The following is a 72,089-nucleotide window of genomic DNA, read 5'->3' as shown; positions in this document are numbered from 1 at the left end:
ATTCGGCATTCAGCCAATCATCAAACATCAAGATAATTCGCCTATTCAGAGGCACTCTTTCAAAAAAGAGAAAAAATCGAAAAGATCAATAATCATTCCCCAAGCGGGATCCGGCTCTCAGCCTATCATTGAACATCAAGATGATCTGCCTAACAGAAGAGGCCAATCACAACCAATGAGAAAATCCCCTGGCGGATAACAGCCTACACAGAGGCAACAAAATCCAAAAATTAAAAAGAGTTACCCGAATAAGGATAACCGGGATACTCCACCAACGTCCAAAGGACGTCAGCCAATCATAAGGCACTGCTCATCTCAGAAAGAGCATCTTCGTGTCTACACCCCAAGGAAACAGAAATTCCTCAATGGGCGCCAACTACTCAATGGAAAGTTGGGACACAAGAACCTATGAGTAACTGCACATCCCCTAGACGGATCCCTGCGTTATCCAGCCCTTAGTGGCACAAAAATCAAAAACAATCGTCGAAGCAGCATCGTGGACTGTGGAGACAAAATCAACATCCAGAATCCCTAGTGGATAATAGCCTACACAGAGGCTACAAAATCAGAAAATTGAAAAGAGTCACCCGAATAAGGACAACCGGGATACTCCACCAACGTCAAAGGACGTCAGCCAAACATAAGGCATCGCTCAACTCAAAGAGAGAGCATCTGTGTCCACACCCCAAGGATTCAGAAATTCCCCATGGGTACCAACAATGCAATGCAAGTTGGGGCACAGGAACCTATGAATGACTGCACATCCCCTAGACGGATCCCTGCGTTATCCAGCCCTCAGCGGCACAAAATCAGAAAAAACTGTCGAAGCAGCATAGTGGACTGTGGAGACAAAAATCATCTCAAATCCCTGGAGAGGGTAAACTCGCATTGCCGAAGTGATCAGAAGACACGGACGCAGTCCCTGGAGAGGGCAAACTCAGCTGCCGATGTTAAGACGCAGTCCCTGGAGAGGGTAAACTCACCTGCCGATGTTAAGACGCAGACCCTGGAGAGGGCAAACTCAACTGCCAAATGTTAAGCGGCAGAGCCTGGAGAGGCGGTACTCAATCATCAGGGTGATGTTAACACACTGGTGTCTAGCTTCCGGCTCGGGCGTCGAGTGAGGCTAGGTCTGGAGAGACGGTACTCAACCATCAGCGTCATCAGAGGTGCGTTGGTGTCCAACTTCCGGCTCGGGCGGCGAGTGAGGTTGGGCCTGGAGAGGCAATACTCAATCATCAGTGATGTTAAAACACTGGTGTCTAGCTTCCGGCTCGGGCGTCGAGTGAGGCTAGGTCTGGAGAGACGGTACTCAACCATCAGCGTCATCAGAGGTGCGTTGGTGTCCAACTTCCGGCTCGGGCGGCTAGTGAGGTTGGGCCTGGAGAGGCAATACTCAATCATCAGTGATGTTAAAACACTGGTGTCTAGCTTCCGGCTCGGGCGTCGAGTGAGGTTAGGTCTGGAGAGACGGTACTCAATCACCAGCGTCGCCAGAGGCACGTCGGTGTTCAACTTCCGGCTCGGGCGTCGAGTGAAGTTGACCCTGGAGAGGGTAAACTCAGCTACCGAGGATGTCAGAAGCGCCGAGGTATGCACCCACCTGGAGAGGCTACTCAACAATTTTCCACCGGAAGACATTACAAGTCAGAAGGTTGGCACATCACCCGGACAATTGGGTCAACTCCTTTTCTTGTCAGCCGGTACACCAAAAGACCGTTTGACTAAGTAAAGGGGGGGCAGCTGTAGACCCCTAAAATTGTCCGGGTCGGAAATAAAGCTTGAAGACTCTCGAAGACTGAAGGAAGATCAGCCAGAAGGACTCCTGGAAGGCCCTAGGAGGGTTCTCTGTAGGTCTAGAGGTCTTAGAATAGCTTAAAATAAGGAAGCGGATGGAATGAAGCCCAATACGGCCGTACTGAACTTAATACGGCCGTATTGAAGCTTCAATACGGCCGCAGTGAACTCAATACGGCCGTATTGAAGTTTCTGAAACTTCAATACGGCCGTACTGAAATCAATACGGCCGTATTGAAGCTTCAATACAGCCGCAGTGAACTCAATACGGCTGTATTGAAATTTCTGAATTTCAATACGGCCGTATTGAACTCAATACGGCCGTATTGAAGTTCAAAAATTTCAATACGGCCGTATTGATTCCATAGCCCGTATTGGGCCTATTCCCTATAAATATGACGTCAATTGGACGTCATTCCACACTTTTTCAGATAGTTTCAACCCTCTCCTTGAGTATTCTGGGGTTTTTGAGCAGTGTTCTGCCCTAGAAATCACTCGGAGAGTTGATCCGACAAAGTTCTTGAGCCCCGAGCCATTTTGCTTGAGGATCGAACCTAGTCGAAGGGAAATCCTCCGGATTTCCATAGTTAAAAGTTTTTAGGAAGGAGCGAGCGAGCTTGTAGAGCGAGGGAACGCCAAAAAGCTTCCCAGTTTTACTCAATATATAAAAGCACGCTTCAAGAGGTTTCTTCTTAAATCCTTCCTTTTACTGCTTTCTGTGTGCATATTTAAACTGTCATCATGTAAATAGTTAATTTATAATCGCTTATAATAAATGGGGGTAATTTAGTAATTTTACGCTATTATTTTAGAAATAATCTGTCATAGGGAACCCGAAAGGGGCGCTGTGGGGTGCTAACACCTTCCCCACGCGTAACCGACTCCCTTACCCAACTCTGGTTGTAATGGCCAAAGTTGATTTATAAAATCAATCGCCTTATCCCTTTTTCCAATGTTTTGAGTAAAACATTGGTGGCGACTCCACGAACCCTTCTACTACGAAAACCACTAATCCATGGAGGGTCCCGCTTGGGATTAACATGGATTGGTGAGACTTTTAATAAATAAATTGGATAAGATCGACAAGGTCTCAGTTTGAGAATAAGTCGTTCTAATAATCCAATACATTTTCAAAACTAAAATAAAAGCGAGCTCGACCGTCTTCGCGACCGCCGAGGCCCGTTTGGGCCGGTGGCGACAAGCACCCCTTGTAGAAACCCACTACAAGAAACCTTACCACTTGAGAAACCCTTCTCAAGATTTACAAGTATTCACACAGAATAAAGGAACGAATTCACCTGGAATTCAGAAGCAAATCTTAATCTTCCCTTTTCAAGAATATGATGATGATGATGATCCTCCAACAAAGTTTTTCACAAATGTTTTTACTCTTGGATTTCACAAAGAAAACTCTCCAAGATAGTCACAAAGACTCCACAAAAACGTTTTTCTCAATTTGATTATCAGTTCTAACTCTTGTCTAAAGTTTCTAAAAGTTCAAACTATTTATAAAAGTCTCAGACCCAGATAATCGATTATTTTAAAGAATAATCAATTATTTTGTTCTTCAGGTTTTCTGGAAACCAACCAAGAACAATATAATCGATTATTTTGCTGGATAATCGATTATTCCAGAGAGTTGTTCCTGGGATAATCGATTATTTTGGCAAATAATCGATTATTGCAGCAAGGCATCCCATTTTGCCTGTTGCTGGAATAATCGATTATATTTAACGATAATCGATTATTTTGAGTTAGTTTCTAAAACTTCATTTTAAGCCTCAAAATAACTTTCTAACTTTTTTAACTCATCATCATACACGCTCTACTTAGCTTAGATATAGATTTTCTCATGCACACAGCATACACAACACACTAAACCGATCAAAACAATTTATACACTAATTCCTATTACATAGTATTGACTTTTCTTTGACTTTGTTTTTGTGCTTCCAAGTTGTTGTTGTACACACACATTGTGATCATAAGTTGTTGTTGTACACATGTTGTGTCATCAAAACTCCTTTAAGCTTCAAGCTCTCCTAAGCTCAACAAAAAGGGCCTAGTTTGGAAAGGGTCGTTCCCAGAATGGAACGGGTCGTTCCAAGCTCTTAAAAAAAAGGCTAAAACCTACATTTTGAACTGGCCGTTCCCAAATTGGAACGGGTCGTTCCAAGTGACAAAAAAGGCCTGAAATCTTAATTTGGAAAGGGCCGTTCCAGCATAGCAATTATGTGTTAAATCCACTTCTGGAACGAGCCGTTCCAATTTCAGAATGGGCCATTCCAGTATACGAAATTAACACATAACGGCTAGATCCAGAATGGTCCGTTTTGATTTTGGAACGGGCCTTTCTGGCACCCTTCTGATGCCTATAAATAGACAGCTCGGGCACAGTTCTCAGGGCTCCAAATTTCGTCCAGACTCCTTAGAGCTTGAAATTTCTCTCTTTTTCTCTCTCCCTCTCTTTTGTAATTCTTGAGATTTTGTGAGGCATATTGTAGTGTGAAAGGTTGCCACAAAGCACCTAAAATCTCCCTATTTTGAAGATTCAATAGAGCTCATTCAAGAGATATTTCAGTTAATCTCTTTCTCTTTTTTATTTCTTATCTATAATAAATATTGTTATAATAAAAATAATCATGTAGACATGTTAGGGTTAATTGTATAATTTAAATTTCAAGCATGTAAACAGTTATTAATAAAGGGGATCTAATATTTGATTTATTAATTCTTATCACGTTAACTTCATCATAGGGTACCGATTGAGGGAGCTGTAGGGGTGCTTAATACCTTCCCTACACGTAACCAACCCCTAACCCAATTCTGGTTATCAAGGCCATTATTGGATTCATTTTTTAAAAAACCTTTTGTTTTCCCAATGTTTTGAGTAAAACATTAGTGGCGACTCCATGAACTTATTTTCAAAACCATTAATTAAGAATTAGTCTGGTGTCCGGGCATTCCTTATATGATGAGATTTTCAAAAGAATGTCTAAACCATAGGTCGCGAGATCGAAAATTTTCGGGTTGCGACAACCACAATTAGGGAAATAAACTACTAAAACTTACTTACGCAATCCTTAAGTACTTGATTTAGATGAATGAAAGTTTTAGGGCATTTGTAAAAGACAAAAGGCATCACTAACCAAGCACATAAGCAAATTTCAAAAAATTTGGTGACCCAAAGCAATTCATTCATCAAATCATCTATCTTAGGGGTTGGATGCCTAGACTTTATTTAATGATGGCTTTTATAAATTGTGTTCATCCTCTATTGCCATCTTTCTTTGGCAGCAAAAGAATGAGGATGACACAAGGGTTAAGGTTCTCTTGAACCTAGCCCTTCTTTCTCTCCAAAGGGAGAATTTTTTTCTTTTATTTTCTTTTTGTTTTTGTTTTTTCTTTTCTCCTCTTCATCTTTCTTGACTTTCAATTTGAGTTGGTCCTCACTCACTTGAAAAGGTGATAGATGATGGAAGTAGGTAGGTGAAGTGAAGCTTGATCTTCCCTTGCCTCTTCCAAGCTCACGGATCTTCTTCCTTGATTGATGTTCACGGATTGAAGGTTGAATTAAGAAGAGAATGACATAGTTTCCCTAGGCTAAGAAGGAAGTTCCCTAGCTAGAGAATCAAAGGAAAGCCCATGGACAAGGCTTAAGAGAAGTGATTTTCTTAAGGCTAAGACTAAACTTTCTTGGTGACTTTGAGAGAAAACTTGGCTGAAAATATTTCAGAAATTCTCATTGATATTCAAAGTGTTTACATAATGAGAAGGGCAAGTATTTATAAGCATAAAATCAAGCCAAGTGGCGCCACCACCATGTGCTCCAAGGTGGGGCCAAAATTTGAATTCAAATTTTGGACGTCCCACATGGCAGCCATGTGCAGCCCCCCTACTAGAAACCTTAATTACATCTATGTGTAATTTGGGGTTCATTTGAGTGATCACATGTGCAGCTACCTTTGGCACAAAACATAGGACTCAAATGCAACTCTAATTACTCCTAAATGTAATTAGATTTCTATGATTTATGTCTAATACTTATTCCTTTTAAATACCTATTATAATGGCCGAAATATAATGGCCAAGCAAATACAATGGAAAGGAAAAATTACAAGAATGAAAATAAGCCCAATATTGGGTACCAAAATCCCAAAGGCCCATGAAGCCCAAAACTGGACCCAATAAGCCTATGGAAAAAAAATGTTATACTATGTGGTCCAAAATACAAGACCAAAATATATGAACCCTATGCTAATATATGTTATGCAAAATACAAGAAAATGAGTATTCCAAGGTGTGGCCCATATAAGAGTGAACTTGGGCCTTTAAAGCCCATTGGACTTGGGCCTTCAAAGCCCATCGGGCCCATCAAGCCTTGACTGGCCCAAACCTTCAAGTCTAACCCATTCCTCTTAGATCCTTCAAAGTGTCACCCCTTGCCTTCCTAGGCATGATTCCATCAATAGAGGACACCAAACAAATTTCTTACCCAAGTGTTGGAAACTTATCTTATTTGTGAGGCCATCATGGATTATTTTCTTTTCGAATTGCCATGGCCTCCCAAGCAAGACATGACTAGCCTCCAATGGTATTATGTCACACAAAACTTCTTCTTTATATTTACCAATGGATATTGGTATGCTTGCTTGTTGGTTAACTATAATACCTCTTTCCTCATTGATCCATTGCATTTTGTAAGGTTTAGGATGAGGTTTTGTAGTTAAGGCTAACTTATCAACCAATCTAGTACTACAACAATTAGAAGTAGACCCACTATCTACAATGAGAGAACAAGTGTTTTCTAAAACCTTGCATCTTGTGTGAAACAAGTTCTCTCTTTGAGATTGGTCAATTTCACTAAATTGATTGTTAAGGAGCCTTTTAACCAATAATAAGTCTCCTTCACAAGGTAAGATTTCTTCCTTGGAATCTATGGCTTCTTCTTCACTACTAGAGGAAGATGAAGTAGCTTCATCAAGGATACTATAGTGATCTTGGGCTTTTAAAATCAGTTTTCTTTGTAGGACATTGAGAAGAAATATGTCCTCTTCCAAGACACTTGAAGCACTTGATTTCACTTGACTTAGATTCTTTGGAAGGTGCTTTGGAAGATGATTTTTATTTTTCTTTCTCTCTTTTTTTTCTTTTTCTTCTTTGGGGTAAGGTTGGGAAGATTGGACCTCCTTCTTAAAACTCTTGGGATAAGAGGGAGTGGAGTTTTTTCGAAAAGATTTTCTCGTAAGTTGATGCTCCACCCTTGAGCAAAGTTGAACAAGTTCATTTAAATCTCTATAAGGCAAAAGTTCAACTTTGTCTCTTATCTCAAGATTAAGACCACTTTGAAATCTAGAGATTGTGGTTCTCTTTTCCTCCCTAATCCCAACCCTTATCATCAGCAACTCCATAGATTGCCTATATTATTCCACACTAGATGACCCTTGTTTTAATCTTTGAAGTTTATCCATGAGTTCTCGGTCATAGTATGGAGGAATATGCCTCTTTCTCAAGGAACTATGGAGCTCATTCCAATATTAGGGGCTCATGATTCATTCTCTTTTATTTTTCTAAGGAGGTCCACCAATACATGGCATGCCCTTGGAAGCTAAGGGTTGCCAAAGAAACCTTCCTTTCTTCACTCACTCCATGGCAAGAGAAAATTTGTTCAACTTTCATTTCCCAATCTAAATAGGTTTCAACATTGTCTTTGCATGGAATGGGGGAAGAGTGATGTTGGGTTCCTTATTGGAAGACTCCTTATGTCTTGGTTTCCTTGGGGGTCTTTGTTAGTAATCATCATTGTGATGACTACTATAGAAGCTATCACTTGGAGGTTGGGTGTGATGCCCTTTGATCGAAGTCGTATCCGGTGAAATAAAATAATTAAATGTAGTACTAGGAAGCTATCCTAGGTCATCTCCCAAGGACCATTTGTCTTTGTCAAAGGCTTAAACATGAAGTGGGGGTGGGGGTTTGGTTCAGTTTTTTATCTTAAAACACACTAAAATGCAAGGTAACACAGCAAGTAAAATAGATTGACTCCTTGTTCAGATTGTAACTCTCTTATCCTTGGTTCACAATGAGATCACTCTGTCAACCACTTAACCTTGTTCCATCCGAGTTAACCAACTAAGCGAAGATTAACTCAAGACTTCCTCACACGAATTAAGAAAATGTATACAACATTGAACCTCTTCACAGATTATGCAACTATGGCATTAAGGAGAGCTCATTAAGCATGAACACCTTAATACAGAGATTTAATGAAGAATGACCAAGTAGAACAGAGATATGCAAAATGTATCCAACCTCAAATATAGATTACAATCCAGAGCAAGGAGACAACCCCAAGGGTTCAACCTTCGATTAAAACGAAAATGAAAACAAAAACAAAAATAGAAACGAAAATACAAGGAAGAAGAAGAACAAGAAATGAGTAATCTGTATTTTTCAAACATAAAGGTTCAGTTTCTACAACCAGAGAGGAGTAAAAGCGAAGAAAAACGTGAATAGAGAAGAAGCACAATGTAAAACTAGAGATCCAAAACAGAGAGCAAAGAAAACGTCAAAACAAAAGGAAGGAAGTTGTCCAAAACGTGGTCACATCAGATTCTTCATGTTAGTGGCTGCCAAGTCAGCCCTAACCTAGACTCCTAAGACCTAAAATGCAAATGGGCCCCCTTCTGGATGTGTCTGGCTTGAAAATGAATAAAACAAGGTTAACAAAAATGTAAGCATGTTGCTGATGTGGCGCTGACGTGGCACTTTATCTCTTGAAGTCCAAAATTAATATCCAAGCCCAAAAATGCTCCACAATTAACCTGAAAATAATTGATAAACAAAAATTAGACCAAGTGAATCAGAATTAATTAAAATTTGAATTACTGGCCCAATGAAGCCCAAATAGTAAAATTGTACAATTAATAAGCGACTAAGCCCAAATCAATAATTAAAATAAGTACAGAAAGATAAATAAATAGGGGAAAATAATGACTCATAACCCTTCCTCCTCATAAATACTTGAAGGTTTTCTAACCCCCTTGCCCTTTGAGGACTTAGGTGGGGGAACTCTAGGGTTTGACCCACTAGTTTCCCCGCCCACAACTAGCCTAGCAAGTAGTTGTCTTATTTCCTCATTATTTTTAGCATTTTCTTTTTCTTTTTTTATACTTTCTTCCTCTTTTCTTCTCAAATACTCTTTTAACTCTCTAAGTTCATCTCTAACACTAGGCCTAGTACTACAAGAATTATGACCATGTACACTAGAATGATCACTCATCTTTGATCAAGAAAAGGTTTTCACAAATATATTTCAAAAAGGTTGGGAAAAAGTTTTTCACAAAAAGTGAGTAATGAAAAGATTTTCACAAAAAAGTTTTCAAGGTGTAAGAGTGGTAATAAAAGGCTTAAGTGTACAAAGTGAACTATCAACGGAGGTGGACTACTAAGAATCACTTAAAAACCAAGCCTCTTCAAGTAGAAACATCACAAAGCCCTTCTATACTTTTCTTACAAAAATAATTTTTGCACAAGAATTAGGTGTGTGTGTGTGCACGGCCCCCTAGTAGGCAACTTGTAGCCTTCTAAAATGAAACAAGTAAGAACAATGAACCTAAGCAATTATACTACCAAAGCTATAAAACATGCAATAAGGCAATTAAAGCATGTGCTAGTCAAATTCCCTAGGGTGGGAGCTTGAAGTGACCTTGGTGGTATTCAAGCCACTCCCACAAGCACTACTCGAATTACGCTAAGACTAAGAGGTTTAAAGAGTCCAATTACAAACCAAAATGAATGAAAACAAAGGCCAAAAACACAAGAGGCCGAAAATTGAACAAAAATAAACAAGTAGGAAAAAAATTTTCAAGTCTTCAAGTCTTCAATTCTCCACCCCTTCACAAGGAACACCCAAGGTTAGCCTTTCAATGGTGTATGCATTCTTTGATTTGGTGTGATCCTCCAAAGCACCTTGAACTCAATTCGGACAGCCCATCCACTCAATCCACCAAGAGAGTGTGTGGTGTTTAGAAGCTTTCCTCACCTAGGCCAAGAAGTAACCAAAACCCAAGAGTACAAGAGGCCAAGAAAGAAAAACTAAAAAGGCACAATTAAAAAGAATAAACTCAAGTGGAATTGATGATACAAACTTAAGAGTAGAAATAAGACACAAAACTAAAATTAAGGCACATTAAGAAAGGTAAGCACACAAGGGAATAAGTCCTAGAATGGCACTAGAATAGAATTTATCAAGTAGTCTTAAAAGAAAGTAATGCACTTAACATGTTTTATTAAATTTCCCATTCGGCCATTAAGTTTTGTCCAATAGTCCAAGAATAACTCCAAGTGCCAAGGTATGAAAATTGGTCCAAAACTTCACAAGTCTAGCAAAGGTTCCCTTTTTCTTTTGTCTTTGATTCTTTTGTTCCTTTTTAGGCTTGGATTTGCCTCGATTTTAGGGTCAAGGGTCCAGCCATAATCTTTTTTTTTCTTTTTAATGTTTATACACTTCATTTGCTTGGATTTTACACTTGTGTTTTTTGGTTTGGTTAGCAAATTTTTGGAGTATTCTCTTAGTAATTTACAATAGCTCAATGAGACAAGATTTGAGTGTTTTTCTTAGGTTTTTAATAGCCCACATTTAGCAACAAAAAATAGGCATATAGAAGTCATTTTTTCACACTCAAATCATCAAACAACATGTAGGCATACAAGTGCATTAGGAATTACTCAAAGATGGCCAGAAATTTCAAAGCAAAAATGTGCAAAGGATGTAATCACACATGATATTTTAGTGATATGGAACATGCTATAACTAATTAGCATGCATGATTGACTCTCTAAAGCACATCAAAGTTCACACCATTTCATCAAACAAGTGGCATGCATGTCATATTTTTCTCATTTCAATGATAAAGCATGAATGTTTGGCATGCTTTTCAAGGTAGTGTAAAAGAAACAAGCTTATGACAAAACTGGATGGATTATAAAATAAAAATCATCATTATACGATGCAGCCCAAAATTTTCAAACAACTCATATTTTAAAGAAAAATGGTAAGAACCTAAATAAGAAAGCCTAAAAATGCCAAGATGATTCACAAGGAAGATATGGTATGAATCAACACTTGAAAGGAAGATTATGGATCATCAAAATATGGCAAGATGATGACTCATTGAAGCACAAAAATTTAGACAATCAAGAAAGACATGACATGACCGGAAATACAAAGAGAAACTAAGAAGTTACCCTTAAAGAACTAAGGCTCTAGATACCACATGATGGCATCCTTACTTGCATAGATGAAGAGATGATGATCAAAACAATGGACACCTTAGACTCCTTGGATCATAGCTCCTCAAGGGCGTATTTGATGGAACTTGGGCAGAAATGGATAGTGTGGGTGAAGTGTTTGATGAAAGGTTGGAGAGGGGTACTCAAGGGAGGAGTTAGGAATGGTGGTGGCCGAATTTAGCCAAGGGAGACTAAGGATGATATAAAGGCATAAAGGCTCTCTCTATATTCAATATCCAAAAAGTGATTACAAGTTGCATAGCCTAGGGTATTTATAGGAGGGAGGAAGCATTTAGGGATGCATTTGAGAGTGCTTGGCCGAAAAATGCAAGCCAAATGCACTTCAAATGAAACCTAAATTAACACTAGATGCTACTTGGTGGCCAAGGATGGAATCTTTGGGTTTGGTTAAGCTACATCTAGGTGCATGATAAGACCATGCATCCTAGGTGCCCTCCACTTGGGCTTAAGCCTTGCCAAATCCAAAAGCAAATCCAATGCTACCAAAAATATACGTCTAGGCCTTTTTCCTAATCTTAATAAAATACCCTAGCTATAAAATAAAATCTTATAATCTAAGGCACCCCATAATACAAGGGTAAAATGGGAAATACATGTAAAATAAATCATGTGACTAAGATACCCCAAAATACAAGGGTAAAGTGGGAAATACAAAGATAAGGGAAAAATAGGAATAAAAATAAATTCTATGCTAACAAGGCTTAGGAGAATGATCAATATCCTTTAACCACAAGAATAGGGGTGTTAGCTCCCTTATCCTCTTCCAAACTCCTAGTCATGGACCTATTGATAGGTCCCACATGAAGCTCCAAGGATGGTCCTCCTTCAATTTTCTTCCTCCACCTCTAGTGGTAGCAAACAAGAAGGGTGGGGTATTCTAGCAGAGAAGAAACTTATCATGTGAGGGTGATCTCTTAATGGTTAAAAGGCTTTTGGGAATCCATCCTTGTGAATTAAACCAATCACAAATAGAGAACTAGTTTCATACAAAGTGCAAAGTTTTAAATCAACTAAAAATGCCAAACAAAAGGGATAAAGAAAAAGAAAGAAATGAAAAAAGGAAACAAACCCCAAAAGGTAAAAAGGGGAAGGAGAATGTTGTTGAGGATACCCTCCAAAGAAGTTGTCAAAAAGGAATTTTTTTTTGCAACAAAAGGTGGCATTAAAAGAGTTTTCCATCTTGAACAACATTTATACCTACTCTTGTGCAAAGGAACACTAGTTTGCACTGTCACAAAGAGTAAGATTGAGATTCTACCTCAAGGGGTTAAAAATCTTTTAAAAAAATTCAATGACCTATTTTCTCAAGAAGGTCCTAAGGTACTTCCACCTCTAAGAGGGATAGAATATCAAATGGACTTAGTCCCTGGAGCAAACCTACCCAATAGGATCACTTATAGGACTAATCTCCAAGAAATGAAAGAAATAGAATCCCAAGTTCATAAATTGTTTGAGAAGGACTAGATTCAAAAGAGTATAAGTCCTTGTGTTGTTCCGATGTTGTTGGTACCTAAAAAGGATGATAAATGGTGAATGTTTTGATTGTAGGGCCATCAATTACATCACTATTAAATATAGGCACCAAATCCCTAGGTTTGATGACATGCTTGATGAGCTTTATGGTGCAACCATAATTTTCAAGCTTAATCTTAAAAGTGGTAATCATCAAATAAAAATCAAAAAATAAAGTGATGGAAAACCCTTTGGAGAGACTAGATTGATGTAGTTCTTCCTCCAAGTTCCTTTGCATGCATTTTTCCCTCTTGGCCTCCTCCTAACTTTTTCAAAGGGTTCCAATGGTGTTAGAAGCCTTCTTTAAACACACATGAAAGGGTAGAGAACCCCCTTGATGATGTCGCACTCAAAGAGTGATAAGTCACTCAAAATCTTGCCACACTTAAGAGAGGATAAGAGAAGTAGAACAAGTTTCAAGGAATGAAACAAGCTTTCAGAGAGAGAATTAGGAAAATTGCATCTAATTCATTAAAACTCAAAGTAATTTCAGCCAATATAAGGAAATCCTATATATAGGAGTTTGGTTGGCTTAAGGTGAAAGTTAGACTAACCATGGAAAAGTGTAACCATGGTTAGCTATCTTATAATTAAGCTAACAAATCCTAGTTAACTTTCTACAAGTCTACTAAGTTGTCTAGAAGCTTATGGAGCAAGCTAAGCTAATTCTAGTTTAAGAATAACCTAGGTAAGCTTAAGTTATGAGGGAGGAGGCCCATGGGCTAAGGGCCCAACTACTAGGGCTATGGCAAAAGAGGATCCAAGAGGAGTGGGCCCAAGCCTAAGGAAAGCCCATCACATTGTTTAGTTGGGCTTTGACTCAAGCCCAAGTAGAGTAGGAATAGTGTAGGGTTGGGCCTTAGGGTCTTGTATTTCTTTTAGGCCTTGTATTTCCGGCCATTTAGAGTAGGTTTTCATTTAAATGGTCATTTGAATTTAGGTTTTATTTAGGGTTACATGTGTATTTGCATTAGAATGTAATTAGTTTTGCATTTGGTATGCATTTCGACCATGTGCAACACATGCACATGGTGTGACCGAAATGCAACTCAAATGGAAGCTTAATTACATTCCAAATGAGGTGCACATGGTGTGGTTCCGGGTTTTGCTCCAAAATTTGAATTTTGAATTCAAATTTTGGGCGCCTAAGGTTAAGTAAACCATACCATGGTTTCACTTAACCCTAGGCTAACCCATGGTAACCTTATCCTAATTTTCCCTACAAGATCAAAGTGGCCGAGAATTGTATTTCACTTTTGGATTATATACATGAGATTTCTCTTCTTAGAACTCTCTCCCTCCGAAAGTCACCTTATCCTATCTCTACCCTTCTTGAGCTTCTCTCTTTGTAGAGCTAGGATAATTCATCTTCTTCCGGACTTAGCTTGAGCAAGCATAGGTCACATTGGTGCTACTTGGAGTCTTCTTCCTTGACAACTTTCCAAGGAATCCGAGAAGCATTGAAGTGTTCTTGAGGATTCACAAGTGGAACCTCATCAAGTGGTATCTAGAGCTTCGGTCTTCAAGAGATAAGCTCCTTATCTTGTCTTTTGAATTTTGATCCGTGTTTCATCTTGTTCATGTTGTTCATCTTGTGTTCTTGTCACTTTTGAGTTTAATCTTTCCTAGATCTAATTTTTTGCCTAAAAATTTGATGGATCTAGTATCATGTTGCTTGAATGATTCATTTATGCGTTTATGAATAATTGCTTCCATGAATCATGCTGCAAGTCTTTTTCCTTTTAGGAATTTTCTGCCTATGATCTTTTTGTTTTACTTGAGTCTTATTTGAAATTTTATTCGGTCAATGTATGTTTGAGTCATTTTATTTTGAATCCATGTCTAGGATGTGTAGTTCTTTCTTGTTCATCATTCTTAGCTATGCTTATTTAACCTTTTGATTTCATTTGCTTCTTGAAATTTTTTTCTGGATTTGGCCGAGATCCTTATTGTCTAAGTGTGCTCATAATTTTTGATTGAATTTGAGTTCATAAACTACTACTAGTTCATTAGTAGTTTTCTTAGAATTTAGGTTTCCTATACTAGAAAATGTCTTGAAATTTTTTTCTCCTTATCCGTGAGTTTGATCTTGTGTGAATTGTGTTTGCTGAAAATTGTTGTTTAAGATTCATTTTGAAATTTGAATTGAGAGCCAAAACCGTGCATGTGCTAATCAAACAAGCAAGGATAAAAAGCATGTTGCATTTACATCACATTTTAACCTAATTTTCTTGCCATTTGCAATTCAAATTGGACCCGGTTTTGTGCTTCATTTTGAGTGTGACCAAGAGTGGTGTTTGCAAGTTGATTAAAAGAAAAAGGCATCTCCTAAGATAAAAAAAAAATATATAGAACAAAGTTTCAAAAAAAAATGCAAAAGAAAAGTGATTAAAAAAAATAAAAAACAAGTGCTAAACCTAATTACTTAAAAGAAAAAGTCATATAAGGAGATTTGTGTTGAAATTTTTCACCAAGTTTGTTCTCGATTTTGCATTGCTTATTGTATACATTTTGTTTTCAATTTACATATCTTGAGTGTTTTGGTTTTGTTAATCAAATCTAGATCCTTTCTAGGTTAATTCTTTCTTGTCCTAGCCAACTCTTGTTCTTTGATCATCTATATTGTCTTCTCCTAAACTCTACTCTTGTCTTCTTTAACTCTCAAATCTATTTGCTGTTTATGTTCACTTTGGTACTCAAATGTGACCTATGTTTGACCTAGCCTATCTCCTTAGAAGCTAGTTCTACAAGGGTCATCAAAAGAGGACTAAGAAAAGGAGGAGGAAGGGACAAAGAGACTCTCGGATTTGGCTACCAAAAATATCAAACACCAAACACTTGTGGCTGCTAGACCTTTCAATCCGAGGAGATACTTTGGAGTTTCAAGTTGCTTTGTAATTGAATTGAAAAAAAAAAATAGAGTATTAGTGACGGATTTAGAGACCAAATTTTCCTTACTACTTTGAAATTTTGTTGCAAAATTGGTCACTAATCCCTCACTAATTTTGGTGGCTGTTTTTGACTTATCTTGAAGCCACTTGTTTACTTTGCTGTTTAGTTTTTAATTCATTGTAATTTGGCCATTTTCTAGGAGTGTCTTGGGTGTGTCTCTGGTACACAACCATCTCTCCTTAGTTACTTATTTTCGTTAGACTTGGTGAGAGTGGTCCTTGATTGATCTTTGGTATCTCTCAAGCTCTCACCTTAGGAAAACGTTTAGGTAGTTTAATTTTTCTTGTAATCATACTTGTTTTAATTGCTTTCATTCGTCTAGTATATCTTAGTTCACAAATCACAAAAACAAATTTTTTTCATTGAAAAGATTTTGGTGGAGATTAACTACAAGGGGGATTAGTAATTTTTACTTGAAGAGACTTGGTTATTAAGTGGCTCTTAGTAGCTCACCTCCCTCCAAAGTTCAATTTGTATTCCAAGTACTTAGTCTTAACCTTGTTAAAAATTGCTTTCAAAAATTTTCATAAAAAGAAATCTTTCTCCTATAATGGAAGAATTTTCTACTCCTCAAAGTGATAGTAATTCAAGTGATTACAATGATATGTCAAAAGTAACACATGAATTAAGATCACTCAAGATTTGGAAAGAGCAAGAGTCTAAACAAAGACTTAAAGAAAAACTTGAAAGAGAGGCTCAACTTGCTCTTTTGGAGGAGGAAATTCGTTTTTTAAAGGAAAAAGAAGAAAAATTGCACCATAAGCACCGAAGTAGACATAGCTCCCAAACTCATAGTTCAACCATAGGAGAGTCAATGCATGATGATTGCCTAGCCTTAGGTGATCATTACCAACAACCTCCTAGAAGAGTTCATAGGACCCTCAAAGCAAGGGAATCTAGAGTAGATCTCCCTTATTTTCATGGCAAAGATGATGTTGAGGGGTACCTTGATCGGGAGATGAAGGTTGAACAAATCTTCACTTGCCATCAAGTGAGTGAAGAAAGAAAAGTATCCCTAGCCACCTTAAGCTTTCAAGGTCATGCCATGTATTGGTGGACATCCCTTGTGAGGGATAGGCGTCTCCATAATGATCCTCTAATTCAATATTGGAATGAATTAAGGAGTGCCTTGAGATGGAGGCATATTCCCTCTTACTACACTAGGGAGCTTATCAACAAGCTCCAAAGACTCCATCAAAGAAACATGACTGTGGAAGAGTATAGACAAACGATGGAGTTGTACTTAATGAGGGCTGGCATTAGGGAGGAAGAAAACATTACCATTGCTAGATTTTTGAGTGGGTTGACTTTTGAGATAAGGGATAAGGTTGAGCTTCTTCCTTATAGAGATTTGAATGACTTGGTTCAACTTTGTATCAAGGTTGAACAACAAAATTTGCGAAAAAATTTCAAAACAAGCTCATATTCATCTCCTTACTCAAAGGTTGACTACAAGAGGGAGGACAAGAAAAATACTTTTGAAAAGAAAAATACTTTTGACTCCTCCAAAAATCTAGACAAGGGTAAAGAAAAAGAAAAAAAGAACAACACCTCACACACTAGCACCAAGTCTAGTGACATAAAATGCTTTAAATGTCTTGGGAGAGGCCACATTGCTTCTCAATGCCCTAATAAAAAGGTTATGATTCTAAGGGGCCAAGACATTTATAGTAGCCAAGATGAAGCTACTACTTCTTCATCTTCAAGTGAGGATGAAGAAGAAGCAAGCGAGGGAGAGTCATGTGAGGTCACTTATCCTTACAATGGGGAACTTCTTATGATGAGAAGGGTCCTCAACAATCAACCTAGTGATACACAATCCCAAAGAGAGAACATCTTTCACACAAGATGTAATATTTCAAACAAGGCTTGTTCTCTCATAATGGATAGTGGATCTTGGTGCAATTGTTGTAGCACTAGGATGGTTGAAAAGTTGGGCTGGACTACCACACCCTATCCCAAACCTTATAAACTTCATTGGCTTAATGATGATGGGGATATGGTGGTCAACCAACAAGTGGAAGTAGAGTTTTCTATTGGGAACTATCAAGATAAAGTCAAATGTGATGTAGTTCCCATGGAAGCTTGTCATATTTTATTGGGTAGGCCATGGCAATTTGATAAACAAACCTATCATGATGGCCTAACCAATAAAATAACTTTCACTCACAAGGGTAAGAAGTTTGTGCTTCATCCTCTATCACCTTCACAAGTGATAGAAGATCAAGTCCAAATGAAGACCAAACGTGAGCAAGAGAAAGGCAAGGAAAAAAATTGAAAAAAAAAACTTCTACAAATTAGTGATCAATAGGATTCTAGAGAGACTAGTGTTCCCTCTCTAGAGATAGTTCAAGAAGAGATTTTTAACACAAAACCTTTACACAAAAATTCTCTCTTCCTTGAACCATCTTCTCATATCCTCATGTGTAGAGGAACACTCACATGCACTGCCACAAGTTCTTTGGAAACTTTTCTACCTCTTGAAGTTAAAAACCTTTTAAAAGACTTTGATGATGTATTTCCTAGTGAAAGCCCAGTGGGACTTCCACCTTTTAGGGGAATAGAGCATAAAATAGATCTTGTGCCTGGGGCTAGCCTTCCCAATAGACCAGCCTATAGGACCAATCCACATGAAACTAAAGAGATAGAGAAGCAAGTACAAGAGTTGTTGGATAAGGGTTGGATTCAAAAGAGTCTAAGCCCTTGTGCTGTGCCTGTAATTTTGGTGCCAAAAAAAGATGGAAAACGGAGGATGTGTTGTGACTGTAGAGCCATCAACAACATCACAATAAAATATAGGCACCCAATTCCTAGGCTTGATGACATGCTTGATGAATTGTATGGGTCATCCTTATTTTCTAAAATAGATCTTAAAAGTGAACATCACCAAATTAGAATCAAGGAAGGTGATGAGTGGAAAACTGCTTTTAAGACTAAGTTTGGATTATATGAATGGTTGGTAATGCCTTTTGGGCTTACTAATGCACCTAGCACTTTCATGAGGCTAATGAATCATGCCCTTAGGGATTGCATTGGTAGGTTTGTAGTTGTTTATTTTGATGATATTTTAATCTATAGCAAAAGTCTAAGTGATCATGTAGATCACCTAAGACAAGTCCTACTTGTTCTTAGAGACAATCACTTGTTTGCCAATGTAGACAAGTGCACTTTTTGTGTGGATAATGTTATTTTTCTAGGGTTTGTGGTAAGAAAAAAAGGGGTTCATGTGGACCCCGAGAAAATCAAAGCCATCCAAGAATGGCCTATTCCTACTAATGTTAGTGAAGTTAGGAGCTTCCATAGTTTGGCAAGCTTTTATAGAAGATTTGTTCCTAACTTCTCTACATTAGCTTCACCTCTCAATGAGTTGGTGAAGAAGGATGTGGTCTTTTTGTGGCAAGAAAAACATCATTTAGCTTTTCAAGAGCTTAAGCAAAAACTTACTCAAGCACCTGTTCTAGCTCTACCTGATTTTAGCAAAACCTTTGAGCTAGAATGTGATGCTTCAGGTCTTGGCATAGGAGCTGTGTTGTTACAAGGTGGCCACCCCATAGCCTATTTTAGTGAAAAACTTCATGGGGCTGCCTTGAACTACCCTACCTATGACAAGGAGTTATATGCTTTAGTTCGTGCCCTTCAAACTTGGGAACATTACCTTGTGACCAAGGAATTTGTTATTCATAGTGATCATGAATCACTTAAATATTTGAAGGGTCAACATAAGTTAAATAAGAGGCATGCAAAATGGGTTGAGTACCTTGAGCAATTTCCTTATGTCATCAAATATAAGAAAGGCTCTACAAATGTAGTAGCTGATGCTTTGTCAAGAAGACATGTTTTGTTGAACATCCTAGGTTCTCAATACTAGAGTTTGATGACATCAAGGAATTGTATGAGAAAGACCTTGATTTTGCTAACCTTTATTCTTTAAGTATTCAAAAACCTTATCAAGGGTACTATATTTCTGAAGGGTATCTTTTTAAAGAAAATAAACTTTGTGTACCCCAATGATCTATTAGAAAACTCTTGGTAAATGAGAGCCATGAGGGTGGGCTCATGGGGCATTTTGGAATTGAGAAAACTCTTTCACTTTTGAGAGAGAAATTATGTTGGCCTCATATGAAAAGAGATGTTCAAAGATTTTGTAGTAGTTGCATAGCTTGCTTACAAGCTAAGTCTACCACAAAACCTCATGGACTATACACCCCCTTGCCAATATCCAATGCTCCTTGGGTAGAAATTTCCATGGATTTCATCCTTGGTTTGCCTAGAACCCAAAGAGGAAAGGATTCCATCTTTGTTGTTGTGGATCGTTTTAGTAAAATGGCACACTTTATTCCATGCCACAAAGTGGATATGCAAGTAGTATTGCTAAGTTATTCTTTCAGGAAATTGTGAGACTACATGGGTTACCTAAAACTATAGTCTTCGATAGAGATGTTAAGTTCCTTAGCCATTTTTGGAAAACTCTATGGGCAAGGCTAGGAACTAAACTTCTATTTTCTACCACATGTCACCCCCAAACTGATGGGCAAACTGAGGTAGTAAATAGGTCTCTAGGGACTATGTTGAGGGCAATCCTCAAAGGCAACAAAAAGTCATGGGATGACTATCTCCCTCATGTGGAGTTTGCCTACAATAGAGTGGTTCACAAAACTACTAACATGTCTCCTATTGAGATTGTTTATGGATTCAATCCTCTCACTCCTTTGGATTTATTTCCACTTCCCGATCTTACTTCCTTTATTCATAAAGAAGGCACATCTAGGGCTGATTTTGTAAAAAAATTGCATGAAAGGGTTAGAAGTCATATTCAATCCCAAATTGAAAAATATCAAAAATACAATAATAAGGGTAGAAAGGAAGTTGTCTTCAAGGAAGGTGACTAGGTTTGGCTGCACCTTAGGAAGGATAGGTTTCCTTCCAAAAGAAAGTCCAAGCTTAGTCCTAGAGGAGATGGACCCTTTCAAATCCTTAGAAAAATAAATAATAATGCCTATGTCCTAGATCTCCCTTTTAAATATGGTGTTAGTCCTAGTTTTAATGTTGCTGATTTGTCTCTCTTTACAGGACTTGCTACCCAAGAGGAGGATGCTTTGGATTTGAGGACAAATCCTCTTCAAGAGGGAGGGGATGATGGAGGAGGCCCATGGGCTAAGTGCCCAACTACTAGGGCTATGGCAAAGAGGATCCAAGAGGAGTGGGCCCAAGCCCAAGGAAAGCCCATCACATTGTTTAGTTGGGCTTTGACTCAAGCCCAAGTAGAGTAGGAGTAGTGTAGGGTTGGGCCTTAGGGTCTTGTATTTCTTTTAGGCCTTGTATTTCTGGCCATTTAGAGTAGGTTTTCATTTAAATGGTCATTTAATTTTAGGGTTTATTTAGGGTTACATGTGCATTTGCATTAGAATGTAATTAGTTTTACATTTGGTATGCATTTCGGCCATGTGCAACACATGCACATGGTGTGACCGAAATGCAACTCAAATGGAAGCTTAATTACATTCCAAATGAGGTGCACATGGTGTGGTTCCGGGTTTGGCTCCAAAATTTGAATTTTGAATTCAAATTTTGGGCGCCTAAGGTTAAGTAAACCATACCATGGTTTCACTTAACCCTAGGATAACCCATGGTAACCTTAACCTAATTTTCCCTATAAGATCAAAGTGGCCGAGAATTGTATTTCACTTTTGGATTATATACATGAGATTTCTCTTCTTAGAACTCTCTCCCTCAGAAAGTCACCTTATCCTATCTCTACCCTTCTTGAGCTCCTCTCTTTGTAGAGCTAGGATAATTCATCTTCTTCCGGACTTAGCTTGAGCAAGCATAGGTCACATTGGTGCTACTTGAGTCTTCTTCCTTGACAACTTTCCAAGGAATCTGAGAAGCATTGAAGTGTTCTTGAGGATTCACAAGTGGAACCTCATCAAGTTAACTCCAACTACCTAACCTAATTATTACAACTATTAGACTAATGATTACTTTGACTAGTTTGTTGAGATGTCACTATCAGGGCCATGTGACTTATTTAACAAGCTTGGATGCCTTGTTCATTAAGCTTAGACGTCCAAACCACTTGCTTAGGCAAGTTTACGTCGATTGTTGATGGGCTAGAAACAATGTTTGGGTCATCCAAGCTTAAATAAGTCAATGGCCTAAGCTAGTATTACATCTCCCCTTAAAGAAAAATACAAGGACAAAAATTCCTTGTATACACTCGATTTCGTTCGGGGTATCAAAAATAATGCAAGAAAACTTTGAACGGCCAACATGACATCAGATTGGACTTGAACGAACGTCAAGAGGCCTGAAAGCACAAAAAGGTTGAAAAAGGAGTTTGAAATGTGTCGTTCCCAAATTGGAATGAGCTGTTCAAATTTACTAGAAAGGTCTAAAAACCTAGGTCAGAAAAGGCCATTCAGGGGTCCAAAATGGGTCGTTCTGGCCCACGTTGTTATAGGAAAAATTTGAATCCAGAATGGGCTATTCCGATTTTGGAATAGGCCGTTCCAAATTCAAATTTTGGCCATCAAATAGTAGTCTAGAGCGCCCTGTTCTAATAACCATAATGTTCGTTCCAGTCAAACTTGACGTCTATAAATAAGACGTCTCATGCATAATGCTGGGATGGAAAAAATGAAGCAAAAATAGCCTTACAAGAGTTCTAGATAACTCAAAATTCTATCTTTCTCTCCTTTCTTTTTTCTTGAGATTTCTGAGGTGATTTGTAGAGCGAAAGGATGCCAAAACGTGCTTTTAACCCAACATTTGAGGAATATTCTATAAAATCTTGCTTTGGAGGCATTTTCATAAAATTCTTCCTTTCTTCTTTATCATTTTTTTATTCATATTATGTTACCATAATAAAGAGTAATGCTGTAGATAATAGGTATTTATGTTTTATAAATAATTAACAAAAGGGGTAAAGATTTAAATTATTGTTTATTATTATGCTAGATTCATCATAGGGTACCGAATTAGGGTGTTGTAGAGTGTTTAACACCTTCCCTACAAGTAACCGACCCCGAACCCAATTTTGGCTATGAAAGCCATTATTGAATTTTGAAAACCTTTTCTTTTTCCGATATTTTGAGTAAAATGTCAGTGGCGAATCCTTCGAACCTTTTCAAAAATCGTTGGTTAGGGATTAGTTTGGTTTCTGGGCATTCCCTAACTGATGAGATTTTCAAAATGGAAGTCCAAACGATCTGTGGACAAGATCAAAATTTTTCAGGTTCCTACATTCCTATACTACTTGACCCAAAATACATGGTAAAAAAATATCCTATACAATTACTACTAAGAAGAAGAAAAAATGTAAAACACTCAATAAGAGTCCTTAAGGTAGGATAGGCCTCCAAATGTAGGGTACCCTACAAAATAAGGGTAAAATACCTGTAATTCTTCAACCCGTCTTTATCATCCTTCTCCCTTCTTGGTTTTTTTTTCTTCCAAAGGGATCCTTGGGAAGTAGGTTTTCATTAGGAGTTGAATGGAAAACCGCTTTCAAGATCAAACTTGGGTTGTATGAGTGGCTTGTTATGCTCTTTGGGCTGACTAATACACCTAACACTTTCATACGTCTCATGAATCATGTACTTAGGGATTACATAAGAAAATTTGTAGTTTATTTTCATGATATTTAAGTGTATAATAGGAACCTAAGTGATCATCTAGGACACTTAAGCCTAGTGTTTTCACTTCTTAGGAATAATCATTTTTTTGGAAACATATAGAAAAATGTACCTTATGTGTAAATAGTGCAGTTTTCTTAGGTTTTGTTGTAGGGGCAAATGGGGTCTATGTGGACCATGAGAAAATCACAGCCATCCAAGAGTGGCCCACCCTAAAAAGTGTTGGAGACATTAGGAGTTCTTATATAGTCTAGCAAGCTTCTATAAGAAGTTTGTACAAGACCTGATGGATTCCTCCTTCCATGAATGACGTAGGGATTGAAGGGAGAAAGCCTTGGCCCTTGATCTAGGTTCAACAAGGTAGACAAAAGGAAGGTGTATGGTGAAGAAAAGGAAGTTGGCGTGAAAATGATGGAATAACACTAAGGTCGAGAAGACCAAGAGGTGATATACTAAAGGAGGCAAGAGGAATGGGATAGTAAGGCCATTTTTGGACCTTAGCTCCTAGGTTTTATAGCATTTATTTCTTTATTCCTATTTTGCCCTTGTCTTTAATTTCCTATTTTACCCTTGTATTTTGGGGTATTTTAGTCATACAATTTATTTTACTTGTATTTCCAATTTTACCCTTGTATTTTGGGGTGTTTAGGACTTAGAATTTATTTTCTTTTGTATTTCCCATTTTACCCTTGTATTATGGGGTGCTCTAGATTATTAGGGTTTTTAATTTTGGGCTAGGGTGTTAATTAGAGGGTGACACATTTTTGGTGCTTATTGGGTCTATTTTTGGTGTTAGAAAGGCTTAGGCCCAAGTGGAGGGCAAAGGTTGCATGGTCTTATCATGCACCTAGATATAGCCAATCTAAACCCAAAGATTCCATCCTTGGCCACCAAGTTGCATCTAGGGTTCATTTGCATTTCATTTGGAATGCATTTGCCTACTCCAAATGCAACCCTAGATGCCTCCCCTCCTATAAATACCCAACACCCCACCACTTGTAAATACTTTGGATTATATAGAATTTGAGTGAGCTTTTATGCCTCAAGTCCTTATCCTTAGTCCCTAGGGTTACTTCGGCTAGCCTTCCTTCATTCTCCACCCTTGGAGAGTGAAACCTAGAGTGGCCTCCACCTACCTTGGAGTGATCCAACCTAAATCACCAAACACCATCACCTAAATAGCTTCCGCCAAACACCTCCCTTTTCACGCAACCCACTCCTTTCTCCACCCCAAAATCTCCTTGTGTCTTTCCTTTGTTGAACCTAGATCAAGGGCAAGGCTTCCTCTCCTTCATCTCTACGTCATTTCATGGAGAAGGAACCCATCAAGTGGTATCAAGAGCCAAGGTTCTTCAAGGGTAACATCTAGTCTTTTCTTGTCTCCTTGAGTTTTTTTTTTTTTTTTGCTTTCGGTCATTCCTTCTTCTTGTTCTTCTTTGTGTGGCCGAATAGCTTTTGGTTCATGTTCTTGTCCTTGTGAACCTTCCTTTAACATTTTAGGATTCCATTATTAGGTGTAGCCATGTTTTTCTAATTTTTAGGTTGAGTCTCACATGAAAATACCATGAATATGCTTTTCATTTTTGAATCCACCTAAAAGTTTTGTCTTTGTATGTTTCCTATAATTTGTCCAAAAAAAAAAATTCCATGTATGTGCCCAAACACTTTGCATGACTACATGAACAAAATATATGCCATATTGCATAATAGTGGGCATGACATTTAGAAGCTTTTTAGAGGTCATTCATGCATGCTAAATAGTCCTAGCATGTTCCTTGTAATTTTGAGTTTCCATGTGTGAAATGCTTCCTTGCACATGCATATAACTTGCTGCCCACTTTTCCTTTGCATTCCACTTGTTTTGGTTAATTTTGTATGCTTAAAGGATCCCTAAAAGAATCTAAGAGGTGGCTGAAAAAAAAAAAAAAAATTGTGCAAACAACTTGTACTAACTAGTACAAAACCTTTTCCACTAAAAAAATTCCTTAAGGTACCTCTAAGAAACCGCCACTTGTCATCACTTCTTCTCCTAAATTTTAACCTAAATTTTGACCATCCACAAGTGCAAAACCTAAGCAACATATGGGCTTAATTTAAAAAAAAAAATTCGGATCCAAGACTTATAAAGAAAAGAAAAGAACAAAAAAAAAAAAATTCTTGAACCAAAAAGGACTTGTTGCTTGACTTGTGGACTTGGACCAATACCTATGCATTTGGGAGTTGGACTTATGACATTTTGACCTTAATTTGGGACCTTACCTTTGGCTGGACCGAAACATATAAAGGACTTAATCAAGTGGACTAAACACTAACCTAATTCTAGTGCCTTTCTAGGATTACTCTTTGTGTGCTTCCTTTCTTTGATTGAGTCTTAATTTTTTTTGCTTGTCTTTCTTGGCCTCTTTTGTTTTGTCTCCATAAATTATCTCTGAGTTTAGCCTTTCCTAATTGTGCTTTTCAGTTTTATTTCTTGGACTCTTGCTTTGGGTTGGTTTCATTTTGATTGTAGGTGAAAAACCACTCTAGTCAATTTTCACACCTTTGGTGGATTTGAGTGGAGGGGTGAACCAAATCCAAGCCTAGCCTTTGGAGGGATTTACACCACATCAAAAGGAGTGAACAAACACTTGGAGAGGTCTAACAAGTTTTCTCATTGTGAAGGAACCCAAGTGGAGGAGTTTGAAGACTTAAATTCTTGTTTTGCATAATTTTTGCTTGAAATTTTTCTATTTTCGGCCTCTTTATTTTTGGCCTTGGTTTCATTCTTTTGGTTTGTAATTTGGCCATTTCTAAACCTCTTCAACTTGGTTTTAGTTCGTGTAGTTGAAGGTGTCGCCACCCGCCGAAACGGACCTTGGCATTCGCGACGATGGTCGGACTTTTTTTAAAGTTTTGAAAAATGATGGATTGTTAGAACGACTTATTCTCAAACTGAGACCTTGTCGAACTAACAATTTTATTAAAATGGTTCACCAATCCATGTTAACCCCAAGCGGGACCCTCCATGGATTAGTGGTTTTCGCAAAAGGTAGGGTTCTTGGAGTCGCCACCAATGTTTTACTCAAAACATTGGAAAAAGATTTAAGGCAATTGATTTTTATAAATCAACCTTGGCCATTACAACCAGAGTTGGGTAAGGGAGTCGGTTACGTGCGGGGAAGGTGTTAGCACCCCACAACGCCCCATTAGGGTTCCCTATGACGGATTATTTTATAAATAACAGTGTAAAATTACTAAATTACCCCTATTTATTATAAGCGATTATAAATTAAATATCTACATGATGACAATTTTAAATATGAAACAATCAGAAAGCAGTAAAAGAAGGGATTTTAAGAAAGAAACCTTTGAAGCGTGCTTTTATATATTTCAATGAAGTTTAGGAGGCTTTTTGGCGCTCCCTCCCTCTACAAGCTCGCTCGCTCCTTCCTAAAAATAATTTTTGACTATGGAAATCCAAAGGATTTCCCTTCGACTCGGTTCGAGACTCAAGCAAATGGCTCGTGACTCAAGAACTTTATCGGATTGACTCTTAGAGCGATTTCTAGGGCAGAACACTGCTCAAAAACCCCAGAACACTCAAGGAGAGAGTCAAAACACTGTGGGAAGTGTCCAAAAAAGTGTGGAATGACGTCCAAATGACGTCCTATATATAGGGATGAGGCGCAGTACGGCCTCTGGAGTCAATACGGCCCATATTGAGTTTTTGAACTTCAATACGGCCGTATTGAATTCAGTACGGCCGTATTGAAGTTCAAAAACTTCAATACGGCCGTATTGGTTTCAGTACGGCCGTATTGTAGTTCAAAATGTGCAGTACGGCCGTACTGAACTCCAAGGAGGCCGTATTGAGCTCCAATCTTCCCACTTCCTTATTTTTAGCTACTCTAAGACCTCTAAACCTACAGATAGTCATCCTATGGTCTTCTAGGAGTCCTTCTGGCTGACTTCCCTTCGATCTTTGAGAGTCTTCGAGTCTTATTTCCGACCCGGACAATTTTAGGGGTCTACAGCTGCCCCCCCTTTACTTAGTCAAGCGGCTTTTTAGTGTACCGGTTGACAAGTAAAGGAGTTGACCCAATTGTCCGGGGAAAAGGCCATCCTTCCGACTTGTAGTGTCTTCCGGTGGAAAATTGCTGAGTAGCCTCTCCAGGTTGAGTACCGCCTCTCCAGGCTTTGCTTCGCTCGTCGCCCGAGCCGGAAGCTGCATACCTCCGTGCTTTTGGTCACTTCGGTAGCGTGAGTACCGCCTCTCCAGGCTCAACTTCACTCGACGCCCGAGCTGGAAGTTGTATACCTCCGTGTTTTCGAACACTTTGGCAACGTGAGTACCGCCTCTCCAGGCTTAGCTTCGCTTGCCGCCCAAGCTGGAAGCTGTGAGTACCGCCTCTCCAGGCTCAACTTCACTCGACGCCCGAGCTGGAAGTTGTGAGTACCGCCTCTCCAGGCTTTGCTTCGCTCGCCGCCCGAGCCGGAAGCTGCATACCTCCGTGTTCTTGACAACCTCGGGGTAGCTGAGTACCGCCTCTCCAGGCTATACCAGCGTGTTCTTGACGACACTGGCAGTTGCATACCTCCGTGTTCTTGACAACCTCGGGGTAGCCGAGTACCGCCTCTCCAGGCTATACCAGCGTGTTCTTGACGACACTGGCAGTTGCATACCTCCGTGTTCTTGACAACCTCGGGGTAGCTGAGTACCGCCTCTCCAGGCTATACCAGCGTGTTCTTGACGACACTGGCAGTTGCATACCTCCGTGTTCTTGACAACCTCGGGGTAGCGTGAGTTTGCCCTCTCCAGGGATTTGTGATGATTTTGTCTCCACAGTCCACGATGCTGCTTCGACGATTGTTTTTTATTTTTGTGCCACTGAGGGCTAGATAACGCAGGGATCCGTCTAGGGGATGTGCAGTTACTCATAGGTTCTTGTGTCCCAACTTTGCATTGCGTAGTTGGTGCCCATTTGAGGAATTTCTGTTTCCTTGGGATGTAGACACGAAGATGCTCTTTCTGAGATGAGCGGTGCCTTATGATTGGCTGACGTCCTTTCGACGTTGGTGGAGTATCCCGGTTATCCTTATTCGGGTGACTCTTTTTGATTTTCTGATTTTTGTTGCCTCTGTGTAGGCTATTATCCGCTGGGGGATTTTGTCATTGATTGTGATTAGCCTCTTCTATTAGGTGGATCATCTTGACGCTTGATGTTTGGCTGAAAGCCGAATTCCACTTGGGGAATGGTTTATTGATTTTGGCTTTTTGTAGGGATGCCTCTTAGTAGGCGACTGGGGATTTGAAGTTCTTATGTATCCCAGAGTATTATTTAGAAAGCCTCTTCAGGCTTAGCTTCACTCATCGCTTGAGTTGGAAAGCTATCTTTCACTGAGGAAGTCAAAGTCCTTTGACTTAGATATTCTGTTTGGATGATCAAGCCTCCCTTGGGGAATCTTGCTGATCTTGCTTTGATAGCTTTCACTGGGGAATTTAGTCCGAGCGTGGAAGCTGAGATATCTCTGGGGAGTATTATTTCGGCGAGCCTCTCCAGGCTCAGTTATTTTGGAGAGTATTATTTCGGCAAGCCTCTCCGGGCTCGGTTATGATGAGAGAGTATTATTTCGGCGAGCCTCTCCAGGCTCAGTTATTCTGTATGATGAGAGAGTATTATTTCGGCAAGCCTCTCCAGGCTCAATTATTCTGTTATGATGAGAGAGTATTATTTCGGCAAGCCTCTCCAGGCTCAATTATTCTGTTATGATGTGATTGATTTTCTGAATTTTCGCCTTTTTGTCGTTTTTGGCTTTTTCAGTATTTTGCCTTTTTTATTGATTTTAGCTTTTTCTATACAGAAATTAAAGGTGCTAAAGAATTTGAATTCAAAATGACAAATTTCATTAATAGAATGAATTTGTACAAAGATGATTAAAAAGTGGGGCAAAGCCCAATCAAGCAAATACACAAAAAGCGAGAAAAAGGTAGTCGGTCTTCACTCCTCTGCCGGCGGGTCCTGTGGAGGGTCGGGGAAGCGGCGGTGTAGCCAGACCGACAGGCTGTCAAACTCCTGTCTGAGGGCATCGATACCATGCTGAGCAGCATCAAATCGAGTGTCGAAACTCTGCTGCAAGGCGCCGATGCTATGCTGAGCGGTATCGAATCGACTATCGATGCTCCGCTGTAAGGCGTCGCAGCGGGCATCGAAGTAGGCCCTGTCCTGCTGCGAGGTGCCGGCCTCTAGCTGCGGGTCTTCGTCACCCGGGAGCTCAATATCTGCGAAGAGCTCGCTGAAGTCGTCGGTGGCCCGCACGTATTGCCTCCCTACCTTGACAATCATCTTCATGTTGAGTAAGGTGGGAGCACCAATGGGTTTAGGCGCCAAATCCGCCGCATCTATGCCGTCGGGACATCCCCAAGCCTCGGCGAGTGTCGAGAGGAGCGTGGAAACCAGAATGTATCCTCGCCGGGCTTTGCTTCCCTCTCTTGCCCCCAGATTCTTTATGTGCTCAAGGAAGAAGAATCCGGGGTTGGCCTTCTGACTAGTGACCATGCAATATAGAGCCAGCAAGTCCTGTCGTGTCACCGACTTTGGGCTCTTCTGCCTTGCATGAATGGAGCCTGTGATTAGCTTGTGGCAGATTCGGAGTGCGGTAGGGAGCCGAGTACCCTTCACTCTGGCGTGGTAGTCCGTCTGACCTGCGATCTCTCTCCACATCTCATTTTGGGTCAGACCTTCCGGATACTCGCAAATGGCATCCCTATACTCTAGTTGAGCAGCTCGTGTGAAAAAGCTGGCTTGGACGTTGAACTCGTCCAATGACAAAGAACGGTACCCCCCGTTCATCCAAAAGTCTACCGAGTAGACTGTCTCTCCGAAGCTGTTCGTCGACTGTGTGACGCCGACGGTAGCCAAGAACTCCTTTGTCGCTGTCGGGAAGATCTTGGAATGAGGGCTAAGGAGGAACCCCCATCCTATGGCGTTGATATAGCCTAGGACCTCGTCTTCCCACTCCATCGCTTGGAGGATGTTCACGTCGAGCACCCTTGATGGCTTGAAGACAAACGATTCAAAAAGCTCTAGCCTCTCTAGATGCTTCGCAGTCATTTCTCGTTGGGCGGGGACCCTTTGCCTCTTTCTAGACGACTCGGTCATTTCTCTGAACTTTGGAAGACCTTGGACTCACTCACAAAGAAGATATGCAAAGGAGTGAAGAATGTTGTGCAGAAATGAGAAAGGGAAATGACTATTTATAGAAGATCTCACGTCAGTACGGCCCGTATTGAATTCAATACGGCCGTACTGACATGGCCGTTTTTGTGCAAATTTGGGAACCAATACGGGCCGTATTGAACTCAATACGCCCGTATTGGTGTGACCGTTAAGGTCAATACGAGCGTTTTGGGCTCAATACGCCCGTATTGAAGCTGAAGGGTTGCCTTAACCCTAACTTCAATACGCCCGTATTGAAAGGAATACGGGTCGTATTAAATATATATATATATATATATATATATTTATTATTATTATTATTAATTTTTTTTTTTTTTTTTTAGATAAACAGAGAATAAGTGATCTTCCAATACACCTATCATCTGTATGCATGTATGTGATGTATGATGCACTTAATTCTATTTGATTTATCTTTCAAAAGAATTAACCGATGCGTTTTTTGTTTGGATTCTGCCATTCCTCAAAACGGACTGTGCGCCGCCGACTTCTATAACCGAGGAATGATGTGTATTATATCGTGATTTTGTGTCATCAACCAAGTAATCCTTCCCTTCCTTTAGAAGATATGTCAACCCTCCTATTGACCACTATATCTCCATGTTTCCACTAGATTATCCTAAAATCGTTTGGGACAAGAGAGAAAAGAAAGGAAAGATATATTTTTTCGAAAGTTTGTGTTTTAGAGGGGATTTATTTTTATTTTGAAAAATGGTTTTTGTAAGAATGGCTGGCCAAGGTAGGCTTATGTGTTTAGGCTTGTTTGTTTAAGCATTTATGAAGTTAATCAAATCTTGTTATTGACGTTGTGATCTGTCAACTTAGATAGCTTTCCTTGAACTTTTCTTTTTGAATTCGGCTCATGGTACCATCATGGATTTCTTTTGATTGTCCTTATTTTTGCCTAAAACACCCCTTGGTGGCGTTTTAGCGGACTTTTGTTTTTGTTTATTTTGCAACCCTAATTTTTGCCTAGGTCACCCTTTTGTGGGATCTCTAGCGGGTTATCTGCTCTTATTTTTGCGCAGTCCCTCTTTTGGGTTTCCTGCCAAGCTTTTTGTTTTTAGGATTTCCTTTTTTATCCATGATGGCATTTGTCGAGGCCAAGGAAAGGTGCTCTAAGTTGTCGCACACTTCCACATAAAGATGATGCGGGTTTATTATTATTAAGACAATTTTAACCTCATTTATGCTTATTCAAACAGGGTTAAATAATGCGGCCTAGAAGTTTATTGTAAGCGAGAAAAGAAGCAATAAGAAATGAATAAAGAATGATTTTATTATAATCATAATGGAAACATGTGCCCTATCGAGGCTCGGGGGTCGGGCTGTCCCCGAGGAGTAATCTCTAATAGTCATCAGGCCTATACATCCCTATCGGAAGGAAAAGAGCACTTGATGACGACGACCGGCCTTGACGCTTGTGAACCGGCCTTCCTAAAGATCTGGCTTAAAGAACGTCGAGAAGGATCTTTGTTCCTCTTCGTTCTTTGATCTTTATTAGGGTCATATCCTAACCCTTGTTTTCCCGGATTATCTTTGATAATGGGTAGCTCTGGAGTCCCTTGGGAGTCCTTGCCAAGTCCTTGTCCGGGCAAGTATCCGTTCTTGGTAAGCATGTAGGCTACCTTTTTCATTTCTCGGGGAAACGTTTCGACATTGGCGATTTCCAATGCTTGGAAGGCGGTCTCTAGAGCTTCCTCTGCTGCATCCACGTAAGGTATGGCGGATGGCTTGCTGATGAGTATGTCATCTTCAGCTTGTACAGTCACCAGCTTGTCACCCACTATGAACTTGACTTTCTGGTGGAGCGTAGAAGGAACAGCTCTTGCATCATGAATCCAAGGTCGGCCGAGGAGACAGCTGTATGCGGGAGTAATGTCCATCACTTGGAATTCGACATTAAAGATAGTGGGTCCAATTTGGATTGGAAGATTGATCTCTCCCACCACTTCTCTTTTAGAACCATCGAAGGCTCGAACGATCATGTTGCTCGGGCGCATTTGGACTCCCTTGATTGCCACTTGATCAAGAGTTCTTTTAGGCATCACATTCAAGGAAGATCCATTATCCACCAAGACTTTTGCGATGTGATATTCCTTGCACTTTACAGAGATGTGCAAGGGCTTGTTGTGATTTGGTCCCTCAGCGGGGATCTCTTCATCGGTGAAAGTGAGGTGATCATTAGCCGTGATGTGACTAACGATCCCCTCAAACTTGTCTTGGGAGATAGTATGCGATACATATGCCTCGTTCAAGACTTTCAACAGAGCTTGCCGATGCGGTTCAGAGCTTAGGATCAAAGACAACAGCGTAATCTTTGCTGGCGTCTTATGAAGTTGATCCACGATGGAGTGTCGCCACCGGCCCAAACGGGCCTCGGCGGTCGCGAAGACGGTCGAGCTCGCTTTTATTTTAGTTTTGAAAATGTATTGGATTATTAGAACGACTTGTTCTCAAACTGAGACCTTGTCGATCTTATCCAATTTATTTATTAAAATGTCTCACCAATCCATATTAATCCCAAACGGGACCCTCCATGGATTAGTGGTTTTCGTAAAAGGAGGGTTCGTGGAGTCGCCACCAATGTTTTACTCAAAACATTGGAAAAAGGGATAAGGCAATTGATTTATAAATCAACTTTGGCCATTACAACCAGAGTTGGGTAAGGGAGTCGGTTACGCGTGGGGAAGGTGTTAGCACCCCACAGCGCCCCTTTCGGGTTCCCTATGACAGATTATTTCTAAAATAATAGCATAAAATTACTAAATTACCCCTTTTATTATGAACGATTAAGAATTAAATATCTACATGATGACTTATTAAATTATGCAACAAACAGAAAGCGGTAAAAGGAAGGATTGAAGGGAAACCTCTTGAAGCGTGCTTATATATTGCAAAAAAATGAACTGGGAAGCGTTTTGGCGTTCCCTCGCTCTACAAGCCCGCTTCTCGCTCTCCTAGAACAAAATTTTAACTAAGGGAATCAAAAAGATTTCCCCTCGACTAGGTTCGATCCTCAAGCAAAATGGCTCGGGGCTCGAGAACTTCGTCGGATCAACTCTCCGAGTGATTTCTAGGGCAGAACACTGCTCAAAAACCCCAGAATACTCAAGGAGAGGGTTGAAACTATCTCCAAAAGTGTGGAATGACGTCCAATTGACGTCATATTTATAGGGAATAGGCGCAATACGGCCTACAGAAGCAATACGGCCGTATTGAAATTTTTGAACTTCAATACGGTCGTATTGAGTTCAATACGGCCGTATTGAAATTCAGAAATTTCAATGCGCCCGTATTGAGTTCACTGCGACTGTATTGAAGCTTCAATACGGCCGTATTGATTTCAGTACGGCCGTATTGAAGTTTTCAGAAACTTCAATACACCGTATTAAGTTCACTGCGGCCGTATTGAAGCTTCAATACGGCCGTATTGAGTTCAGTACGGCCGTACTGGGCTTCATTCCCTCCACTTCCTGATTTTGAGCTATTCTAAGACCTCTAGACCTACAGAGAACCCTCCTAGGGCCTTCCAGGAGTCCTTCTGGCTGATCTTCCTTCAGTCTTCGAGAGTCTTCAAGCTTTATTTCCGACCCGGACAATTTTAGGGGTCTGCAGCTGCCCCCCCTTTACTTAGTCGGACGGCCTTTTTGGTGTACCGGCTGACAAGTAAAGGAGTTGACCCAATTGTCCGGGTGATGTGCCAACCTTCTGACTTGTAATGTCTTCCGGTGGAAAATTGTTGAGTAGCCTCTCCAGGTGGGTGCATACCTCGGCGCTTCTGACATCCTCGGTAGCTGAGTTTACCCTCTCCAGGGTCAACTTCACTCGACGCCCGAGCCGGAAGTTGGACATCAACGCACCTCTGATGACGCTGATGGTTGAGTACCGTCTCTCCAGACCTAGCCTCACTCGACGCCCGAGCCGGAAGCTAGACACCAGTGTGTTAACATCACCCTGATGATTGAGTACCGCCTCTCCAGGCTCTGCCGCTTAACATTTGGCAGTTGAGTTTGCCCTCTCCAGGATCTGCGCCTTAACATCGGCAACTGAGTTTACCCTCTCCAGGGACTGCGTCTTAACATCGGCAGTTGAGTTTACCCTCTCCAGGGACTGCGTCTTAACATCGGCAGCTGAGTTTACCCTCTCCAGGGATTGCGTCTTAACATCGGCAGCTGAGTTTACCCTCTCCAGGGACTGCGTCTTAACATCGGCAGCTGAGTTTGCCCTCTCCAGGGACTGCGTCCGTGTCTTCTGATCACTTCGGCAATGCGAGTTTACCCTCTCCAGGGACTGCGTCTTAACATCGGCAGCTGAGTTTGCCCTCTCCAGGGACTGCGTCTTAACATCGGCAGCTGAGTTTACCCTCTCCAGGGACTGCGCCTTAACATCGGCAACTGAGTTTACCCTCTCCAGGGACTGCGTCTTAACATCGGCAGCTGAGTTTGCCCTCTCCAGGGACTGCGTCCGTGTCTTCTGATCACTTCGGCAATGCGAGTTTACCCTCTCCAGGGTTTTGAGATGATTTTTTGTCTCCACAATCCACTATGCTGCTTTGACAGTTTTTTCTGATTTTGTGCCGCTGAGGGCTGGATAACGCAGGGATCCGTCTAGGGGATGTGCAGTCATTCATAGGTTCCTGTGCCCCAACTTGCCTTGCATTGTTGGTACCCATGGGGAATTTTCTGAATCCTTGGGGTATGGACACAGATGCTCTCTCTTTGAGTTGAGCGATGCCTTATGTTTGGCTGACGTCCTTTGACGTTGGTGGAGTATCCCGGTTGTCCTTATTCGGGTGACTCTTTTCAATTTTCTGATTTTGTAGCCTCTGTGTAGGCTATTATCCACTAGGGAATTCTGTCATTCATTTCTTGACTGGCCTCTTCTGTTAGGCAAATGATCTTGATGTTTGGTGCTTGGCTGGATGCCACATTCCGTTTGGGGAATATTTATTGATATTTTTTTTTTCCTTTTTTGGAAGAGTGCCTCTGAGTAGGCGAATTATCTTGATGTTCAGTGTTCGGCTGAGTGCCGGATTCCTCTTGGGGAATGGTTATTGATCTTTTTGTGATTTTTCTTGAAGGGGTGCCTCTGAGTAGGCGACTGGGGATTTAGGGATCTTATGTATCCCAGAGTATTATTTAGGAAGCCTCTGCAGGCTTAGCCTCACTCAACGCTTGAGCTGGAGAGCTATCTTCACTGAGGAAGTTTAAGTCCTTTGACTTGGATATTCTGCTTGGGAGATCGTACTTCCATTGGGGATTTTGACGATCTTGCTTTGATAGCTCTCGCTGGGAAATTTGGCCTGTGAGCTTGAGTTGAGGTTTCTCTGGGGAGTATTATTTCTGCGAGCCTCTCCAGGCTCAGTTATTCTGCATACTGTGGAGGATGTGGAGTATTATTTTGGTAAGCCTCTCCAGGCTTAGTTATTCGGTTCAAACTGTTTGTTGGATTTTCTATATCCTTGCCTTTTTTCATTTTCGGCTTTTTCTGTATTTTGCCTTTTCTTCTGATTTGGCTTTTGCTGTACAGAAATTAAAAGTGCTAAAGAAATTAAATTCAGTTATTATGAGAGAGTATTATTTCGGCAAGCCTCTCCAGGCTCAGTTATTTTGCAGGAGTATTATTTCGGCAAGCCTCTCCAGGCTCAATTATTCTGAAGGAGTATTATTTCGACAAGCCTCTCCAGGCTCAATTATTCTGAAGGAGTATTATTTCGACAAGCCTCTCCAGGCTCAATTATTCTGTGGGAGTATTATTTCGACAAGCCTCTCCAGGCTCAATTATTCTGTGGGAGTATTGTTTCGGCAAGCCTCTCCAGGCTCAGTTATTTTGAGAGTATTCTTTCGGCAAGCCTCTCCAGGCTCAGTTATTTTGTATGACGCTGTTGATTTTCTGAATCTTTGCATTTTGTTTGCTGCTGTCATACACAAGCAATTCTTCCTATTTTTTCTAATTTATGTAGTTGCCTCATGACGAGGTCTTTGAAAATTTCTTTATGGCCAATACGGCCGCATCCATTTCAGTATGCCCGTATTGAATTGAAAATTTGTTCATAACCCTAATTTTGGTACGGGCGTACTGAACATGATACAGGCGTATTGTTTTTTCTGAAGTTTATATATTTTTTGTTTTTTCAATAAACAGAGAATAAGTGATCTTCCAGTACACCTATCATCTGTATGCATGTATGCAGTATGATGCACCTAATTCTATTTGATTCTTTTTTCAAAAGAATTAACCGATGCGTTTTTGTGTTTGGATTTTGCCATTCCTCCAGACGGACTGTGCTCTGCCGATTTCTGTTACCGAGGAATGATGCGTATTATATTTGAGATTTGGTGTCATCAACCAAATGATCCTTCCCTTTCTTTAGAAGATGTGTCAACCCTCCTATTGACCACTATATCTCCATGTTTCCACTAGATTATTCAAAAATCGTTGGGACAAGAGAGAAAAGAAGGAAAGGGTATATTTTTCAAAAGTTTGTGTTTTAGAGGGGATTATTTTATTTTTTGAAAAATGGTTTTTTGTAAGAATGGCTGGCCATGGTAGGCTTATGTGTTTAGGCTTGTTCGATTAAACACTTATGAGGTTAAGCACATCTTTGTTATTAATGATTGTGTTTTGACAACTTGGATAGCTTTTCTTGAGCCCCTTGTTGAATTCAATTGATGGTACCATCATGGATTTATTTTGTTTTTTTCTTTTTTTGACGGCCCTAACTTTTGCCTAAAACACCCATTTGTGATGTCTTAGCGGGCTTTTGTTTTTGTTCATTATTTTGTAACCCTAATTTTTGCCTAGGTCACCCTTTTGTGGGATTCCTAGCGGGTCTTTTGCTCTTATTTTTGTGCAGCCCCCTTTTTGGGTTTCCTGCCGAGCTTTTTTTGTTTTTTAGGATTTTTGTCCTGAATGGATTTCTTTTTATCCATGACGGCACTTATTGAGGCCAAGAAAAGGTGCTCCAAGTTGACACACACACTTCCACATAAAAATGATGTGGGTTTATTTTTATTAAGATGATTTTAACCTCATTCATGTTTATTCAAACAGGGTTAAAATAATGTGGTCTAGAATTTTATTGCAAGCGAGAAAAGAAGCAATAAAGAATTAATGAAGAATGATTTTATTATAATCATAATGGAAACATGTGCCCTATCGAGGCTCGGGGGTCGGGCTGTCCCCGAGGAGTGATCTCTAATAGTCACTGAGTCTATACATCCCTATCGGAAGGAGAAAAACATTTTGACGACGACGACCGGCCTTGACGCTTGTGAACCGGCCTTCCTAAAGATCTGGCTTAAAGAACGTCGAGAAGGATCTTGATTCCTCTTCGTTCTTTGATCTTTAACAGGGTTGTATCCTAACCCTTGTTTTCCCGGATTGTCCTTGATAATGGGTAGCTCCGGGATTCCTTGGGAGTCCTTGCCTAATCCTTGTCCTGGCAAGTATCCGTTCTTTGTGAGCATATGAGCTACCTTCTTCATTTCTCGGGGAAACGTTTCAACATTGGCAATTTCCAATGCTTGGAAGGCGGTTTCCAAAGCTTCCTCTGCTGCATCCACATAAGGTATGGTGGATGGCTTGCTGATGAGTATGTCATCTTCAGCTTGCACGGTCACCAGTTTGTCACCCACGATGAACTTGATTTTCTGGTGGAGCGTAGAGGGTACAGCTTTCGCATCATGAATCCAAGGTCGGCCGAGGAGACAGTTGTATGCAGGAGTAATGTCCATTATTTGAAATTCGACGTTAAAGATAGTGGGTCCGATTTGGATTGGAAGACTGACTTCTCCCACCACTTCTCTTTTAGAGCCGTCGAAAGCTCGAACGATCATGTTGCTTGGGCGCATTTGGACTCCCTTGATTGCCATCTGATCGAACGTTCTTTTTGGCATTACTTCAAGGAAGATCCATTATCCACCAAGACCTTCGCGATGTGATACTCCTTGCACTTTACAGAGATGTGCAAGGGCTTGTTATGGTGCGGTCCCTCGGTGGGGATCTCTTCATCTGTGAAGGTGAGGTGATCATTAGCCGTGATGTGACTAACAATCCCCTCAAATTTGTCTTGGGATATGGTGTGTGATACATACGCCTCGTTCAAGACTTTCAACAGAGCTTGCCGATGCGGTTCGGAGCTTAGGATCAACGACAACAAAGTGATCTTTGCTGGTGTCTTGTGAAGTTGATCCACAATGGAGTACTCGCTTTGTTTGATGAATTTTAACAGCTCATCAGTCTCCTCCTCGGATTCTCTATCTTCCTCGGTTTTCTCCTTTTCTTTTCCTTTATTCTTGGGAGCTTTATCGTGCAGATCTTCGGGAGAGTAGATCCTGCCACTCCTAGTCATGCCCCCAAGTCCAGCGATGTTGGAGATATCGCTGTCGGCAGAAGAATGGACGTCGTATATCCATGGCACAACCTTATTTGTTTTGTAGGGGAAAGGCCTTGGAGCGATGATCCTTAACGGTGTCGGACCTTCCCTTTCGTCTGTCTTGATTACCAACAACGGAGTCGCCGTGTGCTTGCTTGGTGCAGTTGTTGGTTTGCATTTAATGACCAATGGCGTGCGATCCATTCTGAACATACGCATCGATTATTTCTTTCTTTTTATTAATATTTATTATTAATTACTAGGAGAGATAAATGCAAAATGAATGACTAATGAGATGTAAAGGCAATAAATCTCAAAAATACTGTTTTATTCATTAAAGAAAGTGTACAACTTTATACAATGCTTTGAAGCAATTTTTTACAATAAGAGAAAAGCCGGTAAAAACCCACAGGCGGGTTCATGTTTCTTTGCCATTCATCTTCGGCTTCCTCGACATGACGACCCATTGCTTTAATCTGCGTATGGACCGCTTGGCTCATATCGTCACTGATTTTCTGAGCCTCCTTCGCTTTTTGAGTATAATAGTTGATCATGGCCTGTAGCTCATTAAGCTCGTCTTCGGCTCGATCCTTCTCCTCTTGGAGTTTGGCCATTTGTGCCAATCCTTTCTTTTCCTTTTTGCGGAAATCGGAAAGGTTTGTGGCTTGTCGTTGAGCGACCTCCCGCCATTGCTGTGCGTCGGATCGAGTCAGAATCAAATTATCTTGCATGTCCCTGATCAACTGTGCCTGCTTTGCATGCTCGGCTTCAAGGCGTGCTATCTTCTCATTGACTTCTCGGAGTTGACTACTCGGTTCAACCTTTGGCATTTTGGATGCCCGAGTAGTCTCCTCGTTGAGGTTAGCACACTCATCCTTGAGCCGCTCTATCTCATGGTCCTTCTTCTTGCATTGCCTTTGAAGACCATCAATGGTGAAACTGGATTCTTCGTTTTTCTCTTCAAGAACTCTCATCTGAGCTCCCATGATTCCCAGTTTCTTGGTCAAGGCGTCGACCTGTTCATGCAACACCCTCCTTGTAGTCGTGGTTGCACAAGAGGTGGATGGTTGTGACACCCCCCTCTCATTCCTCCATTTCTCATAGTCAATGGAAACGGATACCCGAGGCTTCTCAAGCTCGAGATCTCCCTCATAGGTTGGTCTCTCCCATGCTCTTATAACAGCGTGCATATCTCTCTGATGCTCGGGATCGAAAGAGAAACACAACCCTCCCAGCTCCTCTATGGTAGGGACGATTTGGGTCCTCATTAGTTGCCTCATAACCAGTTTAGGTGAGTAGGTTATGCAACCTCTGAGGCCCATCAACGGTATGATCGAATAACTGCCGCATCTTGTCAATACATGGCTCGGACGGAACCAAGGGCAAACCCACGTAAAGTGCTCGATATTCCACTGTTCCATCTCATCCTTCCACTCGGAAGCATATCGGCGGCAGACGGGGATCTTTGAGAAGCTTCTCAACGGATCGGGCAAGGTCCCCATGTGACTGGAGGCGTAGAAATGTGTGATGCCCCACACATATAACAAGGAGGTGCAGCATCGGATGATCTTCCCTTGCTTCTGTTGAGATAGATGAACAGATAGCAAGGTGTCGGCAAGAATAGCGGGCACGGGACTCTTCATATGCACGTCCCAAGCAAAGAAAGCGTCCATCGCAGCATGGTCCACTGTGTTAGCGTGAAAGGGGAATAGGATCGTCCCAAACACGGCTAACGCCAGAGTCTTGTTGAAAGCTAACCAATCTCCCTCACCAGCCAAGGAAGAAAGGTGGTCTTCGATCATAGCAAGCTTCCAACCCTTGATACTGTCGTTCCCCACTAAAGCAGATAATCGTGGTGGTAGTTTGACCTGAGTGGCTACTCTCTCTACGGCCACATGGTTCCCCTGAAAAAGGTAGACCCCAGCTGATTTAGGCCACCGTAGCATGAGCTCGTACTCCTCTAGAGTAGGAACCAGGTCAAACTGGGGGAACTCGAAACAGTGCAGATCGGGACTCCAGAAGTGAACCAATGCCCTCAGAAAAGCTGGATCCACACAAATCCTCATCAAATCGAGAACTCGCCCATAAGATTTCTCAAACTCGACGCGAGCCTCTCTTGGCATCAAGGTACAGAGGTGATCCAACCTCTCAGCACGGTATAATAGGAAGTCCACTTTCTTTAATGGCCTTTGCACCTCCCTAGACCTCTCCATAATCTACAATACAATGCATGATATGAGATGATGGCGATGAATATGCATGCATAGTGTTTATTCAACTAAGCATTATCATGTTTTCGGGATATTCCTAAGATGATGCATGATATTGCTTGGTTTGGATAAATACGTATTTTTGCTTTTTGAGTATTTTGTATTTTTGTATATTTTGGGTGAAAAGGGAAACTACCTATATGAATGCAATGGAGGCAGATGTTAACACCATGTACTAGAAAATCTTTATTTCTATTTATTTTTTTTTATTGTAAACAAGAATGTTGTATGTTTAAAAGGTGCAAATATATGCTCATACAATGTCACATAAAAAATGCACACACAATTCACTCATCCACGAACAGTCACGAGCGAATCACGAGGTAGGGGTATCCTGCAGAAATGGTGCATATTCAAGGTAGGTTCTAACTGTTCTCACCAGTCCAAGGCCCCCAAGGTGCCCCCATTATAGGGACCCAATTCCTCTTATCGTAGGTCGATGGAAAGCTCCAACGCACCGTCGGACTCAAGTTCATGGTTATCACCTTGAGTGATGTTTTCCGACAACGGTCTACGGGCACCTATAGACCCATTTGACAACCGGCCGTACTAACATCCACTCCCTATGGTTAATCACTCATGCCCCCGGGTATAGAGGGAACTGTTGTGTGCAAAGGTTTGTGTGCAGTTTGTATTTCAAACAATTGCGAAATTTAAACATACAACAGTTATTTAAAGCCATATAATAAATCATGTTATCATACAAACAAGGGGTAACGAAGTAATTTTTAACTATTATTTATTAAAAATAATCTGTCACTAAATGGGACTGACTCTCGAGGCTTCCCCAGTGGAGTCGCCATCTGTCGCCACCGGCCCAAACGGGCCTCGGCGGTCGCGAAGACGGTCGAGCTCGCTTTTATTTTAGTTTTGAAAATGTATTGGATTATTAGAACGACTTGTTCTCAAACTGAGACCTTGTCGATCTTATCCAATTTATTTATTAAAATGTCTCACCAATCCATATTAATCCCAAACGGGACCCTCCATGGATTAGTGGTTTTCGTAAAAGGAGGGTTCGTGGAGTCGCCACCAATGTTTTACTCAAAACATTGGAAAAAGGGATAAGGCAATTGATTTATAAATCAACTTTGGCCATTACAACCAGAGTTGGGTAAGGGAGTCGGTTACGCGTGGGGAAGGTGTTAGCACCCCACAGCGCCCCTTTCGGGTTCCCTATGACAGATTATTTCTAAAATAATAGCATAAAATTACTAAATTACCCCTTTTATTATGAACGATTAAGAATTAAATATCTACATGATGACTTATTAAATTATGCAACAAACAGAAAGCGGTAAAAGGAAGGATTGAAGGGAAACCTCTTGAAGCGTGCTTATATATTGCAAAAAAATGAACTGGGAAGCGTTTTGGCGTTCCCTCGCTCTACAAGCCCGCTTCTCGCTCTCCTAGAACAAAATTTTAACTAAGGGAATCAAAAAGATTTCCCCTCGACTAGGTTCGATCCTCAAGAAAAATGGCTCGGGGCTCGAGAACTTCGTCAGATCAACTCTCCGAGTGATTTCTAGGGCAGAACACTGCTCAAAAACCCCAGAATACTCAAGGAGAGGGTTGAAACTATCTCCAAAAGTGTGGAATGACGTCCAATTGACGTCATATTTATAGGGAATAGGCGCAATACGGCCTACAGAAGCAATACGGCCGTATTGAAATTTTTGAACTTCAATACGGTCGTATTGAGTTCAATACGGCCGTATTGAAATTCAGAAATTTCAATGCGCCCGTATTGAGTTCACTGCGACTGTATTGAAGCTTCAATACGGCCGTATTGATTTCAGTACGGCCGTATTGAAGTTTTCAGAAACTTCAATACACCGTATTAAGTTCACTGCGGCCGTATTGAAGCTTCAATACGGCCGTATTAAGTTCAGTACGGCCGTATTGGGCTTCATTCCCTCCACTTCCTGATTTTGAGCTATTCTAAGACCTCTAGACCTACAGAGAACCCTCCTAGGGCCTTCCAGGAGTCCTTCTGGCTGATCTTCCTTCAGTCTTCGAGAGTCTTCAAGCTTTATTTCCGACCCGGACAATTTTAGGGGTCTACATGGAGTACTCGCTCTGTCGGATAAACTTTAACAGCTCGTCTGTCTCCTCCTCGGATTCTTTTTCCTCGGTTTTATCTTTTTCTTTTTCTTTACTCTTGGGAGCTTTGTTATGAAGATCCTCGGGAGTGTAGATCCTGCCACTCCTAGTCATGCCCCCAAGTCCAGCGATGTTAGAAATATCGCTGTCGGCAGAAGAATGGATGTCGTATATCCATGGCACAGCCTTATTCGATTCGTAGAGGAAAGGTCTTGGAGCAGTGATCCTTAACGGTGTCGGACCTTCCCCTTTATTCGTCTTGATTACCAACAACGGAGTTGATGTGCGTTCGCTTGGCGCGGTTGTTGGCTTACACTTAATAACAAATGGTGTGCGATCCATTCTGAACATACGCATCGCTTAATCCTTTCTTTTTATTACTATTATTAATGAATTATTAGGAGGGATGTATGAAATGCAAACCTAGATCCCTCCATGATCTTTGATAAGAATGCATGATATGAGATGATGGCGATGAATATGCATGCATTGTGTTTATTCAACTAAGCATTATCATGTTTTCAGGATGTCCCTAAGATGATGCATGATAATTGCTTGGTTTGGATAAATATCTTTTTTTTGGATATTTTGTTTTTTGTATTTTTTTGGGTGAAAAGGGAAACTACCTATATGAATGTGATGAAGGTAGATGTTAACACCATGCAATGGAAGATTCTTATTCCTATTTATTCTTATTTTAAAAAGGAATGTTGTATGTTTAAAGAATGCAATGTATGCTCAAACAATGTCACATAAACAATGCACAAACAATTCACTCATCCACGAACAGTCACGAGCGAATCACGAGGTAGGGGTATCCTGCAGAAAAGTGCATATTCAAGGAGGTTCTAACTGTTCTCACCGGTCTGAGGCCCCCAAGGTGCCCCCATTATAGGGACCCAATCCCTCTCGTCGTAAGTCGATGGAAAGTTCCAACGCACTGTCGGACTCGAGTTCATGGTTATCACCTTGAGTAATGTTTTCCGACAACGGTCTACGGGCACCTATAGACCCATTCGACAACCGGCCGTACTAACATCCACTCCCTATGGCTTTCCACTCATGCCCCCGGGTATAGAGGGAACTGTTGTGTGCAAAGGTTTGTGTGCAGTTTATATTTCAAACAATTGCAAAAATTTTAAACATCCAACAGTTATTAAAGCCAGCTAGATAAAACATATTATCATACAAGCTAGGGGTAATGAAGTAATTTTAAACTATTATTTTAGAAATAATCCATCACTAAATGGGACTGACTCTCGAGGCTTCCCTAGTGGAGTCGCCATCTGTCGCCACCCCGCCGAAACGGACCTTGGCATTCGCGACGATGGTCGGACTTTTTTTAAAGTTTTGAAAAATGATGGATTGTTAGAACGACTTATTCTCAAACTGAGACCTTGTCGAACTAACAATTTTATTAAAATGGTTCACCAATCCATGTTAACCCCAAGCGAGACCCTCCATGGATTAGTGGTTTTCGCAAAAGGTAGGGTTCTTGGAGTCGCCACCAATGTTTTACTCAAAACATTGGAAAAAGATTTAAGGCAATTGATTTTTATAAATCAACCTTGGCCATTACAACCAGAGTTGGGTAAGGGAGTCGGTTACGTGCGGGGAAGGTGTTAGCACCCCACAACGCCCCATTAGGGTTCCCTATGACGGATTATTTTATAAATAACAGTGTAAAATTACTAAATTACCCCTATTTATTATAAGCGATTATAAATTAAATATCTACATGATGACAATTTTAAATATGCAACAATCAGAAAGCAGTAAAAGAAGGGATTTTAAGAAAGAAACCTTTGAAGCGTGCTTTTATATATTTCAATGAAGTTTAGGAGGCTTTTTGGCGCTCCCTCCCTCTACAAGCTCGCTCGCTCCTTCCTAAAAATAATTTTTGACTATGGAAATCCAAAGGATTTCCCTTCGACTCGGTTCGAGACTCAAGCAAATGGCTCGTGACTCAAGAACTTTGTCGGATTGACTCTTAGAGCGATTTCTAGGGCAGAACACTGCTCAAAAACCCCAGAACACTCAAGGAGAGAGTCAAAACACTGTGGGAAGTGTCCAAAAAAGTGTGGAATGACGTCCAAATGACGTCCTATATATAGGGATGAGGCGCAGTACGGCCTCTGGAGTCAATACGGCCCGTATTGAGTTTTTGAACTTCAATACGGCCGTATTGAATTCAGTACGGCCGTATTGAATTCAGTACGGCCGTATTGAAGTTCAAAAACTTCAATACGGCCGTATTGGTTTCAGTACGGCCGTATTGTAGTTCAAAATGTGCAGTACGGCCGTACTGAACTCCAAGGAGGCCGTATTGAGCTCCAATCTTCCCACTTCCTTATTTTTAGCTACTCTAAGACCTCTAAACCTACAGATAGTCATCCTATGGTCTTCTAGGAGTCCTTCTAGCTGACTTCCCTTCGATCTTTGAGAGTCTTCGAGTCTTATTTCTGACCCGGACAATTTTAGGGGTCTACAGAAGGTGATTTGAAAACCTTCACCTAGGACCTCGACTAGAACATGTTTTAAGTGCTTTCCTTTTGCATGTTTTAGAGCTTTTGGTAGCATAATTGTTTAGGATTTTATCTTTGTCTCCAAATCCGTTTAGAAGGCTTGCTTTGGCCTACTAGGGGTAACGTGCACACACACACTTTATTATTGTACCAAATTGTTTTGTGAGAAAAGTAGAAAAGGCTTAGTGATTTTTACTTGATAGGGCTTGGTTATTAAGTGATTCTTTGTAGTCCACCTCCCCTTGAAAGTTCACTTTGTACACTTAGGCCTTTTCCTACCTATCTTGCACCTTGAAAACCCTTTTTGTAAAAATATTTTTATCACTCACTCTTTGTGAAAACCATTTTAAACCCTTTTTGAAAACAACTTTGTGAAAACCTTTTTGGATCAAAGATGAGTGATCATTCTAGTGTCCATGGTCATAATTCTTGTAGTACTAGGTATAGTGTTAGGGATGAACTTAGGCAACTCAAGGAGTACCTAAAAAAAATATAAAAAGAGAGGAAGAATTAAGACAAAAAGAAAAAGAGTTTGAAAAGAATAATGAGGAAATAAGAAATTTACTTGCAAAGTTGGTAGAAACTAGTGGATCCAAACCTAGGATTGTTCCAACTAGATCTCAAATAGGAAAAGAAGTTAGAGTCCCTAGGAGTATGCATGAGGAGGAAAATACAAAAAGAGAGGAAGAACTTAGAAGAAAAGAAAAAGAAAAGAAAATAGAAAAGAAAGAAAAAAAGAAGAAAAGCATAGAAAAAGTTCAAGAGTGGTTAGAAAATGAAAAACAACAAACACTCTTAGAGAAGAGTAAGGAGGATAATGTTTCCTCCAAAGGGCTTATGCTTGAAGAGAGTCACTTTCCCATTGAAAATGATTTAAAAGAAACTCTCTTTATTCATCAAGACCTCAACTCTTTCTCCTATGTTGCCACTAGTCATGAAGTGGAGATTCAAAAACAAACCCTTTTTAAAGAAAAAGAATCTCAACTTCAAGATTTAGTGAAGAAGAAATGGACTTCACTTAGTTCCACTTCTTGTGCTACTTCCTTGGTGGTGCCCAAGGTAGATACCCTTCCTTTGTGTAGGACTTTTCCTACCTTAGTTGTGTCAATAATGCACCCAATTTATGGAATATATTATTTGTTGGATATAACATATGAACCTTCAAGGTTCCTTGTGACAAATTCTTTTCATAACTATCCAACAAATAATATAATCCAAAATTGCTTAGGAAATTTTCTAGTTGTATTTCCTTTGTTTTCTAGGAAATGCCTAGGTTACCACATAGGGTACTTTAGGCAAGATGATCTAGTTTTTAGGACTAATGCATTAGTGTGCTATAGTTTTAGTCTTTTTACCTTTTTAGGTTTTAGTTATACACCTAGACTTCATCATGGGGAGGATCCTATCCTTAGCATTAGGGAGTCTAGTCTTTTTAGTTTAGAAAATCTTTTTAGCATTTTTAGTGGCACTCCTCTTAGGATGCACTTTCCATCTATATCATATACTATTACCTCTCATGCTTACTTTTATGTTTTTGTTGGTCATGACGTCCACCATAAAGAACCTCTTGATTTGAGGTCAAATCCTTTTCAAGAGGGAGGGAATGATGGAATAACACTAAGGTCGAGAAGACCAAGAGGTGATATACTAAAGGAGGCAAGAGGAATGGGATAGTAAGGCCATTTTTGGACCTTAGCTCCTAGGTTTTATAGCATTTATTTCTTTATTCCTATTTTGCCCTTGTCTTTAATTTCCTATTTTACCCTTGTATTTTGGGGTATTTTAGTCATACAATTTATTTTACTTGTATTTCCAATTTTACCCTTGTATTTTGGGGTGTTTAGGACTTAGAATTTATTTTCTTTTGTATTTCCCATTTTACCCTTGTATTATGGGGTGCTCTAGATTATTAGGGTTTTTAATTTTGGGCTAGGGTGTTAATTAGAGGGTGACACATTTTTGGTGCTTATTGGGTCTATTTTTGGTGTTAGAAAGGCTTAGGCCCAAGTGGAGGGCAAAGGTTGCATGGTCTTATCATGCACCTAGATATAGCCAATCTAAACCCAAAGATTCCATCCTTGGCCACCAAGTTGCATCTAGGGTTCATTTGCATTTCATTTGGAATGCATTTGCCTACTCCAAATGCAACCCTAGATGCCTCCCCTCCTATAAATACCCAACACCCCACCACTTGTAAATACTTTGGATTATATAGAATTTGAGTGAGCTTTTATGCCTCAAGTCCTTATCCTTAGTCCCTAGGGTTACTTCGGCTAGCCTTCCTTCATTCTCCACCCTTGGAGAGTGAAACCTAGAGTGGCCTCCACCTACCTTGGAGTGAGCCAACCTAAATCACCAAACACCATCACCTAAATAGCTTCCGCCAAACACCTCCCTTTTCACGCAACCCACTCCTTTCTCCACCCCAAAATCTCCTTGTGTCTTTCCTTTGTTGAACCTAGATCAAGGGCAAGGCTTCCTCTCCTTCATCTCTACGTCATTTCATGGAGAAGGAACCCATCAAGACCTTTCCACACTTGCTTCACCACTCAATGAGTTGGTGAAAAAGAATATATGTACATTTGTTTGGGGTGAGAAACAAAAGAAGGCTTTCTAAACCGTAAAAGAAAAACTCTCCAATGCACCTGTTCTAGTTTCCTCTAATTTTTCTATGACCTTTGAGTTAAAATGTGGTGTATCAGAAGTAGATGTGAGAGTTGTATTGGTACAAAGTGGGCATCCTATTCCATCATAAGACATTCACAACCTTTCAATAATATCAAACATGTGAAAAGAGTAAGTTTGATTCATTTATATTAGAGAGTAAAGAAAAGCTTGAATTTACTTTTTTATTAAAACAAATAAAATTTATTGAATATTTTAAAATTCAAATCTACAAAATAGTTTACAAAGAACTGAGGCTACTAACACCTTTTGTCCCTTACTACATTTAATAATCATAAAATAAAAATAGGTTTACTTATATTTTTAGTGTTCTGGATTTGGAGTATATAGGTTTTGGCTCCTAAATTTAAAATTTTGTGGTTTTAATATGTAAAATAAAAAATATTGTTTTGAACCTTCAAATTTAAAATTTATTTTTTTCTGTCTCTATAATTGTAAAAAATATATTTTAATTACTAATATCATAATTCATAATGATAAATTAAGACTAAAATAATTAAAAAAAGTTATTTTCAAACTTATAAAATTTATATTTGCGAGTCAAAACAATAATTTAAAAATTAAAAAATTAAAAACATAATTTTAAATATGAAAAACTAAATATATATTCAAAGATGAGAGATGATTCGAGTCCCATGCTTCAACTCTCAACTTGGAATGGGCAGGCCAACATTTTGCAACAGTTGCCCAACCCAGTGAAGCCAAAGTGTTGTTCCATCACCTTGGTGCCCTCACTTGAGTCACAATCCAGGGACAAACCAAAAAAAGATGAGAGATGATTAAAAGTATATTGAACATAAAAGTATAGCAACTTTTACTATAATTATGTATTGAAGCCATCGATTTTAAAAAGTTTACTCTTTACGCTAATGGCAGAAAATAAATAACCGTTTTTGCTGGTACGAAGTGTATGACAGAATATTGGAAAATAATCCTCTCCATTTCCTTTATTTTTTAAACATTTTTAATAAACCATTTAAATGAAATTGATGAAAATGATACATATTTTAAGAAGAGTCACATTTATATTTTAAAAAAGGTTTAAATATGTTTTTAATTTCTTCGGTTTAAGATAAATTTGTTTTTGTCTCTCAAATTTAAAATTATTGTTTTTAGTTCTAATAATTTTTAAAATTCTTATTTTAGTTCTCAAGTCACCAATAACATATCTAAAAGTCACAAATTAAAAAAATTATACAATATCAACCGAATTTAATATGATGTTTTCACTAACAGGGATATTAATAGATAAATTTTATGCAATAATATTTAATAAATTTCTTAGCAAAATTTAAATATAAGAACTAGAATAAGATATTTTTTTGAAATTATGAGACTAAAAACAACAATTTTAAATTTGAGATACCAAAATAAATTTACCTTGAAGGATAAAAATATATTTAAGTTTATTAAAAACTTTAGTAATAGAAGAAATCGTGGAAAATTAATTTCCAATTTTTAAAGTTTTGGCTTCCGTTCTTTTTCAACATAATGATGACTCAACAGACATGTGCAATCGAAAACATGAACCTGAACAAACGCAAATAGCTAGAACTGAATACTTTATTATTATACTTTCTTCGGCCTATTGCTTCACGATAAACAATAGCTCCGTGGCTAAATTTCTACCCCACTAACTCCCAGTGTTTGCCGTTTTCGCATGAAATATCCAACATTATGCGCAGTGGAGGAAGCCCTTTTGGGCGTGTGGAATTCGTGTAGACACCAAAACGATGGACATCTCTTGAAGCTAGTGAGTACTATATATATTACTCCAATGGGTTCTGAAATTCTTAAGTCCGAGTACAAATTAGCTCAACAATACTAATAATGGGTTCTGAAAATCAAGAGAATGTTGCTGCCACAAGGAAAGGCATTAGGGTTACCTCAGTTTCACTTAGAAGGAGATTCAGAAGGAAGGTGACTATAAAGTACTGCCATTGTGCTGTTGATAGGTTTGTGGCTTTTCTTAATAATGCTTAGTTAATATAGGTACTTGAACTAATTCATGTGAACGTTCGTAGTAGAGATGATTCCTTATATATACAACATTCAACTTATGAGAAATTTTATTCTTGCAACTAAGATAGATATAGAAAAATAATGATGTTATAATACATTGCCAATAGTATCTTCTTATATCATTTTGGTTTTTTTGATACAAGACTTTCAAGGTTTTAAATTATGGTACAGTTACAAACTTTCAAAACATTAGTAGTGAACAAATGAAGACAAATTTGAAGTGATTAAAATTACAATTTATATAAAGTTATGAAGATCGAATATCATAATCTTGCCGTTACAAATGCTTCTGTTGATTTTAATTTTAAACACTAAAGATTTCTATAGCCTCTTTTGTAATAATAATAAATAAAAAAGATAGAATTTTAATTGTATTTATAAGTCCATGTTCCAAGATTTTTTATTTTTAAATTAATTTTTCCGGACACCAAATTTTATTTAAAAAAAAAATTCGCCTATAAAAACTATCAAACATTTTAGGCAGATCCTGATCTGTAACACTTTTCGTTTCATGAGTATTTTCTTGGCTAGACTAAGTATTAACAACGTTATAGTTATATCGACTAGATTCTGATGATTTCTATATAAGTTAAAATTGACTGTGTAATTTAACTTATTGTAGAAATTTTCCCTTCTATATATTTTTTTTTCTAAAATTGACGTGCATAAATTATTTTCCATTTGTAGAAAAAAAATATTTTATTTGTTTATTTTCTATATGCACAAATTCTTATTGTGTGCTTCTTAAGAAGTTTACTGTTTACTTCTCAAAACTAAAAACCCAAGTGTTTAAAAAGACTAAAGGGGATATAGCTAGCATTGTTTTTCCTTCTTTAACAGTTTGACGTTACAAAACATTTATTACATTCCTTTATATTTTTATTTTCTTCAAATTTTTCCAAAAAAAAGATAAATCAACTGACTCAAGAAGTTTGTGGTTGTTTGTTTTATGGAATTGAAGAGAACAGGATTTGACGTCCTCAATCCCAATTCACGCAGTGTTCATATTTCTGAACCCACTAATGGTTGACCTGTTGCAAGTGCAGTATCAAACCAAGAACATGTCCCCTTTCGACACACACGCTCCAAACATGTGGATCTTCTTCGTGGCAACGTGTATCCACTGCTTAGGGCTTGCCTTTGAGATTAAATTTCAAAATTACTGCAAACTTTTCAGCAACTTTGTTCTCTTCTCAGGAGCTCTTTCATCCGTTTCACTAGCTTCTGTGTTTCTCCCTCACCTGCTTGGGTGGATTTGCCTTAGCTTATGGACCATTTTGCCCTTTTCAGTAGGGTTTCCATTCATTATTTCACTTTTTAAACGATTTTACTACAATGCTAGGGATGCCATGGGTCATGTATTCAAGAGAATTGTTGAGGTAATAATGTGTATCAGCCCACAAAAAATTTGCTTGCCCAAATAAAAGTGGTAGTAAGGTAATACCTAATTTGGTCCTATAAAGTGGTAATTTGTTTTTAACTCTCTTAAATGTATTTTTATATAAGTTGGTCCTTCAAAATATTAACTTAAAAAGTTTATTAACCATGTGTCTTGTAAACATATCACTTTTCAAAGGACTAATTTATATAAATAAAAATAACATTCAAAATAATGTAAGTTCCCACTTTTATATGAACCAAGTTATTTCCTAAACTTTTATAGGAATCCTAAACTTCTATATTAACCCTTGTTATTTCCTTATGTGTTTTTAGCCATTTCGAACTTTCCAATTTTGTAATGTTATGATATATGTAATTAATAAATTATATGGAGAGTGTTTTTGATAAAATTAGTTCGTAACTGACTTAAAATTTATTAGCTAATAAAAAAACTTATAAGCTACTCCTTCTATCCTTCAATGATTGCAATATTATCATTTAAAAAATGTGTCAAATGAATGATATTTTCATATTTTAATGTTATATTATTATTTTTTTAATTTATTTTTTCATAAATTATTCAATTATGATATCTTAAAGTAATGTATTTATTAAGAGTTTAAACTATTTTAGTAAAATTTCATCAAAGAGTGATAAATTTATTAAAACGAAGTCATGGTGGTCAGAAGGAGTATAAGTTAATTAGGATCTAAAAATTGAAGGTTTATACAAAATGATTGAATTAAAAGTATTTGATCAAATTAGTTTAGAAGTTAGTTAATTAATGTAAAATTACATATTTATTTATTAAATAACGAGTAAGAGAATAATACGTAGACAAAATGATTTATAAGTTAAAAAGGTTAAAACATAATTTCAACTAAATTAATAAGGATAAAAAAAAAAGATATAAATTTGTAAACTATGAGGTATGTACTTCAATTATTAGTTTATAAAAATAAACTAAAATTTATTAAATAAGATCTCCTACTAAATAAGTTTATTTTAATTTTTTTATTAATTATTAGTTGGTGAAAAGAGCTTGAAACCTCCTCAACTATATATCTAAACTCAAAATGAAGTGGTTATCGGTTTCCTAGTCCTAATTAATTACTTTTTTAAAACCTTTACGATGTTATATATAACTGCAAAGATGAGGAGATATTGAGTTCAGTGCTGACTCAAGTCAGGCTTATATTATATCATCTCATACTCCTCTCCATCTGGAATATAAATAAACAAAATAATAATTTACATTAATTAAAAATGTTAATTAGTTAGCATATACGTAGTAGCATTATTTTTATTTAAAAATATTTATTCTTTCAAATTACTCTTTATTAAAACTTGATATAAAAAATATAAAAGAATAATTAAAAATAAAATCTCATTTAAATAAAGAATATTTTAAAGTATCATTTCATATCATAAAATTAGTATAAATTTACGGATATTTGATTTCAATAGCATATAGTTATATATGGATTTTTTTCTTCTTATATTCACTAGTACAAAATGGGTAATTTACGTTGGTTATTTTAAGCTTTTTATGTTAGAGAAAGGTCCAACGTTAATGCGAACGACGTAAATTTACATCGATTGTGATAGCTAACATAAATTTACGTAGGACATTGCCAAGACCCGACGTAAAAATAAGTTATAAAACAAAAAAAAATACTAAAATATTTATGTTGGACTATACCATGTCCAACGTAAATTTATGTCGAACATGGTATAGTCCGACGTAAATGTATGCGTTTTTTTTTTTAAGATTTGTATTACTTTTTGATACACTCAAAACCTGCATACAGTCCAAAATACAAAACCTAACCCAGACAGTCTAGAATACAAATTCAATTATAATTTATATTTCAAAATTGAATCACAAAAAGAAAATAATATATAAATCTTAAAAAGCATAAATTAAGACAATGTAAATCCTATTATCCTAAAAAAGCTATAGAACATAAGTTTGTCAATGCTATCAAACTAGAAACGTAATATCCAACTAACTAAACTTAGAAATCTAACTATTATATACTTTGAAGAAAAAAAGTTGACCATTGTTCTCTTATCTTGATGATTTCATCTTCGGGCAATGGAGATGGATCTTGAAAGACCTGAAACATTAATTTAAGTGTCATTAATATGCAATGTTAATTATCATAAAGGTAAATATACTTAAATAAATTTTGATATGAATTACCTGCCCCCAAGAATCAATAATACCCGCAGAAACTATGACTCTCATCCAATACATGATGTAATAGTCACATTCAAACAAGTCTTGTTGCTTATTACACTAAAATGAGAAACAAATAACAATATTATTTCCAAAGTTGACAAATTCAAATATTATTTCCTCTATTAAATAATTTGCTAACCTTAGGGAATATGAAGTGCAATGTCTTTGATTTGGCTCCTCCATTTAAAATATTAGTTTCAAACACGATTCTAATTAATTGAAATAAAAATAGATGTTAGCCAATATATATAGTTACAATTTTAAAACATAATGAAAAATTATAGTTACCCTTGTAATTGGCATTTCATTTCATGGCTTGGTTTTCGATGTAGTGAACAAAACCACACCATGGTGTATTCCTTAGGAAAGATTACAATTAACTGCCAAAGGGACCTACATTGTATGAAAAGCAAATTAGTTATAAAATTATCATGATTAAAAAACCAATTAAAAAACTAACCCTTCAATGTATGGAGCCATGCATGTATATATGTCTTCCTGATTCACTCATCCATGTTTGCATATATTACTGGATCTGGACTTGAGTGAACAGTGCAAAATAAGGTTACTACGTCACCTCTTTTACGTTAGACATACAAAAATATGATGTAAAAAATAAGCGGTGGCATTTTTGTAATTAAAAGTTAATTATTTTACGTTGGATTAGGTATAGTCCGACGTAAAATATACAATCTACGTCGGCCACAATACACGTCCTACGTAGATGGTATAATTTACGTCGGACCACATCTAGTCTAACGTAAAATATTATTTATATGATAACCTTCTCGTTCTCTTCCCGTGCGCGCCTAGTGTACTTGTTTTCTCATCTAAGTTTGTTAGTCCCTTAGCCTCAATTAACTTAAGAGGGGGGTGAATTAAGTTTACTAAATTTCCTCTTAAAAAAAAACTTTTCCAATTACTTCTTTATCAATTTATTTCCTTAGACAAATTTGAAGGAATGAATGATGATGCAAACTACACAATTATAATTAATAACAAGAAACTAAAAGTGTAGGGAAAGAAGAATTGCAAACTTGATTTTATACTGGTTCGGCCAATCCTGCCTACATCCAGTCCTCAAGTCTCCCACTTGAGATTTCCACTACTCTTGTAAACCTTACAAGAAAATGAATTCTCCAACACCTCGGAACTCCCTTTCCTTGTGTTGAGATTCAAACACCAACAAGGAGAAAAACTCTTTCTCCTTTACAGATCAACACATCAACAGGGTATTACAGAATGACTCTCTTTAAAGAGTAGATATTACACTTTCTAAGAACTTGATGAACTCTTTAGATAATTGTTTGCAAATGATTTTGGCCAAGTAGTTTTTGTAAATGATTTTCACAATAGAGTTCGTCACCTTTCTCTGAAAAATTATATGTATTTATAGACAATTGTTTCTTGAGTTATGTCTTTTCATGAAGAGTTGTAACTCTCTATAATTTTTCAGAAAATAGGCTATGGTAATCTGATGGAAGAGCATGGGCTAAAGGCCCAACCACTAGAGCTATGGCCAGGAGATTACTTGAAGATTTGACTGCTTCAGAGCTTAGTGGGCCCAATGGACTTGGTGGGCGTAAGGTGCTTCTCGCTTGGGCTTTGATTGATTGAACACCATGTTTAATTGTATTTTCTTAGTATAGGAATTTACTTTAATGTTGGTCTTGTATTTTGACCATAGATTAGGGTTTAGGTGTCTTGGGCTTAATTTTGGGCTTCTTGGGCTTTGGGCTTTTGATACCCAATATTAGGCTCATTCTTCTTCTTATATTTTTTCCTATTCATTGTATTCATTAGACCAATGTATTTCGGTCATTAGATTAGGAATATATGAAGAATACATTAATAGGAGAATTAGGTTTCATTTATGCATCATTTAGAAGTAATTTGAGATGAATTTGAGTCACATGGATGGCATGTAGTAGTTCCGGCCATGTGAGCTCAAATTCACTTCAAATCACTCCTAAATGACACCTAAATGAAGGTAGCAATCCGGTTTAAGCATGTGAGTGGCCAAAGTTTGAATTTCAAATTCAAAATTTGAAATTCAAACTTGGCGCCGACTATGCCTACTTGGTTGCCGCCAAGCTTGACCTAATTTTCCTCCTATAATTGTATCTCTTCCCTCCTTGTAAAAACACTTTTGAATATATGAGAATTTCTGAACATTTACTTTAGCTAATTCCCTCAAGAGTCACCGAAAATTCCAAGAGAGAAAACCTAAGAGAATGCCTTAAAAATCCTTAGGAAAACCTAGTTTCCTTCCCTTTGAAGTGTGCAATCCCTTGAGTTCATAAGCTTGGATGCTTCCTTCTTCCATTTCCGCAAGTGTTCTTCATCTTCACGAGTTCTTCAAGTGTGCTTCTATCTCCATTGAATAAGATCCGAGCCTAGGAGGAGTTTAGGAAGGGTTTGAGCTTCACTCCTACTACTCACCTCCATCAATTTTGGTATCAAGAGCAAGGTCTTCAAGGAGATAAGTGTTCTTCAAATTGTGTCCGTTTCTTCTTGTGTCTTGTGTTGTTTCTTTGCTGTTCTTATTTGTCTTAATTGAGTTTCACTTTCGGATCTATATTTTGATGCTATTGTGTTCATAGATCCATTGTTGATTGTCTTGATTTTCTTCCATAATCAACTTGTTAGGAACTATTTGCTTTGTGCTAATTTTGATTTTATTTTGAGTCTCTCCATTCCTTGTATGTGTCCGTGATTGGACCTCATGCATATGCATTAGTTTTTGTTTTTGAATCCTTGTTTTGTCTTAGAAGTTTGTGTTTAGTCCTTATATGTTGCAAATTCCTTGAATAGCATGTTTAACCTAGTGTTATTTTGAATTTTGTGTCTACATTGATTCGGTCATACTTCTAATGTGCCTACCTATATGTGCTTTTTCTTTTACCTTATTGTGTTCATAATTTGCTATTAGTCCTAGCAAATTTCTTTAGAGTTAGGTTTCCATTGTGTTCTTAAGTTTTCAATTCACTTTCCTTTGAAAATCTATTAAAAAATTTTTTGATCTAAAATTTCAAGTGTTTAACCTACTTCTAGTGCACTTTTCTTGTGGATTCAAATTTTAAAAACAAAAGGAGGCTGAAAACAGAGGAAATACAGAGCCTAAAACAAAAGAAGAGTTCCAAATTTCAAAAGAAAAAGAGAACAAAAAGGAATCCAAACCAAAAGCTAAAGACTAGTGCACTAGTTTCTCATTTTCACTTGAATTTTGACCTAATTTTTGGCTGAATTGTAGTCTCGGTTTCTATAGCTTGGAATCATAAAAAAATTTGAAACAAAAGGCATTTACCTTCTCTGGAATCTTAAATTGAATATAGAAAAAGAAAGAATAAAAAAAATATAGAGAAAACAATTTAAAAGGAAAAAGCCGAGAGGTGTACAAGCTGAAAAACCTACTTGATTCCTTGATTTTGTTTTGACTACAACTTGTTCTATACTTGTCCAATTGATTTCAAATTTTTTTTTGTTCATCCATTCTAGTACCTATCTAGGAACATTCCTATCTGAGTGCTAGCTTTATTTTGGAGTCTTATTTTTCAGTTTTACTTGTTGAACCTCTTTGAGTCTTGTCTTACACATATTACTCTTAATTTTGGTATAAGCTTTTCAAATTGTGCTTCTATTGCTTGTCTAGTTGATGGAAGGTGGCTTCGTTCCATGCACGCCCTTGATCTTGGTTCAACAAGGAGACTCCAAAGAAGATGGAAAGATGGTGGTGATGTTGGCGGAAGCACAAAGTGAGGATGGTTTGCTCAAGGTTGTTTCATCCAAGTGTAGGATGAAACCTATTTAGGGTTTTGCTCTCTTAGGGTGGAGATGGGAGGAGGTTAGCCAAAGGCAACCTAGAAACTAAGGGAGAGTTGGTGTTTAGGGTGGTGGTGGTCACGCTCAAAGGGGAGGAAGGTGTTTGGTGGGGTGTTGCTCCTTTTGGCTAGCTCACTTCACTAAGGTAGGTGAAGGCCAACCAAGGAAGGCCAAGCTCAACTCACTCATGGTGGTTTAGGGAGGAGGAGAAGGGAGGGGCCGTGGAGTACCTAGAGACTATGGAAGAGAAGTTGAGGCAAAAAAAATGCACACTCAAATTCAATATATCCAAAGTGTGTACAAGGTGATAGGCTAGGGTATAAATAGGAGTGCTAGCATCTAGGGTTTCATTTGGTGTTGCATTGGCCGAAATTCATCAAGCCAAATGCATACTAAATGAGATGCAAATTAACCCTAGATGCTACTTGGTGGCCAAGTTTGGCATCTAAGGGTTTAGGTTGGCTACAACAAGGTGCATGATAAGTCTATGCACCTTGGCCCTCCAATTGGGCCTAAGCCTACCTAACACCAAAAATGTCCAAACAATTCCACTAAGTGTGCGTCACCCTCCTAATGGACACGCCTAGCCCATTTTGAAATTAACCTAAGCATCTAAACACCCCAAAATACAAGGGCAAAATGGGAAATACAAAGAAATAAACCCTAGGACTAAAATACCCCAAAATACAAGGGTAAAATTGGAATAAACCAAATAAATCCTACACTACTCAAAATTAGTCATAGCATTGGACCATGTGATGGGTTTCACATGAAGTACCATGGATGGTCCTCCATCACTAGTTTTCTTTCAATAATTTTCCTGTGCTGGAAGTGGCCTCAAATCCTTGCTCAAGGATCAAGCATTGCTCAACAAAGTGTAGGAAAAGTTTGGACACTAATACCACAAAATTTTGACCTAATTTAGTGACCTAGCTTTTCCTAAACTTCCTTCACTTGAGTGACCATTCCTTTCACCTTGTGAGGCAGCCACCATTAACCTCTTTTGTTGTGATTCTTTGCAGGTCCAGGAGCATCAAATTTGAAGTATTAGTGGCGAATTAAGACACTTAAACAAGTGTTAGAAAAGTTGAACACAAAAACCGTCACTAATTGGTCACAAAACCGCCATTTATTGCTTTCTAAGCTAGTTTACATTTTTTGTCAAAACTCTTGTATTTTAAATCAATTTGTAAAGCTTGGAGGGAGTATTAAGAAGCTGGTCAGGTATATCTACATCCTTGATAGCATCTCACGTGTAGTACTAGTGGAAGTGGCTTGGAAATTTCATATGTTCCAAGCTTCCACTTAGGGTTATCCGACTAGCTACTTGTTCTTGCTTCCTTTAAGTTTCTTGCTCATAATTGTGTTTTCTTTGCTGCCTTATTTTCGTCTAGAATTGTGTAGCTTTTAATTGTTCACGTTGAGCTTAGATTTCATAACAAACCAATTGAGAAAAGCATACAAAATTTTTTTTTTGTGAAAAGCTTTGGGGGATTGGAAATACCACAAAGGAGTTTAGTGATTTCCACTTGAAAAGGCTTGGTTATTAAGTGGCTCTTTGTAGCTCACCTCCCTTGATAGTGCAACTTGTACACTTAGACTTCTAAGTGCTATTTTCATTCCTAGAAAATACCAAATATATTTTATAACTTTTTGCATAGCATATAAAATTCTCTTTGCTTAATCATGAGTCATATTTCTCAAAGTAGTAGTGACTTTGAATCTCCTAAAAGTTTTAGAAGAATTGTTAAGGAGGTTGAGGCACTAAAACTTTGGAAGCAACAAGAGGTACTTCAAAAAGAAAAAGATAAAATTGAAAGAGAAGTACAACTAGTTGCTTTAGAGGAAGAGATAAACAAGATCAAGCTAAGAGAAGAAAAACTTTTGAAAAAAATTCATAAACATAAAAGCCAAAAAAGTTCTTCCTCTAAGAGTTCCAATTACTCTCAAAGCCAAGAAAAAGATGGTAGTTTGAACATGGATGCATACTACCAACCTCATCCTAGGAGAGTCATTAAAGAACACAAAGTGAGGGAATCAAGGGTTGATCTCCCTTACTTTCAAGGCAAAGAAAATGTGGATGCCTACTTGGATTGGGAGATGAAAGTGGAGCAAATCTTCACTTGTCATCAAGTAGGTGAGGAAAGAAGAGTTCCTCTAGCCACCCTAGCTTTTCAAGGACAAGCCATGTATTGGTGGACATCCTTGGAAAGAGAGAGAAGACTTCACAATGATCCTCCCATCACTTATTGGAATGAATTGAGGAGTGCTATGAGAAGAAGGCACATTCCTTCTTATTATAGTAGGGAGCTTATGGATAAGCTCCAAAGACTCCAACAAAAGAATATGAGTGTTGAGGAGTCTAGGCAAAAGATGGAGTTGTATCTCATGAGGGCTGGGATAAGGGAGGAAGAAAGATTGACCATTGCTAGATTTTTAAGTGGTCTCAATTTTGACATAAGAGATAAGGTTGAGTTACTCCCTTATAGGGACCTTGATGATTTGGTCCAACTTTGTATAAGGGTGGAACAACAAAACTTGAGAAAAAGCTCTTTTAAAGGCAAAACTCAATCTAGCTCTTACGTTAAGAAAGATTACAAGAGGGAGGGTCAATATGATTCTTCTAAGAAATTTGGCAAAGGTCTTGAAAAAGAAAAAGAAAATGAAAAAGAGAAAAATAAAAATGTTGTCACTTCTAGTAGTAAGACTGGTGACATCAAATGCTTTAAATGTCTTGGGAGAGGCCACATAGCTTCTCAATGCCCAACTAAAAAGGTAATGATTTTGAGAGGGCAAGATGTTTATAGTAGTGTTGATGAATCTAGTTCCACTACTTCAAGTGATAGTGAATCAAGTGAGGAAGACCATCCAATTGAAAGTGCATATCCTTGTGATGGTCAACTTCTTATGATTAGAAGGCTTCTAGGAAGCCAACCTCATGAGTCTCACCTTTCACAAAGAGAGAATATTTTTCACACAAGGTGTAAAATTCTTGATCATGCTTGTTCTCTCTGTAGACCCCTAAAATTGTCCGGGTCGGAAATAAGACTCAAAGACTCTCGAAGACCGAAGGAAAGTCAGCCAGAAGGACTCCTGGAAGACCCTAGGATGATTCTTTGTAGGTCTAGAAGTCTTAGAGTAGCTTAGAATAAGGGTGTGTGAGGATTGGAGCTCAATACGCCCTCCTAGAGGTTCAGTACGGCCGTACTGAGCCATTTGAACTACAATACGGCCATAATGAAATCAATACGGCCGTACTGAAGTTTTTGAACTTCAGTACGGCCGTACTGAATTCAGTACGGCCGTACTGTAGTTCAAAAACTCAGTACGGGCCGTATTGACTCCATAGGCCGTACTGCGCCTCAATCCTATAAATAGGACGTCATTGGCTCGTCCTTCCACACATTTGGAGCATTTCTCCACCCTCTGGCTGAGTATTCTTGGGTTTTTGAGCTATTCTCTGCCCTAGAAATCTCTCCGAGAGCTGATCCGACTAAGTTCTTGAGTTCACGAGCCTTTAGCTTGAGACTCGAACAAGTCGAAGGGAAATCTCTTTGATTTCCATAGTTAATATTTATTTTAGGGAAAGGAGCGAGCGAACGTGTAGTGGGTGTAGACCCCTAAAATTGTCCGGGTCGGAAATAAGACTCGAAGACTCTCGAAGACCGAAGGAAAGTCAGCCGAAAGGACTTCTGGAAGACCCTGGAAGACCCTAGGATGATTCTTCATAGGTTTAGAAGTCTTAGAGTAGCTTAAAATAAGGATGTGGGAGGATTGGAGCTCAATACAGCCTCCTAGAAGTTCAGTACGGCCGTACTGAACAATTTGAACTACAATACGGCCGTACTGAAACCAATACGGCCGTACTGAAGTTTTTGAACTTCAGTACGGCCGTACTGAATTCAATACGGCCGTGCTGTAGTTCAAAAAACTTCAGTACGGGCCGTAGTGAAATCAATACGGCCGTACTGAAGTTTTTGAACTTCAGTACGGCCGTACCAAATTCAATACGGCCGTACTGTAGTTCAAAACTTCAGTACGGGCCGTATTGATGTCAGAGGCCGTACTGCGCCTCACTCCTATATATAGGACGTCATTTGGATGTCATTCCACACATTTGGAGCATTTCTCCACCCTCTGGCTGAGTATTCTAGGGTTTTTAAGCAGTGTTCTGCCCTAGAAATCTCTCCGAGAGCCGATCTGACGAAGTTCTTGAGTTCTGAGCATTTAGCTTGAGGATTCGAACTAGTCGAAGGGAAATCTTTTTGATTTCCATAGTAAAAATTAATCTTTAGGGAAGGAGCGAGCGAGCGTGTAGTGGGAAGGAGCGCCAAAAAGCCTCCTAACGTCTATTTGAATATATAAAAGCACGCTTCAAAGGTTTCTTCTTCAAAATCCTTCCTTTTACTGCTTTCTGATTGTTGCATCGCATGTTTAAATTATTCATCATGTAGATATCTTGTTCATAGTCGTTTCTAATAAATAGGGGTAATTTAGTAATTTTACACTGTTATTCATAAAATAATCCGTCATAGGGAACCCGAAAGGGGCGTTGTGGGGTGCTAACACCTTCCCCGCACGTAACCGACTCCCTTACCCAACTCTGGTTGTAATGGCCAAGGTTGATTTGCGAAAATCAATTGCCTTATCCCTTTTTCTAATGTTTTGAGTAAAACATTGGTGGCGACTCCAAGAACCCTTCTTTTTGTGAAAACCACTAATCCATGGAGGGTCCCGCTTGGGATTAACATGGATTGGTGAATCATTTAATAAAATTGTTAGTTCGATGAGGTCTCAGTTTGAGAATAAGTCGTTCTAACAATCCATCATTTTTCAAAACTTAAAAAGAGTCCGACCATCGTCGCGAATGCCAACGTCCGTTTCGGCGGGTGGCGACAGTGGGAAGGAGCGCCAAAAAGCCTCCTAACTCCTTTTTGAATATATAAAATCCCGCTTCGAAGGTTTCTTTCCAAATCCTTTCTTTTACCGCTTTCATTTATCGCTTTTTGATTGTTGCATTGCACGTTTAAAGCTTTCATCATGTAGATAGTTTACTTATAATCGTTCTAATAAATAGGGGTAGTTTAGTAATTTTACGCTATTATTTATGAAATAATCCGTCATAGGGAACCCGAAAGGGGCGTTGTGGGGTGCTAACACCTTCCCCACACGTAATCGACTCCCTTACCCAACTCTGGTTGTAATGGCCAAAGTTGATTTGCGAAAATCAATTGCCTTATGTCTTTTTCCAATGTTTTGAGTAAAACATTGGTGGCGACTCCAAGAACCCCTTTTTGCGAAAACCACTAATCCATGGAGGGTCCCGTTTGGGATTAGCACGGATTGGTGAGAATCATTTAACAAAATTGTTAGTTCGATGAGGTCTCAGTTTGAGAATAAGTCGTTCTAACAATCCATCATTTTTCAAAACCAAAAAAGAGTCCAACCATCGTCGCGAATGCCAATGTCCGTTTCGGCGGGTGGCGACAGATGGCGACTCCACTGGGGAAGCCTCGAGAGTCAGTCCCATTTAGTGATGGATTATTTCTAAAATGATAGTTTAAAATTACTTCATTACCCCGCGCTTGTATGATAATATGTTTTACCTAATTGGCTTTAATAACTGTTGGGTGTTTAAATTTTCGCAATCGTTTGAAATATAAACTGCACACGAACCTTTGCACACAACAGTTCCCTCTATACCCAGGGGCATGAGTGGAAAGCCATAGGGAGTGGATGTTAGTACGGCCGGTTGTCGAATGGGTCTATAGGTGCCCGTAGACCGTTGTCGGAAAGCATCACTCAAGGTGAAAACCATGAACTCAAGTCCGACAGTGCGTTGGAGCTTTCCATCGACTTACGACGAAAGGGATTGGGTCCCTATAATGGGGGCACCTTGGGGGGCCTTAGACCGGTGAGAACAGTTAGAACCTCCTTGAATATGCACTTGTCTGCAGGATACCCCTACCTCGTGATTCACTCGTGACTGTTCGTGGATGAGTGAATTGTTTGTGCATTGTTTATGTGACATTGTTTGAGCATACATTGCATTCTTTAAACATACAACATTCCCCTTTTAGAATAAGAATAAATAGGAATAAGAATCTTCCATTACATGGTGTTAACATCTACCCTCATCACATTCATGTAGGTAGTTTCCCTTTTCACCCAAAAAGTACAAAAAACAAAATACCCAAAAAAAAAAAAAAAAGTTATTTATCCAAACCAAGCAATATCATGCATCATCTTAGGAGCATCCTGAAAACATGATAATGCTTAGTTGAATAAACACAATGCATGCATATTCAACGCCATCATCTCATATCATGCATTCTTATCGAAGATCATGGAGGGATCTAGGGGAGTGCAAGGGCAGTTGAAGAAAGTGGACTTCTTGTTATACCGTGCCGAGAGGTTGGACCTCCTCTGTTCTTTGATGCCACATGAGGCTCGTGTTGAATTTGAGAAATCATATGGACGAGTCCTCGATTTGATGAAGATATGTGTGGATCCGGCCTTTCTGAGAGCATTGGTTCACTTTTGGAGTCTCGATCTGCATTGCTTCGAGTTCCCCCAGTTTGACTTAGTTCCTACTCTCGAGGAGTACGAGCTCATGCTGCGATGGCCCAAATCAGCAGGAGTCTATGTTTTTCATGGTAATTATGTGGCCGTGGAGAGGGTCGCTACGCAAGTCAAACTACCATCACGATCATCTGCCTTAGTGGGGAACGGCAGTATCAAAGGTTGGAAGCTCGCTATGATTGAGGATCACCTTTCTTCCTTAGCTGGTGAGGGAGATTGGTTAGCTTTCAACAAGACTCTAGCGTTAGCCGTGTTTGGGACAGTCCTATTCCCCTTTCACGCTAACACAGTGGACCATGCCGCTATGGATGCTTTTTTCGCATGGGACGTGCACATGAAGAGTCCCGTGCCTGCCATTCTTGCCGACACCTTGCTTTCTGTCAACATATCTCAGCAGAAGCAAGGGAAGATTATCCGATGCTGCACCTCCTTGTTATATGTGTGGAGCATCACACACTTCTACGCCTCTAGTCACATGGGGACTTTCCCCGATCCGTTGAGGAGCTTTTCGAAGATCCCCGTATGCCGCCGTTATGCTTCCGAATGGAAGGAAGAGATGGAACAGTGGAGCATCGAGCACTTCACATGGGTTTGTCCTTGGTTCCGTCCGAGCAACGTATTGATGAGATACGGCAGTTACCCAAGCGTACCTTTGATGGGCCTCAGAGGTTGCATAGCTTATTCACCGAGATTGGCTATGAGGCAACTTATGAGGACTCAGATTGTTCCTACTAAAGAGGAGCTTGGAGGATTGTGTTTCTCCTTTGATTCCGAGCATCAAAGGGACATGCACGCTGTCGTTAGAACATGGGAGAGACCAATCTACGAGGGAGATCGAGAGCTTGGAAAGCCTCGGGTATCCGTCTCCACCGACTACGAGACTTGGAGGAGCGAGAGGGGAGTGCCCCAACCATCCACCTCTTGCGCAACCGCAGTCACGAGGAGGTTGCTGCAAGAACAAGTCGATGCCTTGACCAAGAAGTTGGAAATCATGGGAGCTCAGATGAGAGTTCTTGAGGAGAAAAGCGAAGAATCCAGTTTCGCCATTGACGGTCTACAAAGGCAGTGCAAGAAAAAAGACCATGAGATAGAGCGGCTCAAGGACGAGTGTGCTAACCTTAATGAGAAGGCTATTCGGGCATCCAAAATGCCAAAGGTCGAACCGAGTAGTCATCTCCGAGATGTCGACGCAAAGATAGCACGCCTTGAAGCCGAGTACGCAAGGCAGGCACAGTTGATCAAGGATATGCAAGATGATCTACTCTTGACTCGATCCGATGCGCAGCAATGGCGGGAAGTTGCTCAACAACAAACCGCAAGCCTTTCCGATTTTCGCAAGAAGGAAAGGGAAGGATTAGCACATATGGCTAAGCTCCGAGAGGAGAAGGATCGAGCCGAAGACGAGCTTAATGAGCTGCAAGCCATGATCAACTACCATATTCAAAAGGCGAAGGACGCTCAAAAGATTAGTGATAATATGAGCCAAGCGGTCCATACGCAAGCCGAAGCAATGGCCCGTCATGTAGAGGAAGCCGAAGTTGAACGGAGAAGAAACATGAACCCGCCTGTGGGTTTCTATCGGCTTTTCTCATTTTGTAAAAATTTGCTTCGAAGCATTGTATAATGAGTTGTACACTTTCTTTGATTAATAAATCGAATTTTTGAGATCTATGAAATCTTTCAATTGCCTTTGCATTTCATAGTCATTCATTTGCATACATCTCTCCTAGTAATTCATTAATAACATTAATAAAAAGAAAGGATTAATTGATGCGTATGTTCAGAATGGATCGCACGCCGTTTGTTATTAAGTGTAAGCCAACAACCGCGCCAAGCGAACGCACATCAACTCCGTTGTTGGTAATCAAGACGAATAAAGGGGAAGGTCCGACACCGTTGAAGATCACTGCTCCAAGACCTTTTCCCTACGAATCGAATAAAGCTGTGCCATGGATATACGACATCCATTCTTCTACCGACAGCGATATCTCTAACATCGCTGGACTTGGGGGCATGACTAGGAGTGGCAGGATCTACACTCCCGAAGATCTTCATGATAAAGCTCCCAAGAATAAAGGAAAGGAAAAAGAAAAAGAGAAAACCGAGGAAAATAAAGAATCCGAGGAGGAGACTGACGAGCTGTTAAAATATATCCCACAGAGCGAGTACTCCATCGTGGATCAACTTCATAGGATGCCAGCAAAGATTACTCTGTTGTCGTTGATCCTAAGCTCCGAACCGCATCGGCAAGCTCTGTTGAAAGTCTTGAACGAGGCGTACGTGTCGCACACTATCTCCCAAGACAAGTTTGAGGGGATTGTTAGTCACATCACGGCTAATGATCACCTCACTTTCACCGATGAAGAAATCCCCGCGGAGGGACCGAATCACAACAAGCCCTTGCACATCTCTGTAAAGTGCAAGGAATATCACATCGCTAAAGTCTTGGTGGATAATGGATCTTCCTTGAATGTGATGCCAAAAAGAACGTTTGATCAAGTGGCAATCAAGGGAATCCAAATGCGCCCGAGCAACATGATCGTCCGAGCTTTCGACGGTTCTAAAAGAGAAGTGGTGGGAGAAATCAATCTTCCAATCCAAATTGGACCCACCATCTTTAATGTTGAATTTCAAGTGATGGACATTACTCCCGCGTACAGCTGCCTCCTCGGCCGACCTTGGATTCATGATGCGAAAGCTGTTCCCTCTACGCTCCACCAGAATGTCAAATTCATAGTGGGTGACAAGCTGGTGACCGTACAAGCTGAAGATGACATACTCATCAGCAAGCCATCTGCCATACCTTACGTGGATGCAGCAGAGGAAGCTCTAGAGACCGCCTTCCAAGCATTGGAGATTGCCAATGTCGAAACGTTTCCCCGAGAAATGAAGAAGGTAGCCTACATGCTCACCAAGAACGGATACTTGCTTGGACAAGGACTTGGCAAGGATTCCCAAGGAATTCCCGAGCTACCCATTATTAAGGATAATCCGGGGAAACAAGGGTTAGGATACAACCCTAATAAAGATCAAAGGACGAAGAGAAACCAAGATCCTTCTCGACGTTCTTTAAGCCAGATCTTTAGGAAGGTCGGTTCACAAACGTCAAGGCCGGTCGTCGTCATCAAGTGCTCTTCTTCTTCCGATAGGGATGTATAGACCTGATGACTGTTAGAGATCACTCCTCGGGGACAGCCCGACCCCCGAGCCTCGATAGGGCACATGTTTCCGCTAGAATTATAATAAAATCGTTCTTTATTAGTTCTTATTGCTTCTTTTCTTGCTTGCAATAAATTTCTAGACCACATTATTTTTAACCCTGTTTGAATAAGCATGAATGAGGTTAAAATTGTCTTAATAACAATAAACCCGCATCATTTTTATGTGGAAGTGTGTGTGAAAACTTGGAGCACCTTTCCTTGGCCTCGACAAGTGCCATCATGGATAAAAAAGAAATCCTTTAAGGACAAAATCCTAAAAACAAAAAAAGCTCGGCAGGAAACCCAAAAAGGGGGCTGCGCAAAAATAAGAGCAAAGAACCCGCTAGGAATCCCACGAAAGGGTGACCTAGGCAAAAATTAGGGTTGCAAAAAATGAACAAAAACAAAGGTCTGCTGAGACGCCACAAAGGGGTGTTTTAGGCAAAAATAAGGACAATCAAAAAGCAAAAGAAATCCATGATGGTACCATGAGCTTAATTCAAAAAGAAAGGTTCAAGGGAAACTATCTAAGTTGTCGAATCACAACGTCAATAACAAGACTTTCTTAACTTCATAAGTGTTTAATCAAACAAGCCTAAACACATGAGCCTACCTTGGCCAGCCATTCTTATAAAAACCGTTTTCAAAACAATAATAATCCCCTCTAAAACACAAACTTTTGAACAAAAATATCTTTCCTTTCTTTTCTCTTGTCCCAAACGATTTTAGAATAATCTAGTGGAAAGATGGAGATATAGTGGTCAATAGGAAGGTTGATACGTCTTCTAAAGGAAGGGAAGGATCACTGGGTTGATGACACCAATCTCGATATAACACGCATCATTCCTCGGTTACAGAAATCGGCAGCGCACAGCCCGTCTAGAGGAATGGCAAAAATCCAAGCAAAGAAACGCATCGGTTAATTCTTTTGAAAAATAAATCAAATAGAATTAGGTGCATCATACCGCATACATGCATACAGATGATAGGTGTACTAGAAGATCACTTATTCTCTGTTTATTGAAAAAAAAAAATGAACTTCAGAAAAAACAATGCGCCCGTACCATGTTCAGTACGCCCGTACTAAAATTAGGGTTATGAACAAATTTTCAACTCAATACGGGCGTACTGAAATGAATACGGCCGTATTGGCCATAACGTCCACACCAATACGGGCGTATTGAATTCAATACGGCCCGTATTGGCCCATTCTTTTGTACATCAACAGTAAGATCAGTACGGCCGTACTGAATTCAGTACGGGCCGTACTGACCTAATTTTTTCTATAAATACATCCCTCCTCCTCTCATTCATCACAACATCTTCATTCCTCTGCATACTTTATCTGTGAGTGTGTTTGAGATCCCTCCGATTCCGAAAAAATGGCCGAGTCTTCAAGGAAGAGGCAGAGGGTCCCTGCGCAACTTGAAATGACCGCGCGGCACCAAGAGAGGTTGGATTTCCTCGAGTCATTCGTCTTCCAGTCGTCGAGGGTGCTCGACTTCAGCATCCTTCGGGCAATGGAATGGGAAGATGAGGTCAGAGGCTACATCGATGCCATAGGATGGGGGTTCCTCCTTGATCCCCACCCTAAGATCTATCCGACCGCGACAAAGGGATTTCTGGCTACCGTCGGTGTCACAGAGTCGACGAACAGCTATGGCGCAACGGTCTACTCTGTAGACTTCTGGATGAAGGGAGGATACCGCTCCCTGACACTGGATGAATTCAACGTCCAGGCTGGTTTCTTTCGGCGAGCCGATCAGTTGGAATATCGGGACGCCGTCTGTGAGTGCCCTGATAATCTGACCCCGACCGAGATGTGGAGAGAGGTCACGGGTCAGATGGATTATCACGCTGGAGTAAAGGGTACCCGGCTCCCGACTGCGCTCCGGATTTGCCACAAGCTGATCACCGGCTCCATCCACGCCAGACTGAAGAGTCCAGAGTCAGTAACGCGGCAGGATCTGCTAGCTCTTTACTGCATGGCCACCAGGTAGAAGGCCAACCCCGGATTCTTTTTTCTCGAGCATATAAAGAATCTGGGGGCAAGAGAGGGCAGCGACGCTCGGCGAGGATACATTTTGGTCTCTACGTTTCTTTCACGACTCGCCGAGACTTGGGGGTGCCCTGATGGCGTAGATGCGGGGGAGTTGGCGCCCAAGCCTATCAATGCTGCCACCCTGCTCAATATGAAGATCATTGCTAAGGCAGGGAGGCAATATGTACGTGCGACCACCCAAGACACCTTCAGTGAGCTTTTCGAGAACATCGAGCTCCCGGGTGAAGGGGACCCGCAGACAGAGGCCGACACCTCGCAGCAAGACAGGGCCTACTTTGATGCTCGTTTCGACGCGTTGCAGCAGAGCATCGACGCCCGATTTGACAATGCGCAGCACAGCATTGACGCCCTGAGACAGGATTTTGACAACCTGTCAGTCTGGCTGCATCGTCGCTTCCCAGACCCTCCACAGGATCCGCCGGCAGAGGAATGAAGACCGGCCATTTGTTGGGTTTTCCTACTTTTTGTTTATTTTGATTGATCGGGCTGTGCCCCACTCTTTTTATCATTATTGTACAAATTTCATTCCATTCGATTAATGAAATTTTCCACTTTCGAGTTCAAAATTCTTTAGCACTTTAATTTCTGTACAGAAAAAGCCGAAAAAGCTGAAATCGACAAAAAAGGCAAAAAATTCAGAAAATCCAACAATCGTACAGAATAACTGAGCCTGGAGAGGCTTGCCGAAATAATACTCCCCAGAGACATCTCAGCTTGCACTCTTGGGCCGAATTCCCAGTGAAAGCTATCAGAGCAAGATCAGCAAGATTCCCCAATGGAAACATGATCATCCAAACAAAATATCCGAGTCAAAGGACTTAAACTTCCTCAGTGGAAGATAGCTTTCCAACTCGAGCGACGAGTAAAGCTAAGCCTGAAGAGGCTTTCTAAATAATACTCTGGGATACATAAGATCCTCAATCCCCATTCGCCTACTTAGAGGCACTCCTTCAAAAAGAGAAAATCCGAAAAGATCAATAACCATTCCCCAAGCGGAATTCAGTATTCAGCTAAACACCGAACGTCAAGATAATCCGCCTAACAGAAGAGGCCAATCAAGATCAATACGACAGAATCCCCCAGCGGATAACAGCCTATGCAGAGGCAACAAAACTAGAAAATTAAAAAAGTCACCCGAATAAGGATAACCGGGATACTCCACCAACGTCGAAAGGACGTCAGCCAATCATAAGGCATCGCTCACCTCAGAAAGAGCATCTTTGTGTCTGCATCCCCAAGGAATCAGAATTTCCCCAGTGGGCACCAACTACGCAATGGAAAGTTGGGACACAAGAACCTATGAGTAACTGCACATCCCCTAGACGGATCCCTGCGTTATCCAGCCCTCAGCGGCACCAAAATCAAAAACAACCGTCGAAGCAGCATCGTGGACTGTGGAGACAAAATCATCACAAATCCCTGGAGAGGGCAAACTCACGCTACCAAAGTGACCAAAAGCACGGAGGTATGCAACCCTGGGGAGGGCAAACCGCAGACCCTGGAGAGGGCAAACTCACGCTACCGAGGTCGTCAGAAACACCGAGGTATGCACGAGCCTGGAGAGGCGACGACTAATACTCAGCTACCGACGTCGTCAGAAACACGGAGGTATGCAGCTGCCAAGGTCGTCAGAAACACGGAGGCATGCAGACCCTGGAGAGGGCAAACTCACGCTACCGAGGTCGTCAGAAACACCGAGGTTTGCACGAGCCTGGAGAGGCGACGACTAATACTCAGCTACCGACGTCGTCAGAAACACGGAGGTATGCAGCTGCCAACGTCGTCAGAAACACGGAGGCATGCAGACCCTGGAGAGGGCAAACTCACGCTACCGAGGTCGTCAGAAACACCGAGGTATGCACGAGCCTGGAGAGGCGACGACTAATACACAGCTACCAACGTCGTCAGAAACACGGAGGTATGCAGCTGCCAACGTCGTCAGAAACACGGAGGCATGCAGACCCTGGAGAGGGCAAACTCACGCTACCGAGGTCGTCAGAAACACCGAGGTATGCACGAGCCTGGAGAGGCGACGGCTAATACTTAGCTACCGACGTCGTCAGAAACACGGAGGTATGCAGCTGCCAACGTCGTCAGAAACACGGAGGCATGCAGACCCTGGAGAGGGCAAACTCACGCTACCGAGGTCGTCAGAAACACCGAGGTATGCACGAGCCTGGAGAGGCGACGACTGTCGCCACCGGCCCGAAACGGGCTTTCGGCATTCGCGAAGGATGGTTGGACTCGTTTTATTTTTTGTTTGAAAATGTATTGGATTATTAGAACGACTTGTTCTCAAACTGAGACCTTGTCGATCTTATCCAATTTATTTATTAAATGTCTCACCAATCCATATTAATCCCAAGCGGGACCCTCCATGGATTAGTGG

The sequence above is a fragment of the Cajanus cajan genome, chromosome 4 (assembly GCF_000230855.2).
Source record: "Cajanus cajan strain Asha chromosome 4, NIPB_CcT2T_4, whole genome shotgun sequence".
NCBI lineage: Eukaryota > Viridiplantae > Streptophyta > Magnoliopsida > Fabales > Fabaceae > Cajanus > Cajanus cajan.
The sequence above is the reverse complement of the archived record's forward strand: the minus strand, read 5'-3'. Positions refer to the sequence as shown.